The sequence below is a fragment of the Lathyrus oleraceus genome, chromosome 5 (assembly GCF_024323335.1).
Source record: "Lathyrus oleraceus cultivar Zhongwan6 chromosome 5, CAAS_Psat_ZW6_1.0, whole genome shotgun sequence".
Classification (NCBI taxonomy): domain Eukaryota; kingdom Viridiplantae; phylum Streptophyta; class Magnoliopsida; order Fabales; family Fabaceae; genus Lathyrus; species Lathyrus oleraceus.
Genome location: NC_066583.1, coordinates 639208548 through 639280636, shown reverse-complemented (window position 1 = coordinate 639280636; position 72089 = coordinate 639208548). Strand labels below are relative to the sequence as shown.

General features: G+C 35.8%; 1 protein-coding gene and 1 non-coding gene across 2 annotated transcripts; both read left to right on the top strand.

Annotated features, from left to right (window-relative positions):
* The first annotated feature begins 25570 nt into the window (after positions 1–25570).
* On the top strand, positions 25571–53734 carry LOC127082611 (zinc finger BED domain-containing protein RICESLEEPER 2-like). Its single transcript, XM_051022839.1, has 9 exons — positions 25571–25690; positions 45439–45494; positions 45536–45615; positions 45717–45832; positions 45944–46043; positions 50887–51113; positions 51203–52990; positions 53084–53092; positions 53663–53734. The coding sequence occupies exons 1-9, from the start codon at positions 25571–25573 to the stop codon at positions 53732–53734; spliced, it is 2568 nt and encodes an 855-aa protein (XP_050878796.1).
* On the top strand, positions 38958–39029 carry TRNAD-GUC (transfer RNA aspartic acid (anticodon GUC)). The gene has a single exon. It is a non-coding gene; the product is annotated as a tRNA-Asp (tRNA).
* Positions 53735–72089: the final 18355 nt, after the last annotated feature.

Here is a 72089-nt window from a genome sequence, read left to right as displayed (position 1 = left end):
CGTCGGATCGAGCTCCAATTATGAGGGAAGGTTTGTAACAAATGTATCTAACCTTTGACCGTTCAGAATTTCAAAAAAAAAGGAGTGACATCAGAGCTCTTGGTTAATGGCTAGTTTACTTGTTTGAATGATAGAGTAAAATAAAAAGGAGATGATATTGTTGAATGGTTCTAATTACCATTTATGGAATGGCAAGATGAAATACTTACTATTTGTGAAGAAGTTGCATTTATCGGTTTTTAGTTCCGCAAAGATGGATTCTATGTCTGATTAAGAATGAGAGTTTGAACATCAACAAGTATGTGGTTTTATTCGATAATATGTAGAAGATAATGTTTATAATTATATTGCTAATGAGACACATGAAAAAACTTTGTGGGAGAAGATAGAGTTCTTATGTGCCTCTAAATCAGGGAATAATAAATTATTCTTGTTGAATAGCTTCAAAGTTTGAAGTATAAGCATGAGACTTCTATTTCAGATCACTTGAGTAAATTTCAAGGGCTCGTTGATCAGATGTCAGGAATGAGTATCAAATTTGATGATGAACTTTTGGGACTATTTCTATTGTTATCTTTACCAGAGTCTTGAGAGACATTTTGGGTTTCTATCACAAGTTATGCTCCTAGAGGTGTTGTTTCTTTGGAAACGGTTAAGGATGATATTCTTAATGAGGAGATAAGAAGGAATACACATGGTTCTTCATCTCAAACTGAGGTACTTGTCACTTAAAATAGGGGGAGAAGTCATAAAAAGGAACCGAATGGTGGTAGAGAGAATATCATAAGCAAGTCCAAGCCACGATACAAGAATATGGAGTGTCATTATTGTCACAAAATAGGACACGTACAAAAGTATTGTTATCAATGGAAAACAGATAACAAAGGCAAGATGGGTAAGTCTAAACAAAGAGGCCATGAAGATCATGATGATGATCGTATTGCTACTGCTACTAGTAATAATCTTGTTATTCTCTGTGATCATGAATTTGTGAATTTTGTATTAGACGAGAGCATGTGGATAGTTGACAATGGTGCTACATTGCATGTTACACCAAGGAAGGATTTCTTCACATCTTATACTTCTGGTGATTTTGGAGTGTCGAATATGGGTAATGATGGTGTATCTAAGGTAATTGGTGTTGGTGATGTTTGCTTGCAAACTAACATGGGAATGCAATTGTTGCTTAGAGGTGTCAAACATGCTTCAAATGTCCACTTTAATTTGATCTTTGTGCATGCATATGCTAGATGGTTGTGGTTATGATAATGACTTTGGTTCTGGAAAGTGGAAACTCAAAAAAGGTAACTTGGTTGTGGATAGAGGGAAAAAGCTTTCTAAACTATATTGGACAAAAGCTTTGGATGCTAGGGACAATGTGAAATTTTTGTGGCACCGAAGACTTAATAATATTAGTGAAAATGGGCTGAATGTTTTGGCAAAAAAGGATGTTCTTCCTGGATTAAAGAATGTAGATTTGGAGAATTGTTCTCATTGCATGGCTGGTAAACAAACTACAATATCTTTCAAGAGACATCCTCCCTTAAGGAAGTCAAAGTTGCTTTAGTTGGTACATTCTGATGTTTATGGGTTAAAGGTAAAATCTTTTAGTGGTGCATTTTATTTTGTTACCTTTATTGATGATTTCTCCAAGAAACTATAGATTTATGCCTTGAAGACAAAATACCAATTGTTGGAAAAGTTCAAAGAATTTCATGCTTTGGTTGAGAGGCAGACATGTGAGAAGCTGAAATGCGTTCGTTCAGACAATGGTGGAGAGTATTGTGGACCATTTGATTCCTATTGCAAGAAATATGGTATTGCACACGAAAAGACTCCTTTTAAAACTCCTCAATTGAATGGTTTATCTAATAGGATGAATCGAACACTAGTTGAGAGAGTAAGGTGTATGCTCTATGAAGCTAAGTTGCCTAATCATTATTGGAGCGAGGCACTTTACATGACAATGCATGTTCTTAATCTCACTCCTACTGTTGCTTTGAACAAAGAAGTTCCAGACAAAATTTGGTCTGGAAAGAATGTCAAGTATGGTCATTTGAGAGTCTTTGGCTGTAAGGCTTTTGTGCATATTCCAAAGGATAAAAGATCCAAGTTGGATGCAAAGTCAAAACAATGTATCTTCATCGGCTATGGGCAAGATGAATTTGGTTACATGTTGTATGATCCTGTAGGGAAGAAGCTTATTTGAAGTCGCGTTGTGTTGTTTATGAAAGACCAAACTATTGAAGACATTGATAAGGTAGAGAAGACTACACCCAAGAAAGATATCAGTTTGTCTAATGTTGTTCCAGTTCGATTACCTAGTCATAATCCATATGCTATTGGTGGTCATGATCATAATGGTGAGCCATATGATTATGTTGATGATCAACAACTTGGAGATGAGGTAAATATTCCAACTAATGATGGTGAAAGGGAGAACGATATGTCACAGGATGAGAATCTTGGTGAAGCTCTAGAATCATCTCAAGTTCAACTTAGGAGGTCTTACAGGAATAAACAACCTTCTATAAGGTATAATTATGATGAGTATGTGACCTTGACTGATGAGGGTGAACGCAAATGTTTTCAAGAGGCCATGGAAAGTGATGAAAATCAAAAGTGGATAGATGAAATGCATGATGAGATGAAATCATTGCATGATAATCACACTTATGATTTAGTGAGGCTTCCTAAAAGAAAAAGGGATTTGGAAAACAAATGGATTTATAGAGTTAAACATGAGAGAAACTCTAAGTGACTAAGATATAAATCCAGATTAGTGGTGAAAGGTTACTGTTAAAGAAAAGGTGTTGATTTTAATGATATTTTATCACCTATTGTAAAGATATCATCAATTAGAACCGTGTTGAGTTTGGTTGCTACTCTTGATTTAGAGGTTGAGAAAATGGATGTGAAAACGGTTTTCCTTCATGGTGATTTGAAGGAAGAGATCTACATGAAAAAATCTGATGGTTTTCAAGTTAAAGGTAAAGAAGATCATGTGTGTAGGTTGAGAAAGAGTTTATATGGCTTGAAGCAAGCTCCAAGGCAGTGGTACACGAAGTTTGAGTATGTTATGTGTGATTAAGGATACCGGAAGACTACTTCTGATCATTGTGCCTTTGTTAGAAAATATTTTAACAATGAGTTCATTATCCTGTTGTTATATGTTGATGATATGCTTATTGTAGGGAAAAGTATTTCTAACATTAACAGGTTAAAGAAGTCATTGAGAGAGTCATTTTCTATGAAAGACATTGGAGTAGCTAAACCAATTATTGGCATTAAAATCATACGTGACATAAAAGAGAGGAAATTTTGGATGCCATAAGAACATTATATTGAAAGATTGCTGCAAAGATTCAAAATGGAAAGTTCTAAGGCGGTAAGCACTCCTCTCGCTACTCATTTCAAGCTGAGTTATAACCAAAGTCCTTCAAGTGAAGATGAAGCATTTGATATGAAATTTGTTCCTTATATGTCTTTTATGGGTAGTTTGATGTATGCAGTGGTGTGTACAAGACCAGATATAGTACATGTTGTTGATACAGTCAGTAGATTCTTGTCAAATCCTTTTAGAGAGCATTGGAATGTTATAAAATGGATTTTAAGGTATCTTCGCGGTACTACTTCTATGAGGCTTTGTTTTGGAGGAGATAAGCCTACTCTAGTGGGGTACTTTGACTCTGATATGGCTGGAGACATTGATTCCAGAAATTCTACTTCATACTACATGATTAAATTTGCAAGGGGAGTTATGGCTTGGAAATCCATATTACAAAAGTGTATAGCATTGTATACTACAGAGGTTGAGTTCATTACAATTATCGAAGCATGCAAAGAGCTACTATGATTGAAGAAATTTTTGCAGGCGCTTGGTTTTGTTCAAGACAAATATGTGTTATTTGTTGATATTCAATGTGCAATTCATCTTGGTAAGAATTCGACTTTTCATAATAGGTCCAAACACATTGATATGAGATATCATTGGATATAAGATATTTTGGATGCTAATTTATAGGAGTTAGTTAAATTTCATACAGATGATAATGGTTCTGATACGATGACTAAAGCATTACCAAGAGGGAAATTTGAAGCTTGTTGTGATATCGTCGGTTTGGTGATTTCCTCCACATAATTGTGAAGGGGAGACTTGTTGGGTTTGGGCTCCCTTCCTATGTGGATAAAGACTCAAATATGATTATCTCATTTGTATCACTTATTTAAGTGGATATGATCAATTTAGGATTGAGAGAGATAGAGATAAAATAAGGATTCAAAAGAGATAAAAGAGGTGAGAAATGCATTCCTGTTATTTTGCAACCAATCTCACTAAACCGTCGATCCCTAATTCGTTAACCGTCAGATCAAGCTCAAATATGGAGGACACGTTTGTAACACGTGTATCTAACTTTTGACCATTCAAAATTTTCAAATAATGTCTAAGGTGAGAGTTATCTGCTTCGCACTGAAGCTGCAGATTTTGAAAATATTTCAGCTTTTTCATTCTCATTTGTAAGCTAGTTTACTTTGTACCCTTAATTGATTGGGATTATTTCTTTGGTATGGACGACTCGTGGTTTTTACTTTGATATTGAAGGGTTTTCCATGTTAAAAATATCGGAGTTCTTTTCTGCCTTTATTTGTTCGATTTACCGTCTTATATTTGTTGTTGATCCTCAAGGTTCCTATAAGTCTGAAGAATTTTATACTCGATGTGTATTGGTCTATTATTGTGTCTTAATTTCCCATAAAAAATAAGTTTATAATTTAATGCATAAATATGAATTGTGTGTTACAATTTTATCCCATGTTTAAAGAACAATATGCATAATATTGCATTCTTAAATAAATTTGAAATATTGTATTGTGTAGTTATAAGCAAGTGCATACATGTGACTATGCTAGCCTGATAACACTATAATTTCTTTTTTATTATTAATATTTTATATATAAAGGGATACAAAAATAAAGTAAAATAATTTTTTTTAATCTTATCATTATCAACGTCAACAAATTAAAAATAAAAACAAAAATAATATATAGCAATTTCATTTCAAATAAAAATAACAGTATCTATAAATAAATAATATTTTTTATTTGATATGCAAATTAAAACAAATATCATACAAAGAGTAAGATACAATATATACATAGTACTTGTTGATTTCTCTAAAGAATACAAAAATTTATAATGGTCGATAAGATTTTGTAAAATAATGCGGTTCAGTTTGGTTTGGTTAGGATTACAAAATACAAACCACGAACCGAACTGAACAGTGTGGTTCTGTTAGAAAACAACTTAAACACATTCGAACCAAATGCAATTTTTTTGATGGTTTTTAGTTTGCTTCGGTTTGGTTAGCGGCTTTCTATTAGGCCGGTTCGGTTTTGAACACCCCTAATCATATATACCTTATACTTTTACTACTATCTTGGTAAATCGATTGATGTACTTCAACATTGTCGTTTTCTTCTTTTACATAGTCCTGATGACTACGACCATAGTAGTAGGTATCTGCTGTTGAGCCGTGAACGAGTCACATAGTTTCTTCCATGAATTTATCCTCCTGTCTGAGAGGGTTTTAAACTAGGTCATAGCATATTTTTTAAAGGTTAATGCAAATAGTTTTCATTTCATAACTCTTTAGACATTGTAATAATCTAATATATTGTCCACATGTTCGACGTGTTCGTTTGGATCCCCCGTACTGTCATAACTTTCCATCTTTGGAGGATTCTCGATGGACCTCAGAATCCTGCTGTAAAAAATGTATATGGAGAGTGTATTCATCTTTTGCTTAGAAGTCGGGGTATCCACATTGTGTCTTTCTATTCTTTGAGAGTGGTGTGCTGGTGAGCTACGAGGACGGCGAACCTCCAATGGAGTAAGAATGTCACTTCTCCCTTCGACGTCAGGAGAGGGAGTTTTATGTCCTTTGAATCGGTTACAACTTGGTGGATTTTCTTCGTGCGGCGAGGTTGTGTCTATTGGAGTCGACTATGGTACTCCCTCTAGTTCTATTTATTAGAGAAATTTGAATTTTTTAAATTTATTGAATAATCAATATATCTAATTCATTATACAATTTACATACATTGATTATTCAATAAATTTAAAAAAAAATCACTTATAAATAAAATCGGAACTTAATTTATTATTGAAATAAACTTACAAATGAATTAAGGGTTATATAACTGAACTAATGACTAGTCAAATTAGAGATAATGTAGTCATTCAATTAATTTGAATTAATTGTGATAAGGATTAAAGGAATTTGAATATATATATATATATATATATATATATATATATATATATATATATATATATATATATATATATATATATATATATATATATATATATATATATATATATATATATATATATATATATATATATATATATATATATATATATATATATATATATATATATATATATATATATATATATCATACAAACCAATTTTATAAAAGTGAGTGAGATCAAATAGATGAAACCGATTTTGTAAAACTTAATTAGATCTAATTATAATATGGTACTGAAAAACTCTTATTTTCCTTCATAATTTATTTAAAAAAAAACCCTTTCTACTTGTTCCTTTCAAACTCCTAACTAAAAACGACCTAGGAGATTACTGAAATTAAGGGAGTGGCTATGAGTATGAGTACCGAGAAGCAACAGTAAAGTGAGTGCAAGTTTTGTAGATTATACGACTAGAATAAGCAATAAGCCAGAAACCTTGTGAAAGTGAATTACTAGTGGTAGATTCATATTCCTATTCTAGTATTCAAACTATCAAACAAGTTGGTGAGTGAAGGTGAAATAGTCCTAGCAAAAGGACAGACAGGGGAGGCCCATATGTTTGTGTTTATACAAGTAACGGTCAACTTGAGGCCAAGTCCGTGTGGTCATAGACAACTCATTTGTTTCAAGTAATCTACACATGTGACCTTTGTTTCTTTGTCTCTAACTTCCTATTACGCCTCTGGTCCCTCACAGCTATAATCAAAGGTAAGCATTCATTTTAATTAGGTTTTACAAAATTTTAAATAATTCTTCCTTAAAAATTTATAGATAACGTTTTAGGCTTTTTTTTTTTTTACATGTGTGACCCAATCTAGATTGTGCTAGAGGATGGATTCCGAACATTTATGAAACATGAAACATTTAATTGGTGGATTACGGTGTCCAACACGTGTCGGTATCTAATATGAGATACGTACGATACGTGTCAAAAAAGTCTGACAAATATTTCTATTTTTTTTTTACTTCGACATTCTTTAAATCAATGTCGACATCTTACCATTACTCATATAACGCGTGTTAAAAAATCCTAGCAAGAGTCTAAAAAAATATTATTTTTTCTTCAATGCACTTTATATATTTTTTAGACAAATATCATCAGGACCGTTTTTAAAGGCGTGCAAGGTGGACTACCGCACAGAACCTCAAATTTGTCTGGTTAAATTATAGTTAAATAGAATCTCATAAAATATTCATCAAGTTAAATCGTATTAGGAAGCTAGCTTAGACAACTAGTTACATAGCTTTGCATATGTGTTGAAGTATGGTAATATAAGCTAGCTTAGGCAACATGCATAATTGTAACTAACTCTTGCACCATCCACCATGCATTCTCTACTATATATAGGTGGTTATGATATTGTAATTTTTTTAAATAACCATTTTTTTCAATTAAAATTCTAAAACAATTTTTTTTCAAAATACTTACCGGAATGACCATCTTTTATGAAGCATGCGCCAGTTGGACTGGCGCATCTATTTTTCATAAGACGTAGGTGTCAATGGCCTAGGCGCATCCATTGAAAATTTATATTCATGGATGCCACATGCAATTGCGCATGCATGTGTAGATGCAACTGCGCATGCATGTGTAGGTCATGTGAGGGCGCCACATGCAATGACACATGCATAGTGGTTCTATGTGTGCGCCACCACTCATCTATTATAAATATAACATCTCCCTCTCATAATTTTTCACACAACTTCTTACCTTCTCTTTCATTTTCCTTTAATCTCCTGCAATTTTCTTTAAAATGCCTGCATATTCATACTTGTGTCCTTATATTCACAAGAGAAATGTCGATTTAATCTTTTCGGCAGTGCAGTCTCCGATGAAGATCCGACTTTGGAATGTAGATACGTCAGAACATCTTAACATGACGTTGAATCGTTGGTTAGATGGAGACATTGCAGATGGTGAAAGGATCAGAAGAGTTCAATGGCTTGATACGACGTTCAACCAAAATGGAGAAGTTCGTTTCTGGAAGGATATTAAAAATGACAGAGACGTTCACAGGATGATGTATACTTCTCACAAAATTGTTTTGATGGTTGTAATCACATAGTTATGTTGTTTATGTGTTGTATTTGTTTGTGATGATATTTTATTTGTTGTAGTTTCTTGTGTTATTGTTTAATTATTGTATTTGTTCTGCTTATCATATGAAATGAATGTTGTTTTTAATATAAAGCAAAAGAATTACAATTAAAATTACCTTGTTGTGCTTGTTCCAACACTAGGACGATTAGTATGATTATGACTTGGCTGGCGACATGAACTACATAATCTAACCATTTTGTTCGTCGTATCCATTTTGTTTCGAATATGGGTGCTGTTTGGGCGACTCTTTTTCTTTCTTCGCATTATTTCATTATGCCAAAGAATATCCCCTTGATATGCAGACCAGTAATCCTCTTTTTCTACCACTGAAAAGCTAATTTTGTAAATATTGCAAAGGCTTATGACTTTGTAAACGTCGGATAGTAAGTTGGAAGGATCTCATCGAACCTTTGAACATGTCGCTATGACATGGGAGCAGGGCATATGAAAGACTTTGAACTTTCCGCAGTCGCATCAATCTCTATCTAGTTCCACTCGATAATGTCCCCTCGACATGACTTCATTGTGACGCATTGAATCAGCAACATTGTACCAACCTTTAGTACGGTCAAACACCGTGACCACATGTGTGTTAGCTTTGGTCGCTTCCTCTTTAATGAATTTCATTGAAGCATCACTGAACAACTGCCCAGATTGTAACACTGAACTCCATTTGGAACGTCTGATCTCAAACAGTGCTCCTAGCCTAAAATAGGTTGCTTGCACTAAAGGGGTTATAGGTAGGTTTCAGATGCCTTTGAAAACAAATTTCATTGATTCCACAAGATTTGTTGTCATGTGGCCCCATCGTTGACTGTTGTCGTATGCCCTAGTTCACTTTTCCAATGGAATATTGTCGATCCACCTTACTCTATCCACATTTGACAATCTGATGTCTTTGTGATAATGTTTGAAAGAAGGTTCTGTTAATGCATACCCTGCATTGACAACCTTCTTCCGCAACGTTTTGTCTTTGATCTCCCGCATGAAATTTTGAGCGATATGTCTAATGTAGTAGACATGCGTTGAAGGAGGATCTTGTCAGCCATTATCAATGTTTTTATAGGCACTAATTATTGAAGGGAGTCTGTCTGAGATCAAACATAAGTTAGGCTAAGGAGCAACACTTTATTCTTGCGCCTATTTGCTACAAGCATGGGATTGGTCAAGACTGTCGTCACTCGCCCCGGTAAATGAGAAACCACTCACATTCCCCTATGCAACAAAGTAAGTTTATATTAAATCTTCTAATTTATTAGACTTTATACTACAACTAACTGTAATTAATATATTTTCAATTTTTTCGATCTAGGTGCTCAGTTAAGGGGATGAACTACAACAGGTGACCCAAACACGATGTAGTAGTCTATTGTAATCTTTTAGAACATATTGAACCAAGAACAATGTCAACCCACCCAAACCCAACGACCAATCTCACATTATCACCCTACCATATACATCCAATCACCAAACACCCAACCTAGCAACCAATTCATACCACACACCCAAACTCAAAATCAGGAATCAAACCCTAACCACCAACAACCATACATAGCCACCACATATGTCTATAGCCCGAATGATTCATACGATTCAACCTCATGCCATCGTAGCCCCCCACTTATGAACACCCAAACATCTCATCGCCACATCACCCAACCATTGTTTGACTTTAGTACACCACATGAACCATTGCTTCGTTTCCAAAATGATTCAATGTCCCAATTTGGGAAACCATACCATCCACAAACCACCCAACTACAACGACCTAACTACGATAACATGGGCACCAAACTCAATTACGGAAGCATCGGAGATAACCCCTAAGCTATTGTGGAGAAATGATGACAAATCTATCAAATACCGTTGGACGTTTCACCGAACCTTCACACCAGCCACCATTGTATCATGTCAGCACGCAAACACCTCAAACACCTCAGGGAAATCATGGGAGACCTCGAAGGCAGGCTAACGCACCTGAATATGGAACAAGGAGCATTTCAATCGGGCGGGTCATTAATCTTCTTATCAATTGTTATGTATTTTAACTTTATATTATAATATTAATAATTATTTTTCATTTACGTATTTAATTTAATTATTTATAAGTATAAAATATAAAAATTAAAAAAAAATCACATAGAGCATGCGCCACATGCATTGGCGCATACAAATGATGTAGTGTATGCATGCGTCAATGCAATTAACTTCATTGCATGCATGCACCTAGGCCATTGGCGCCTCTGTTCAATGGGAAAATAGATGCGTCAGTCCAACTGGCGCATGTTTCATGAAAGGTGGTTATTTCCGTAAATATTTTGAAAAATAGATTATTTTAGAATTTTAATTGAAAAATATGGTTATTTAAAAAAATCTGATTTTGTAAATCTTAAGAGAGATTAAATGAACAATGTGAGAATTACATATCATGGTATTAATCATCAAGTCGATCCTCTCTCTCTCTCTCTCTCTCACACACACACACACACACACACACATAAATTATAGTGTCACTTAATGAAATTTTTTGAATCTTTATTATGAGTTGGGCACGCTACCAGGACCCTTTTGAATCTTTTGTAGGTATCTCCCAAAGACTCACCATCTTTCTGTTTGAAGTTCAAGATTTCATACCTTTTTCTCAGAAATACTGATGCAAGAAAATACTCATTTAAGAAAGTTGTTTCCATCTCTTCCCATGATGTAATACTGCCAGCTGGAAGAGAGTAGAACCACTCGTTCGCCTCTTCAGATAAAATGAACGGGAACATTCTTAACTTCTTTGCTTCATCAGTATGACCATCAATTTTCAAAGTAGTACTCATGGTCAGGAATCTCTGCAGGTGCTTGTTGGCATCTTCATTAACCTTTCCGGTAAAAGATTTTCTCTCAAGTTAATTGATTGTGCTAAGATGCAGTTGAAAGTTTGCCACATTCACTGGTTGGTTGACAATGGTCAATCTACCACCCGTTGCATTTGCCCCTCCATAGTCACCTAGGAGTCTTTCCTGAGGTGGAGACGGTGGAACTGGAGGAATTTCAGCCATAGTTTCTTTTTCTGAATCTGAGTGATTAGAGGGAACTTCTTCTTTAGAATCCAATCTAGCGTTTCTACGTCTCTGGTGAAGGGTTCTCTCAATTTTTGCGTCAAAAAGAAATTTTGTTGAGGGCTCTCTTCGCATACATAGACTAGTGAATGAAAATATATAAATGACAAAAAAATAATTTTATTGCAGAGCAACAAAATTTTAATTGAACTTAAAATTAAACTCCATATTTTGGCAGTCCCCGGCAACAGCGCCAAAAACTTAATCGGAAAAATAGCAAGTGTATTATTTTGCCTGTTATAGTAATAAAGGGGAAATTCCCCGAATATCGATCTCAAGGACTGCAAGTTAATATTAAGTTCAAATTATCATTCAATTAAACAAAAAGTATGATCTGGGTTTTTAGATTCAAAATTATAAAAATAAAGGCCAAGGCAAATAAGGATGAAAATAAGGGTTTGCAAGGTCCTTGGTAAGAGGAACAATGTCAGGGAAGGTGTATGATTTATCCCTGTAACAACTCTGAGTCACTATTGCATCAAAAAATATCAATTACTACCAGTTCTCAAGGGTATTTTCTCCCAAGTCCTTGGTGAGAAAACATTTAATCAATCTACCCTAATTTCTATGTCCATAGGCAATTAAGGTGAAGTTAAGCTTTATTATATCAAGAACACTCTGATTTATACAGGGTATCCCTAGTCCTATGTGATATCTACTGTAGAGTAACCTTATGAAAACCTTATCAATGACGGTCCAGCCTAATTTATAATCACAAAATAATCTCAATTGGTCCGAAAGAGAAAGCATTAAACACATCAAAAGGTTATCGTAAGAATAATATTATAAATTCAAAAGTATACTCAAATTCATTACCATTCTAAATCAGGGACACCCCCTAGCATTGGGGGGTTTAGCTACTCATATTGTTCAAAACAAATTCAAGATAAAAAATACACATTACAAGTAATTGGATGACGTGGATCTTCAATCGCTTCCGCTCATGAAAGCCTTCAGCTCTCTGAATTCCTTGATCTCTGTAACCCTTGCTTGTTTGACACTACTGTGCTCGCCTCGTTCCAAGATGATCTTTTCTCTTGTAGAAACTCTCTTAATATTGTGAAAATCCCTTGGCAGAAGGTGGAAATCTCCAAAACGTCCATGCAGCTCAAGCTTGGTGAAAAATCCGGAAAACTGGAAAATCAGTGTTTTGGGCTGACACGGGCGTCCGTGTCAGCTATCTTCCTTGTTATTTCCTTGCTGACACGTCCCAGGTGACCTGACACGGGAGGCCGTGTCAGGCCACTGTTTTGGGCATTTCTTGTACTTTCTTGGCCTTCCTCCTGACACGGCTCGTGTCAGGTGACACGAGTGGCCGTGTCAGGCTTCCTGAACTGGGAAATCTTCTTTTTTAGAACTCCGAAACTTTCCACTTTCCACTTTCTCACATTGAGTCCATTGGATCATCTCTGTGGACCTGGAGGGCATAAACACGACAACCGAAGCGTAAAATCACGAAAACATAAAATAAAACTGATAATAAATAAATTTGCTTAAATAACTTACGGGAATGAAAATTAACTTTAAAGGTACCATAATGCGTACACAGTGTCTCAAAATCCTTGGTTTCTTGTCGGATAAGCAACAAAAATATAGTGAAAATGGTGACCGATCACCATGCATTTATAAAATTGTATCATTCTCCTTTTGAATTAGGGCACACGGCTCTTTGGGGTCCTGCTCCATTCTCTTTGACTTTTGGATTTCTTTAGTATGTTGCTTTTTATCGTTGCTTATTCCAAGTACACTTAGATTTATTTTCTTAAAAACAAGTCAGAAACACTTCATACCTTCAAATTATTTCACAAGTTTGTTCAAACTCAGTTTAACACTACCATTAAAGTTGTTCACTCCGATTATTGGGGATTCTGACCCTTCAATAAGTATTTAATTGAGTTACGTGTCTCTCATAGACTCACATATTGACTTACATGTCTCTCACCAAAATGGTACACTTGAATGCAAGCAATGACATATTGGTGAAATGGGCCTTACTTTGCTATTTAATGCTTCCATTCCCCTTCATTTTTTGGAACATAGCTTTGCAACTGCGGTTCATGTGGTTAATCAATTGACTACTGCGAGTCTTGCTTTTTTTTAGTTCTCATTATTTGCCTTGTATCACAAGTCTCATTGTTATGACACTCTCCATGTATTTGGTTGCTTGTGTTTTCATTCGCTCGTCCTTACAAAAAAAACATAAGTTGGAATTTAGGAGTCATGAGTGTGTGTACTTAGGGGTTTCTCCTAAGCATTAGGGTTACAAGTGTCTCAGTAGGTCCGATCGAATTTATATTTCTAAAGATGTTATTTTTCACGAGGATGTTTTTGTTTAACCAACATTGTTTCCCTCTTTCACTTGTGTACCATTTGATCGAAACTTACACACCAAGTTTATTCCCTTTCCTTAAATTTCTACTTCAACTGATTCTTTAGTCCCAAGTATCACTCAGGAGTCGGCTCAGTAACCTTCAATTTCGACTTATAATGCTCCTTCAATTTCAATTTTGACTAATCCTTTACTTTGCAGTACCACTCAGGAGTCAACTCAATGTCATACAATTTCAACTTCTAATGATTCTTCACCTTCGACTTCCATTAAGTCATCAATTTTGACTCATCCACATGGTGTTACCATGAGTCCCTCGACTAAGTCATAGTCCCTTATTATTCCTTTTTCCTTTCTTCCTCTAGTTCAATAGTTTAATGCACATCCCATGTTGGCTCGTGCTAAGACAAGTCACTCCAAGCCTAAGGCTCTTATTTCCCATGTTGAACCTTCGACAGTAAAACAAGCTTTCTCCAATCCACATTGGTTTGAAGCCATAAGACTTGAGTATGAAGCTTTGCTAAAGAATCAGACCTGGAAACTGACCATTCTTCCACCAAATCAAAAACCTATGGGATGCAGATGGATATTCAAGGTTAAAGAAAATCCAGATGGTTTAGTGAACAACTACAAACCTTGACAGGTTGCTAACGGGTTTCATCAACAATTTGGTTGTAATATCAATGAGACGTATTCTACAGTTGTTAATCATGTAATAATTCGAGTTATTCTCACTTTAGCTCTTACTCACAAATGCGAGCGTCAACAAATTGATATCAACAATGCCTATATTTACATGGTTCAACCTCTAGGTTTTAAACAACATGATCATTCTCTCATTTATAAACTGCATAAGGTGCTTTATGGGGTCAAACAAGCATCTCGTGCCTGGTATGAGAAGCTAACTCAATCCTTAGTTTAGTTTGGTTTCAGTCACAAAATGTGTGGTTACTCTCTTTTCACATATTTTCATCAAAGTGTTACTATGCATGCTTTAGTATATGTGGATGACATTCTGATCATAAGATCTTCCTCCTTGCTCATTCACAAGCTCATCAACTCCCTGCATTCTACGTTTGCTCTCAAAAAGTTGGGATCCCCTGAGTATTCACTACGCCAAATAAGGGAAAAGAGGGGGCTTATTTTGGCCTATAACAGCGCTTTTAAGCGCCCTCTAATCTGGCGCTGGCATAGGTAAAAACAGCGCTTTGTTCTCCTGGAGAAAGCGCTGTCTAAAGTGGCCACATTATAGTGCGCTTTAAGAAAAAAGCGCCCTCTGGAGTGGTCCATTCAAGGACACCTTAGAGGGCGCTTTCTGGTAAAAGCGCCCTCTAAAGTTGTCAGTGTAAAGTGTTTAGAGGGCGCTTTCAGGAAAAAGCGCCCTCTAAAGTTGTCAATGTAAAGTGTTTAGAGGGCGCTTTCAGGAAAAAGCGCCCTCTAAAGTTGTCATTGTAAAGTGTTTAGAGGGCGCTTTCAGGAAAAAGCGCCCTCTAAAGTTGTCAATGTAAAGTGTTTAGAGGGCGCTTTCAGGAAAAAGCGCCCTCTAAAGTTGTCAATGTAAAGTGTTTAGAGGGCGCTTTCTGGACAAAGCGCTCTCTAAAGTGTTAGTTATTTTAAAAAAATTTGTTTGAAAAACAGTGGATATATATTTAATTGGTAACCTGTTCGCATGCTGCAAAAGTGTAAAATTCATATTGATTTCATCCTTTAATCCAATGTTATACACCATTAATCCATTGATATATACAACATGAATCCATTTATATACAACATTAATCCTCCATATATACAACATTAATATATGATTCTTTGATCAACAATATACAACAACATATTCTCAAAGTACTACAATTAAGAGAATAAAACATAGCAACCAACACCCAGTGACCACTGTATCCAAAAGCTGTCTAGTAGTTCTAACCAATACTAAACAAAAACTCCCATCCACCCATGGTGGCAAACATGTTCTGTATATCCAAAAGCTGTCTAGTAGTTCTATCGCACATCCATACAAAATAAGGCTCAACCAAAACAATAGATGGCAGCATAAGTAGTCCCCTGCAAAAAGAACACGTCCAAATGCAAATAACACAGAACTGTCAAAAGGCGATTGAGCAACAAATAGTAAACAATGACATAAAGTTAAATGACATAGCTAATATTACCTGAATTCCTGCATGGCTGTTAAGGTAAAAATCAAATTCCCTAGGGTGACAAATGCCGGTGTCTACCACGGTTCCTTTGACAATTTAGAACAACAAAATCAGCAAAAAGTGATAAATTCAAATGATAATATATACCAGCTGCGTTGAGAAATATATTGAAAAAACCTGGCATAATTTTTCCACTTCTATCGGTCTCTTTGGGGTTGACAGGAAAGAGACGGGTGTGATGTCTCTTTTGGACCACTACAAAAGTAACTTTAGGTAGATACCCATCCTCTATTGAGACACAAGCCTGTATCTCCGACCATATTTTTTCTTTGCCAACCTTCAAGTCCGGACTTCTCCAATTATCACATGTAATCGGAATATGTTGTCGAACAAGGAAACCAATGTAACTTGCCAACATTGAACCCTTATCTTTTGAAGATAGAATTGATATATGTTTAGATGGACATGTTCCATTGTCGTAGAGGGATACTTTCAAATATCCAGCATCATCATCTACGCGAACGAGGCTTGACGATAATAGAGCATCTCCATCTAAACAAATATCAATTGATACTTTCGAGCATCCCTTGCCCCTTGCACGAATGATTGACTTCATAATAGCCATTTTACCTATAAAAAAGAAAACAATTAAAATCAGATGACAAATGTAAAAACAATTAAAATCATAAAAGTCATTTTACCTGTAATAAAGAAAACAATTAAAATCATTTGACCTGTACCTTTTTCACTAAGTTCTCTTTCTTTTCTTGGTTGGAATATGTTCTACATGTCTCTTAACAACACGGACGGTTGGATTGATCCAAATACCCTCATTATGATCATTTCTAATATATGAATCATTTGATATATTATTCTCATCTTGATCATTTCTGGTAAACGATTCAATCTCAACATCAATATCATCACCTTGATCTCCAGTGTTTTCATCAATTACTTTGTTGGAAAAAAGAACTATAGACCATTTCGTACTTTTCGGATCATTGACATAGAACACTTGTCTAGCTTGAGAGGCTAGAATAAAAGACTCATCTTTGTATCCCACCCTATTAAGATCCACTTGCAAAAATCCTGACTTATCCATTCGAATGCCGTTATTATTTTCAACCCACTTGCAACCAAATATAGGAATCTGAAACTTCTCATAATCAAACACCCAAATGCGCTCGATAACACCAAAATACGACAGATTTGCAAATTTGGGGTTTAAGTCCTTCACACTTGATATGTGCATTGCTTCAGCTACCACGGTGACACCACTATTCTGCATAGTACTTTTATCATCTTGTTCTTTGGTATAAAATGTGTATCCATTAATCGCGTACGCGCTATAAGAAAAAACATGGAAACTTGGACCATATGCTAAGCATCTCAACCTTTCTGTTATTGAAGCGGGATCTGAATAATACTTTGAATAAATATGATCCTTAAACCAAGGTATAAAACATCGATTGTGCTCTCGTACTATCCAATTTTCATTTCTATTGGGATTTAAACCTCGGAGAACATCCTTGTGAATTTCAACATACGGCTCAACCTCATTCTCATTGTGCAGAACATACAAATGCACTTGATCCCATTCGACCCTTGATACTGCCACGATTTTATTTCCAATTAGATTTTTTCCTTCTTTCTTTTCGACAAGCTGAGACTTGGGGAGTCCGATTGACTGAACATTAGACAAATATTCAGTACAAAACTCAATCGCTTCTTCAACAATGTATCTTTCAACCATACAACCTTCTGGTCGACTTCGGTTCTTCATGTACAAATGTTTTTTTCTCCTTTCTAGATAGAGTATAAGCAGCAGGCGGTAGATATGTTCGTTTTCCTTTCTTCAAGGGTCCTAATTCAGTTCTTATTCCCATCGCTATCAAGTCCTTTCTTGCCTTAAGGCCATCCTTAGACTTTCCTTGTATATTGAGTAACGTGCCAATAACACTTTCAAATACATTTTTTTCAATATGCATAACATCAAGAAAATGTCTCACATACAAGGACTTCCAATACGACAATTCAAAAAAAACTGACCTCTTCTTCCACCCACTTTTGACAAGTGTGTGGGCAAAAGGCTTGCCAAACTGAGTATCCAAATCTTTCACCTTTTCAAAAATTTGATCACCCGTCAATATAGGTGGAGCTCTGCCTTGTTCTGTCTCTCCATTGAACCCCTTTCTCCATCCACGGTAGTGATGATTTGAATTTAAGAATCTCCGATGACCGAGAAAGACATTCTTCTGACCAAACTCCAAGCGCTTCCAATCTGTTTTATCTTCACAAATAGGACACGCACATTGACCTTTTATGCTATACCCTGATAGATTTCCGTATGCTGGAAAATCATTAATTGTGCCAAACAACATCGCCCTCAAGTTGAAACTTTCTTTCCTATATCCATCATAAACCTCCACACCGGTCTCCCACAAAATCTTTAAATCTTCGATTAAGGGCTTCAAGTACACGTCTATGTCATTCCCTGGTTGTTTAGGTCCAGAAATCAACATAGACAACATCATGTACTTACGCTTCATACATAGCCATGGAGGTAGGTTATAAATCATAATAATCACAGGCCATGTACTGTGTGAGATACTCTGGATACCGTGTGGGTTCATTCCATCAGTAGATAATGCCAAGCGAAGGTTTCTTGATTCTTCTCCAAATTCAGGATAATCATTATCAATTTTCAACCACTGTGGTGAATCTGCCGGATGTCGATACTTTCCATCTATAATTCTTTCATCTGCATGCCAGGTCAAGTGTCTTGAATCGGTTTCACTACGAAACATGCGTCTAAATCTCGGAATAACAGGAAAATACCACAAGACCTTTGCTGGAGACAACTTGTTCTTATATCGCGAGACACCGCATTTAGGACACTCATTTAACGATGCATACTCATTTCGAAACAAAACGCAATCGTTTGGACATGCATGTATCTTATCATAGCTCATGCCAATAGAGCACAACATCTTTTTGGTCTCATATGTTCGATTGGGAAGAACATTATCCTCAGGAAGCATATCTTTCAAAAGGGCTAATAACTCTGTGAAACTTTTATCCGACCACCCATTGCCCGCCTTTAAGTTGTACAACTTTAATACCGCAGACAATCTTGTGAATTTAGTGCAACCATCATACAAAGGTTTCTCTGCATCACTTACCAACCTCTCAAACATTTCGGGACAATCCTTAAGATCTCCTTCAAGTGCTTCTGCAATCTCTTCAACTCGATCACAATCGTATGTATCTGCGCCACTATAGTTTGAGGCATAGGTCGTACTATCCCCCGGTTCAACATTCTCGTTACTTTTCTCACCATGCAAATTCCAACATGTATAACTTCGATCAATTCCATGCCTCATTAGATGCGATGTCAACTGAACTGCGTCAACCCGTTTCCCATAACAACAACCCAAGCAAGGACATATCATTCTACTGGGGTCTTCGGCGTGCGCAACGGCAAACTTAACGAATTCTAATACCCCATTCTCGTACTCTCTCGACAATCGATTGGAAGACATCCATGTATTATCCATTACTAATTAGAATAAACAAAAAACAATTTCAGAAGAGTTCAAACACATTCGGACCTAGGTTTCTAATGATACTGGTGTTGACACAAAATCAGATATTCATAGGGCTTGAAATTGCCTAATAAACCCAAACAAACGTAGGGCTTGAAATTTAACGCATGCGCTATCAAATTTAAAATGACTATGAATATTGAAACTTTACAGGTTGAAACAAACGTAGCATAGACAACAATAACATAAAACTGAAATGGGGCAAAGCTAAAAAAAAGCAAGAAATAGGGCAAAGCTAAAACGAAACAAACGTACCTTTGGTGCCAGAAGGAGGAAACGTCGTAGATCTAACAGAGGTGGAAGGAGAACGCCTTAGAACCCTAACGTGAAAAAGAACGAAAATAACAGAGAGTGAAATAACAAAACGCGCAGTATGTTATAATTTTAATGTTTACTAAAGGGGACCTTAGAGGGCGCTTGTGGAAAAAAAGCGCCCTCTAAGGTGCGCTGTCTATTGCTCCTTATTTTTTCGCTTCACTTTAGACAGCACTTTTGTAATAAAGCGCCCTCTAAAGTGCGCTGTTGTACATGGACTTAGAGAGTGCTTTCTTAGAAGCGCCCTCTAAGGGTATCCTTAGAGGGCGCTTTCATAAACGCGCCCTCTATTGTTGTCCCTCCATTTCCTCATTATTTTTTCGCTTCACTTTAGAGGGCGCTTTGTTACACAAGCGCTCTCTAAAGTGCGCTGTTGTACATGGACTTAGAGAGCGCTTTTTTAAAAGCACCCTCTAAGGGTACCCTTAGAGGGCGCTTTCATAAACGCGCCCTCTATTGGTGTCCCTCCATTTCCTCATTATTTTTTTGCTTCACTTTAGAGGGCGCTTTGTTTCAAAAGCGCCCTCTAAAGTGCGCTGTCTATTCCTCCTTATTTTTCTCTTCACTTTAGAGTGCGCTTCTTTAAGAAAGCGCCCTCTAAGGTGCGCTGTCTATTCCAGTTTTTGGCGTAGTGATTTCTTGGGCATCAAAATCAAGTATTTAGCTTCAGGAAATATTCTACTCACACAGTCTAAATATGTTCGTAATCTTCTTGCTAAAGTTAATATGAGAAATTCCAATGGTGTTCCCACTCACATGCTTAGCACATGCAAACTCAGCAAACATGGATTTTCTCATCTTCCCAATCCTTTCATGTATCGATCCCTTGTTAGCGAACTTCAGTATGTTACTCTTACTCGCCCTGATATTGCTTTCAGTGTCAAGAAAGCATGTCAATACATGGCTTCCCTTATTGACTCTCATTGGGCAGTTGTTAAACACATCTTGTGCTACCTTAGTGGCATTCTTGATCATGGCTTCCTCATTTCTCCAACACCACCCTCGTGCAAGCTTTCACTTCGTGCCTATAGCGATTTCGATTGGACAAGTGATCCTGATGATAAACGTTTCTTATCTGACTCATGTGTCTATCTTGGTATGAATCTTGTTTCATGGAGCTCGAAGAAGCAACATTTAGTGGCTCGTTCTAGCACGTAGGCCAAATACCGCGCTCTTGCAAAAACTACGTCTGAATTGCTTTGGCTTGATTTGCTTATGCAAGAACTTCACGAGTCATTTCAGTCTCCTACTCTGATTAATCATAATCTTAGTGTGGTTCTGCTGTCAGACAATCCGATTATGCATGCTCGAATCAAACACATTGAGTTGGACATTCACTTTTTCTGTAAGTGTGTTGTTTCAAAGCTCTTGAAGATCCAACATATTTCAAGCTCTCTCTAACTTGCATATCCACTTACCAAACCTTTGGGAACTTTCGCCTTTCAAGAGCTTTGCATCAAGCTCCAAGTCCTTGCTTTCACCCCTCCACGAGCTTGTGGGTGGAGTATTATGACACTAGTTTAGGCAACTAGTTACGTAGCTTTGCATATGCGTTGATGTATGTTAATATAAGTGGATCATCATGCAGATACATGCATAATTGTAACTAACTCTTATACTATCCACCATGCATTTTTTGTTATATATAGGTGGTTATGATTTTGTAAATCTTAAGAGAGATTAAATGAACAATGTGAGGATCACATTCTATAAAATCTTAATTGTAGCAATATCGAACAATTTGAGGGTTCTATGTTTTTTATATTGCCAATGTTAAAGTCTTTCTGTCAAGTATTATTCTCGTGTTAGAGTGTTTCATAAGTGAATAAATATTTATTTATTGATGAATAAATAATATCGAGAAATACTTCAATACTCAAGTTAGTGCAAAAAAAAGGGCTTGGAGAACACCGACTTTATGATTGAGAATTATAATTGTTACAATTATTCTTTGATGAGAGTTTATCTCTTTACCTTTGTCCTCGGCCACTTATGTCCCCTCTTAGTTGTTGTAGATGTGTCAGAAAGTCCTACTCTTTGCTTTGAACAAGGGATTATTCTTATATAATCATAAATCCAAATATAAATCTTTTAGGCACACTAACAAAATATTAATTATACATTTTGTTTCTTTAATTTATTTAAAAAATAATTAAAAAGATAATTATATATTTTGCTTTTATGTATGTGCTCAAGGTTTTTGTCCATAATTTTGTGATTATGTAAGACTTGTTCTTGAATTTGTTATATATTTAAGATTAAATATCCAGTAGATTGAGTCTATGATCAAAATTGGATACTAATATTCTCAACCAATCAAACACTATAATTCAATGTCACGTCTTTTTTATTTTTTATTTTATTTTATTTTATTTTAAAATAAATTAAAATTTTAACATAAGTTACACTAAATGTAATTTATGGATACCAAAGATTTTATTAAAATTAGTATTCTGTTTCATTTTTTAAAAAGATATTTTTTTTTAAAATACTATTAAAAACATCCGTTGACTATATGTATCCCATTCTTCACGCATGATGAAAAGAATCAAAATAAACAAGTTAATATAAATTAATCATTAAGGTAGAGAAAATGCAATACATAATTATGTATAATTCTTTTTGTTCACCATCATTCATGTCTTGAATAATATTTTTCATGATTCATGAACATTAAGCTTGATTTTTCTGCAATATGTTAAGAAAGGGGGCAGACACAAGCTAATTTTTACCTTTTACCCTTAACAATTATGTTTAAAATGATTAATTTAATAACATTTGAAATACTTTTGGACCAAATTTAATCTTCTTCTGTTTCCGAGACATTATTCATTTTGATACATAAGCATAGGAGATGAGAGAAAGAAACGTGAAAGAAACTGTTTTTAAAAAATTAGCTATAATATATTATTTTATTTTTAATTACGATGTTTATGTCAAAAGAATTAATTTTAATTGATAAAATGACTTTATAGGGGAAGTGTATTTCAATTAACCTTTATTAATATTAATAAAAATTTAATAATATGTATTGATAAAATAATTTTATATTATCATTTAATAAAAATTTATCATTCAATTATGTCATATCATTATGATGGTGATTGATTGACTGTGTCAAATTATTTTACATTGTCAAGAACATATTATATTTTCTTTAATATTAATATCAATAATAATAATAATAATAATAATAATAATAATAATAATAATAATAATGTTAACTTATATTTTTGATTCTTCAATTTTATTTGATTTACGAAATTAATCTCATATTTTAAATTCAAACCGTTTTAATCTCCATTTCATAATTTTTTTTATAAAAAATTGATGAGATGTTAATTTTTTAACTTATATTTTTATTTATAAAATCTCGTAATAAATTCATATATAATAATTTATCATGTTTTATAATAAAAAATTTATTTTAAAAAATAAAAATATTGTTAATTTTAAATACACAAATAAAAGAGTGGATCAAAGAGGATCATAACTGTAACTAAAACTATATATATATATATATATATATATATATATATATATATATATATATATATTTTTTTTTTTTTTCATTAAGTGACACTATAATTTATGAGTTCTATTTTAATTTTTAATATTGAATTTGAACTGAAAATCTTTGATTAATTAAAAATTGAAAGAGATATTTAACATCTGTTTTATTTTATCTTTTAGCAATAATAATAAATTGAAAAATAAAACAAAAAACAAGTGGAAAGTGAATTGTCCGCGAAGCTTCTTTCCAACACACAAAAATCTTGTTCCTACCCACTAGTCTACCATTATCTTCACTATGGGGGCAAACACAGCTCAAAGTCTCATCCAATTTTCTTCCCTAAAGGAGAGGCAATTGATGGCATAGTGGACCCTTTCTTATTATATGGCATATTAAAAGTGCTATAGTACTTAAAAATATTGTGCTTAATTTGGTTCAAGGATTCACATTGACATATCCTTGACAAAGAAACAATGCTTTATGATGTTGGAAGAAGTTGAGATTAATGGTGCATTGTCTTGCCAAAAAGTATAAAAGACATGTTGAAGTTTCTTCCATTGTTGAACCCTATGTAGCTAGCTATGGTCCCATGTTTTGTTATTTGTGTTCTCCATTTCTTGCTTTGAAAGGGCACAACCTGTTTTCTACACACATTTTAAATTTTATTTTTTATTCATATATAGAATATCATTGATTTCATTGTTTTGTCAATTTGAGAGGTCGATGTCTATTTTCTATTTCTTATTAGGAAAATCATTTTTTCTCAAAATAATTGACATATTTGCAACAATAAAAATTGTATCAAAATAGGTGAAATTTCAATTTTTAAAATGATATTAATTCTGAGTAAAAAAATGATATTAGTTCTTTTAATATATATATATATATATATATATATATATATATATATATATATATATATATATATATATATATATATATATATATAGTTTGATAATCTCACATTCTAATTAATAATACAGTTACACTAAAAAATTAATATATTTTCTATTTATGTTACTGGTTATTACATGATTTGTTCCTATATTAACTACATGATGAATTATTTGTGGATGTGATTAATACCAAATACTCGATATAATTAATATGATCTTATTTAGAACTGTATTTACCTTTTCAAAATCTAACTAAATTCCAATATCATGTGGGAACTTTGGTGGGTTTATAAGTTTTTAGCAAAATGTATAAGAAAGTAGAAGTGCAAATTGATAGTAAAGGGGATTTATGCAGCTCTCACAAATGAGAATCAAAAAATGGTTAAAAGTTAGAGGTTTATTTAGAAAATAAAAACTTTGATTAATCGGGATTGAGAGATTTAGATATATCATATTATAGAGAGACTAATAATTATGTTGACGCACTCACGGGATTAGGAGTGAGTAATAGTTTATGGATTTTCTTTTATGATGTTTGTCTACAATATCTGAACTTTGTTTATTTAGCGGATCTTGTTGGAATGTTATAGTAGAATGGTTAGATTATAGTTTTCTTTTTGTTTGGGCTTAGGCCCTCTCGCATCACACACACAAAAATTAAACCAAATTCAATTTTGTGAGATGTATGCAATGTCTAAGATTTTAGCATGTTCAAATCGAACAAACCTTGAAAATGGACTTTTTTTTCTTAATATATTTTTGTACTCGCAAAAAAAGTACAATATAGGTGTAGAGAGTTAGCTTACGTGAAAATAGCAAGAGACTGTGAATGTATATTAGGATTTCGTTTATTAGTGAATCATCTTCCTGCTCATTCAGAAACTTGGGTATTTATAGGAAATTTCTCGGGTCGGGTTAGAAGCGACTTTTCTTAATTCCTTTAATAGAGATGTGGAAGTGGGGGAAGAGTGATTCTTCCTTGAATTTTGGAGGAGATAGTTTATCCTCTTTGACTAATATCTTTAAATCGTTAATCCTTGAAGACCTAATGGGTGACGTTTGATAAGGAAAATGAGTCATGGATACAATTTGGAGGGTGAGCCAAGCTTCAATCGACTAGGCTCAATTGGGCGAGACTTAGATAATCGAGACCCTCTAGCGAGACTTCATAAAGGTGAGTTTTTCTTACTTAGGCCTCTGGTTTCAACACTTAGACTTCATAAACGCGGCCTAAATGCAAAAAACGGTCATCACTGATGCTCTTGGTCTTGAAGAAGTTTTGCAAGTTTCTCACCGCGAGACTGCAAAAGAAATATGGGACATCCTCCAAATTATACATGAAGGATCTATTAAGGTAAATAGGGCAAGGTTGGGCATATTGGCTCATAAGTATGAAGTTTTTTAGAATTAAACCTGAAGAGAACATAAATCAGATGCAAATAAGATTTACCTATATCGTGATTCATATGAGAACTCTAGGAAAAATATTATCAAATAAGGAATTGGTTATAAAAAAAATTTAGATGCCTAAATTGTAGCTGGAAATCTAAAATCATTGAGATGTGTGAATATAAGGATTTATAAACCATGGACTCACACACTCTTTTTGGTAAATTGAAGGAAAATAAAATGGAACTAGAGACACTTGTCATAGGTGAGAAAGGAGAAAATAAAAGCAAAAGTCTAACACTCAAAGTCGAAGATTCTATCTCTGATGGTGATATGGCCCTTATAGTAAAAAAATTCAAAAGATTTCTAAGTCATGAGAAACAACAAAAGGAGAAACAAGAAAAGTACGAGGAGAAAGCTTCATTCACTCCCACATGCTACCTATGTGGAAATAAAGGAAATATCAAACTAAATTATCCCTTAGAAAAAAGGGAAAATAAAAATTAGAAGAAATCTAAGAAAACACGAAAAAAGGGCAAGAAGGCTTACATCGAAGGAAGGATAATGATTTGGAACCGTCATATGATAAAGAAGAAGCGTATCTCATGTAAAATCATCAAGATGATGATGTAACCTATTACTTTTCTTATCAAAATCTTTTTCACATTTGTAAGAAACTAACAAAAGAAACAAGTAAACTAGAACAAGTTGTCTTCATAACACAAGGATAACGTATGTTCTCTCGAATCAAAAAATAAAAACCTTGAGAAAGATATAGAAATTCTTAGAGAAATACAAACTGATATTGTCCAAATTAGTTCCACTCTTAACAAATAAGGTGAACTTGACAAGTGTAATGAATATGATACGTTAAAAAATGAAATTTGCAATATTTAAAAAGCACTTGTCAAGTTCACCAAAGGAAGAGACAACCTGAATGTTTTGTTAGGAAACCAAAAAGCTTCCTTCAATAACCCCGGTCTTGGATATTAACCCAAAAATAATAGTAAAAACTTTAGTAACATTTTGTAATGCTAAAAACATTTCTCATTGCAAGACCTTAAAATGAAACTACTGTAATACATCAATCACTTTGTCTTTCGAACAAATATTTAAACTTGGAAAATACCTCAATCACTTCACTTTTATTCTTGATCAGGCAAATTCACAGTTTTCGACTAAAATCATCTATGAATGTGACAAAGTATATGTTTCCTTCAACTTTCTTCTTGCATCATTGATGAATATGTTCTTGCGCTGCTTTGCCTGCACATATTCCTTACACACTTCATTTGGAATGTAGATTTCTGGTAACCCTGAAACCATATTTCTTTTTTTTAGATATATGATGTCTTTGAAGTTGAGATGGCCAAGTCTATAGTGACATAGTCATTCATTCTTGCTAGCTACAATTGCAAGGCACTTGTGCTCCATCACATTAAAATAAATCTTGAAGGTTATATTCTCATACATAGGAGCCTTCGAGATTAACCATCCACCTGGGTCGAAAACTCTCATCATCTTATCTTTATTCGACACTTTGTAATTCTTTTCGGGGAACTCCCTTATACTGAGCAAATTACTTTTTATGTATGGTATATACAATACATTAGAAATTACTACCCTTTTACCATCTTTTCTCATAATCAGAACATCACCAATACCTTAAATGGATAGACTATTGTAATTTGAAAATTTCACCATGTTCTTCATCAAGGGTTTTATGTTGACAAACCAATCTTTCCTACCAGTCATGTGTGATGAGCATCCTGAGTTCAAGTACCATTGGTCCTTGAATCTTTCTCCATCTCTTGTTGTGACCATCATCAACATCTCCTCTTCTTCATGATTTGTGAGCTTTGCATAACTTTTTTCTTGATTCTTTTATTTATCAGGACAATCACTAAAGTAGTGTTCATACTTTGATTCGACGTTTGTCAGGGTTTCGTTCACCACCTCTTCCTTTACTTGTAACACCACCTCTATGGTTGCTTTGGTATGGGGGTCTTATTTGATTCGAATAATTTCCTTCTTGCTGGTTTCCTCTACCAATCGAATTATTGTAGCCTCTTCTACCTTTTTTGTCAAACCATTTTCCTTGGCCTTTCTTTCCTCTTGTTGATTGCGCCTGCAAATCCACATCATTCTTCGACTTTCTTACAACTCTTTTGACCATTCTTTTTTTATGAGATTCAAGCGTTCCTTGAAGCTCTTCCTTTTTCAATATTGAGAAGTCTTTCGATTCTTCTATGGGTATTACCACGTGATCGAATTTTGGATCCAATGACCTCGAGATCTTTGCGACAACCGATCTTGATATCAAAACTTCTCCACATACCTTGATTTGATTCACCAGTTCCATAATCCTAGTGAAAAACTCAGTTATGCTTTCACTTACTCTCATGTGAAGCAATTCATATGTTCTTTTGTGAGTTTATAACCTCACATCTTTCACCTTCCTAGTGCCTCCAAACGATTTCTACAAAATTTCCCATGCTTCTTTCGTTGGTTCAACATCACTCGACTTTTCAAAATAGTATGGATCAACACATTGATAAATTATAAAGGGAGCTTTATAATCTTTCTTCTTCAATTATTTGTGTGCAGCATTTTCTTCATCCGTCGCGTTTTCTGCAATTGGCGTTACCCCTTCCTTCACAAGATCCCACGTGTCTTGATAACATAATATGATCATCATCTGACTAGACCAATTATCATAATTCTTACCATTTAGAATTGGAAGACTCGTTAAAAAATGCTTGTTCGGACGATTCATCGCGCTATTGTAGCGGTATATTCGTCGCTATATGATTTATTGATTAAACCATAAGCAAAGCATATAAAGAATCGAGTCGCCACCGCACTTTTATTTATCCTAAGGACTGGTTAAAAAGCGAACAAAAACCTAAGAAGTTTTACACGTAGAAAACTAATGAAAAAGATCAGAGAGTCTGGGTAAGGGGTAAATTACGCAATGGGAAGGTGTTAGGCACCCATCACGTCCTAGGTACTCCTAGGGAGCCCTTTTCACACTTGTTGTATAAAAAATGTTTATTTGTTTATGACATATTGTGCAAACAGGAATGGGAAGATGAGAAAAGAATATACAATTTTATTATTTTTGTGTTTGAACGGATGAACCCATTGCCTACGTACCTTCCATCAAAGGTAAGGATCAAAACGCCGTAGTTCGGCTAAAAGATTTCCAAAAATTAGTGAGTTCATTTTAAAACACAAGCCCTAAGGCTTTTCATTACCAATGGGGGAAAACTCAACCTGAATCAACAATCCACCATGCGAGGACGGCTTCAACATACTAGTGAGGGGTTAACCCTATAATAGGTATGGAAGACTTACAATCAACTCACTAAGGACAAGGTAATATTTACATCAACCACTATGGTAATTGAAACCTACGGCTAATGTATGAAAACATGTTAACAATGGACAAAGCCACAAAACAATTGAATGGGTGAAGTTAATTGATTATGAGTATTTACAAAATATGGTCAAGGTATGATTAAGATTGATTCAAAGAAGTGTTATGAAATGGAGTTTGAAAAGACAAGGACTTAGGGTCCAGGTTTCTAATTTGAAAAGACATGAGAATGTTTGCACAACAAGTCAAAGTTTTGAATTAACAACATGTGAAAAGGTTTAGGACAAAGAGGGTGTGGAGAATGGAGTGTAAAACTTCCTAGAAAGGTTCACCTCTTGAGATCGTATAGAAGATGATTCAAGTGTGTCCTTAGGAATAGGCAACAAAACAAGCAAATAAAAGCAAGGTGATACCGGATGCCATCAATGGACTTATACCAATCTCACAAACAAAAGCGGATACCGGATACCAATAAATGGGTTTACACCAATCTCCTAAAACAAAACAATGATACCGGAAGCCAATAAATGGACTTACTCCAATCTCACAAAGCAAAAACCAAACATGGATGTCAATCAACTGGACTTATACCAATCTCCAAAGGATGATCATAGGAGTACAAATGCCAACAACATGGTCTTACAATTGCATCCTCACATAGCAAACACAAACAAAAAGATGGATGTCAGATGCCAATCTATCTGGGCTTACTCTAATCTCCAACAGATGATCATGGGAGTACAAATGCCAACAACATGGTCTTACAATTGCATCCTCGCATACAACCAACAAACAAGCAATAAGCAATGGACATGAGTGGCCAATGAAATGGTCTTACACTCTATCCCTTCCAAATCATAGGAACAATGGCCAATGAATGGACTTACAGTTGTCCTCAATGGGTAAACCAAAGATGGATCACAAAGATATGAAATGATGATCATGCAATAATGAACAATTAATGATGATAAATGCACAAAAGCATCCAAGCAAACATGTACAAATGCAACAAGCAATCAATCAAACAAAATCATTTAGCACACACTATAACCACACAATTTTGGCTCAAGCAAAGGGTTAGACTTAAAAGTCAACTGGAATAGGGTGAATGGTGCTCTTAACCTTGACATTGAGAGCCAAGGTGAAGCAGATGAAAGGATATGAGGGATGTGCCTCATTTCTCTTATCTCTGGTCAGAGAGAGCATTGAATATCAGAAGGTGTGGGAGTTCAGAAAGTTGGAACTCTCTCTACAAGTTAATGACTCAATAGATCTTGGGTTTTTACTCACTATGCATCAACACATGTGGTGTGAGAAAGGTGAGTGACACACAGAATAGTAGGAGATAGGCTACATATCTCTTCTATCTACCAATTGCCTCACATGAGGTCTTTTCCTGCTTGGGGACAAAGTTAAACAATCACAAACATTGCCTCTTAAGGAGGACTTCAGACAGGTGCCTGGCTAAGTAACAAGCCAGGTCTTCCAGACTACATGGAGACAAGAGATTCTACCTCAATGCTTAAGCAAAGAAAAGCAATAGCAAGTTCACAAAAGGAACTATAGCAACTAATGTACCTGAAATCAATCAAATATAATCAGTACACCAATCACAAAGTCAAAACAGACAGGATAAGAACCATCAGTCAACACAATCAATCACATGTGCAAAGCACAAATTCAAATCAAATGAGCTAGCATCCTACAAAACAAACCAAGTTAGTTCATAACAATCAAATAAACCAAACTCAATCAACTTGAATTAATCTCCTTAAAGCAATTGCTTCTTCAACCTGAAAATCAAACTCAAATGTGAGAAGTAAACCCTTAGGCCAAAGCCTAGGGTCACAAGAGGAGAAAAAATGTAAAACAGAACATGAAAATTGATCAAAACCAAGATTAATCAAATAAGAACCAAGTCCAATTTGTCTCATATCAAAACTATTCACCAATTGCATTCCATAAGCAAATCATGTCAAACTAGGCAAGTTGGAGTCACATTGATGTAAACAGAATGAACACAAGCATATCAATACCACAATGGCTCAATAAATTCCAATAAAAATCATGCTTAAACAGAACACATTCAATGAGCAACACACCAAAATTCATGGCATTTGGATAAGTGGAAACAAGTCAATTAAAATCAACAAATCAAAGCATGTTCAAGCAAGCTCATACAAGGCACCAAATCATACATCAAGTTCATGCAAGCATAAAACAGAAATGGCATAAGATAAATGAATGAGACCAAAGCCATGGCAAACTTAAAGATGTCTATAATACACATGCCAAATTTCAAGTCCGTCCAATAAACCACAAGAATTTCACAAATCATATGGTATCATGACTCACAAAATGTTCACAATTGGTCAAACAGAGGGAAAATTCTCAAACAAATAGAAAATGCATTCAAATATTCCAGGAAAAATCACAAGCACACTAGACATTCATAAGTATTAGCATGAAAAAATCCAGATCAATTCAAGTTCAATAGGCATGGAAAATAAAATCAAGAACATGAACAAGAAATGGTGTGACATACATTGTCACACCTTCAAAGATCACATCATATCTCACAATCCAGAAAAGCAAAACTCACAAACCATATACCAAAATGACCAGGAATGAGTCTAGATCATGCATGTAAAATTTCATGAATTTCCAATTAGGAATCAAGATTTCATGAAAGAAATAGTAAGGAAGGTGCAAGGAAGGACATATGAAAACAAACCTAGGCATTTTAAAAATCCAACTGCGCACAAATTCATTAAAAATCATCAAAAAATAAAGGACATCATGCTGAACATTCCACAAAAAATTGCACATGATTTGGATTTACATTGAGTGAGATATGAATTTTTGATTGTGATGAAAAATTAAAAAAAATGTAGAATGAAGCATGTAGACATGTTAGCATATATGAAATAAAATACACAAGGTAATATGAAGAAGCGCCTGAGGCCAGAATCGAACTGGCGAGGATTTTAAAAGTGGCGCTCACTTAATGAAACGCTGCGTTTCATTAAGTGAGGTGGCGCATGGCAATTGGATACATGGTTAACAAACAGCGAAAATTCATGCAAACACAGCCAAACGGATCTATGAGCATTCTGGAAACGAAATTCAAGTGTTCTTCATCATCTTCATACTGTTCATCGTGATCAAGAACAAAATCTCACCGAAATCCACAAAATTTATATGGATCGAATCAGCATTCAACATAGATCAACAATATCACATTAATTTGTTCTAATTTTATGCATGGCAAAAAATTCGATAGAAATAAGTTCCAACATGTAAACTTCAAATCAAGATATCTTGCTCAAATCTCAACGAAAATTCACGATTCAACTTGCAGTGTGATCTATGAACTAGGATCTACAAAAGCCATATCAAGATTTCAAGGATTGTCACGATCGAATTCTCACCTTATGAAGATGCAGCAGCTGGATTTGAGCTCCTCAAGGCTTGGATGATGAAAACAGATCTTCTATGCTGATGCAAAAGATGAATGGAAGTGAAACTTTAGCTCAACACAGCTTGAATGCGCAGAATTTTCCAATTGCCATGTGAATGCATCAATGTTCAACAGTGGTGATTCTTCGAGATTTTCCACAATTCTTCTTCAACAGATCTCCAATTATAACTACAAATGAAGATTAGCACAAGCACATGCAAGAAGAATGATGAAATTCGATGGAAAAGTGAAAAAAAAATTAAAGAGAATTTGAGAGAATTGGAGATTTTTGGATTTGGATCTGAGATTGTGATTGTTGATTTCGAAATTCTGTTACAATTAAGATCTTATAGTACCTGTTAATTACACTAGCTAAACATGATTAGCAACAAATGAAATGGATTAGTGAATTGCACATGTTATGCAATTTGGCAAAAATGCCCTTTTTCAATTAGAACCAATGGAACAGTGCAAAACCAGTTGAAGCGAGTCCAAATTTCTGTTTTGAAGTGATTGGCATTGGTTTGGAGTGAAAATCATGTGTATTTTTCAAAATCACCTTTTTTCCCACCAAAATTTAAATTGGTTCACTTGAAAAATGGACTTTTTATGTGATGATTTTTGATGCAATGTAATGATGGATTATGATAAAGCATGTAAAATGGAGTTTGCTCAAAAAAGAATCACATGAATTGGCCAAATGGTTCAAGAGTTATGCCTCCTTGAAGTTCAACTTTTCTTGAAAATGATTTGATCATAACTTGCCAACCATAAATGAGAAATGGGTGTTCTTGGACTTTTTGGAAAGGTGAGAGCAAGATCTTCAACTTTCATGTTGGACAAATTTTGATTTGAATCTTGCTTGATGAGGTAATTTTGAGGAGAAGACCTTTCCATTTTTGGCAGTTGGAAATTACAGGTCACTTGCTATTTTGGGAAACTTCTTGTCTAACCTCCAATCCCTCAATGATGATGTTTGATATGTTATATAAGGCTTATATGGACATGAATGAGACCTCTCAAAACATTTCCCACCATCAAATCCCTGATTAAATGCACAGTTGACCACAGTTGACTTTGCTAGGGTTTTGGTTGACTGAGCCATGCTTTGATGAATTTCAAGCCTCTTCCACTTGAGATCTTGATTCAAAATGATGTCACAACTCATATGAACTTCTTATGAATGATCATGGTGCCCAAATTCTTCAAGAATGGCCACCATATATGGCTTAATGACTTGTTTTGACTGTCTTGACCTAATTGCTTCATCTGTAAGTAACAAGGTTAGATGACAATATTTTTGTACTTTTGGGTTAATAAACAAATGAAAAGCAATGATATACAAATGCTAAACATGCTTGATGATCAAGAACCACACTCAGAAGATAACCCACCCACTAAGAAGAAGGCAAGGTGCACAATGATCCTTGAGGCAATGATATGATTGATATGATGCCATGAGGGATCTTAGGGACAAAATTGGGGTCTTACAGATGCCCCTATTTAAGGTCATTCTAGCCGGAGAAGTGAAGTTTAGAAATCTTCATCTCGACGCGGCAGAATGGGCTTAAATAACAGTAATGAGACAAATTTTGGTCCCTAAGAGACCTCATGATGCAAGTGTATGCATGCAAAAGACACAAACTCTGTGGGGATATGGTTCACACAGAAGAAAAGACGATCCATCGGAGTAATACACTCACCAGGAACAGAGACTCTAACAAGACTCTTATTGGGATTCTTATTGGGGATAAAAGGAAAAGAATGCGTGAGCAGGACACGACTCTGATTTGGGAGATAACAAAACAGACTGGAGGCTTTACTGGGGAAGTAAAGGACTCACACTGGGGAACAGAGGATTTCCAAAGGATAACATATCCACTGGAAAGACACAAGCTGACTCAGATTATCCACAAAGGATACTTCGGATAAAATCCGGACTCGGACCAAGAAAAGATCCACAAAGAATCTCCCTGCCGGGGAAAATGCATATATTGGGGAAAACGCCAATACAACAAAGGGTAAAAATCACAACAGGATATTCCACTGGAGAAGTGTCCAACAAAGAGACTCTCACGGGGAAAAGCAACAAGATGAGGTGTCACCGATATAAGGGTAACAAACTCAGGAAGAATGAATATCTAAGACCGGTATAAGGGTGAGAGATGTCAATCAACCAAACATCTGAGAAAGACCTGAAAAAGGTATATCAACTCAGGAACATCTGACTCCACAGGGGACCAAGGTCATAATAGGGAGCAGAAAGGAAGGAACACCAGGGATACTGAGGTATATAATAGGTGACCGACCGAAACGTGAATTGGTATATATGCCAAAACATTCATCATCCGAAAGGAGGGCTTGAAAAAGCAAATCGACTTACAGGATGGACACTCGAATCCACAACGGGAAAACGAATCTTACTCGACTGGGGACACAAACCCAAAGAGCGCATGAGATATAATATCCATTACCGTCAGAACGTGGATAGAATACTCGCACGAGATATATTATCTATTACCGTCAGAACGTAGATAATATTCGCATGGTAAGAACCACCAAGGATACCGGGGTATATAATAGGCGATCTACCGAAAACGTGAATTGGTATATATGCCAAAACACTCATCATCCAAAACACAAACTGGTTAAAGGATGGATATTCGATTCTACAACGAATACGAATCTTACTCTACTGGGGGAAGATCAACAAAGGATTCCAACCAAAGAGTGAAAAGAGATATATTATTCATTACCGGCAGACCGTGAATAATACTCGAAAGGAAAAGACACCAGAGATACCGAAGTATATAATAGGTGACTAACCAAAAAGAGAGACAATCGATACCAAGCATCCGGGTAAATGAAAGACAACTCAAATGGGATAAATTGCAAGCATCCGGCAATTATCCGAAACAACAAATATTCGACTCCGCAAAGGGAAATAACGAATCTTACTCGACAAGGGAAACACAAAAGGCTTCAACTGAAGAGTGCATGAGATATATTATCCATTACCGTCAAAACGTGGATAACATACTCGCATGGAAGATTATCCACAACCGGTTACTGGGTTAACAAAGGATAAATCGACCGAAAAGAAAGGCATTGGGATACCAACTAGGTATATAATGATGACCAATCAAAAGGGAGCAACAATCATTACCAAGCAAACGGGCGAATGAAAGGCGATCTGCTGAGGATGAATTGCGAGCATCCGGCAATTATCCACAAAGACTAGCTGGGAATATATTGATAATCAATCAATAATCCGGGGAACAAATCACTAGCAAACGGTGAAAGGACCCACTGGCGACTTCAAAGGATAAAATTGCGAGCATACGGCAATTATCCAGAAGACAACTTGTTGGGGATACAATTGCTAGCAACCGGCAATTATCCACAAGCAAATGGGTAATATCAACATCAAATATTGAATGAAGATAACCACAAAGAGTAACCATCATCGGTTAGGATGAACAACAAGGTTAACTCTGCAAAGGGGAGAAATTAGGGTTTACAACTACCGAATACGGGGTAGAATACCAAAAATCTGGCTGAGGAAACAAGAGGTTTACCACTACCGACTACTGGGTAGAAAATCCAAAACTCAGCTGGGATAAAATTGCAAGCATCCGGCAATTATCCAACTGTACCACAAGGTACAAAACTCCGATGGGGGAGAAAACCAAAACATGGGATTTACAGCTACCGAATACGGGGTAGAAGACCACAAACTCCACTGGGAGGGGGGTGAATGAAGGCCAAATACTGAGCACTTATTCAACTTATTCCACAGGGAGACACCAACTCTGTTGGGAATAAAACCACAACAGCCAAAATCCATCATCAACCAGAACGAACCACAAAGGTTACCTCTGCTAGGGGAAAGGAGATAGGACTTACAACTACCGAATACGGGGTAGTAGCCAACAACTATGATGAGGATAAAAGATAGGGTTTACATCCACTGAATACTGGGTAGAAAACCACAACGTCCGCGTGGGAATGAAAGAATCACAATTCCGCACGGGAAACAAAAAATAGGGTTTATAACAAACCACAAACTGCTGAAGAGCAGGAAAACTAGGATTTACGGCTACCGAATACTGGGTAGAAAACCAATCAACTCTTGCTGAGGAATAAAAGGTATATAACCACAAATTCCACCAAGAAGAGGGAACGTAGGACTTACAACTACCGGTAACTGGGTAGTGGCCCAAAAAGGTTCCGCTGGGGATAAAACAATTATTACCGGTTACTGGGCAAATCATCCATTTATTCCACAGGGAAGCACAAGAACAGTTGACAAAACTCCGATTCGGGATTAATCCGAAAGGACAGACTGAATCAAAACACGTCCTATGAGGATATAACTCAATAGGAAAATTCATCCCAATATATTTGTTGGGAGGAAACGGAAGAAACCGTCATCCACGAGGATAATCTCGGTGGGGAACTGCAGAAGGAAAATACAGACACTTTCTGCTTACGGGGCTGACTCTACATGGAGAGATTTTAACACCCGACATCTGCTTAGGAAGATCTATAAAGAGATCTATAAAACCCAAAGCAGGAGACACATACAAGAGATATATGGCAAAAATGCAACATGAATATCTGAATGTTTTTGAATATGCATGAATATGCGTGATTTATGTTTGATGAATGCTGACAAAACAGACATATCTAACACAACAAGCCCAGGAATCACACGCCCGGTACTATACTTCCAGAGGAAAACCAACTGGAAAGCCAATCTGCTGAGATCCACATGCTACAAGCAAAGATCTGGGGGGAGGCAAAACATAATATGATCATCACGTCGCGTTTTCTGCAATTGGCGTTACCCCTTCCTTCACAAGATCCCACATGTCTTGATAACATAATATGATCATCATCTGACTAGACCAATTATCATAATTCTTACCATTTAGAATTGGAAGACTCGTTAGAAAATGCTCGTTCGGACGATTCATCGCGCTATGCTGCCCAAGAATCACTCAACTAGTGCTCTAGATACCAGATGTTGGAATTCGACGAATTTCTTAATGTTGGAATTACACCAAAAATATGGAGAATTCTGAATCAATCTTGACGGACAAGAATCAATTCTTCTGATTGATTATGCCTCTTGTTCTTCACTTTTCACTTAAGTGAATCAACCACACCTTAGTTGCAAGATAATTCCGCTGCACTACGACTATTAAAGAAGAAAGGAAAAGATGAATTAGGGTTTGAGATAAAAAGGGAAGCGGGATAATATTTCTACAGAGTTTTTCTTTGCATTCGTACTGAAGTTTATTTAATTTTTCTTTATACAACTGTATTATTACAATGATAGGGTTCCTTCCTATTTATAGGTTGAGATTGTTTGCACATCAAGCAATCTCCAACTAACCTAACTCAACTAAAAACATCAAAAAAAGCTAAGTCTTAAATTTTTGTCGAAGACACACTTCTTCGACATTTCGACAGGTATACAAATTTTGCACAAAGCATTTCAGCAACAACAGACTCTGTCAAAATGGTGATTTGACACAAAGAATTATATTCTTAACCCTTAATTCCCTAATACTATAAATAATATTTGAAATGCCAGTCATTTCTATATTTGGTGAATTTTAGTAATAACAAAAAAGGCTAAAATTAGTTATTTGTATGTTGATTTTATTTATTATTTTCTTAAAAAACATTATTTATATGATGTTGGTTTTATTTGTATAATTATTTTTAGAAATATTTTATTCATTTGAGAATATAAATGATCAATTAAAATAATTAGTTTAAAATAAAATATTGGGTTAAGATTTGGAGTAGATTTTCAAACCTGCTCTTAGAGTCAATATAACTCTTCTCAAATATAATGGACTTGACTCATGAAACTAACTAATCGAATTATGTAATTAAGTTCAACTCTTTTAGTTAACGAACTTAATTTTTTTACTCATATTCAATAAATCATCGAATCGAGTTTCAAACTATATTTGAGTTAGTTCGATTTATTGTCAGCCTACTAATGACTTTAAGGAAGAAAATAATATGATTTATTTTGTAAGAAAACATTTTGTAAATAACATTATATTTGATGAGATATTAAATTTAGAAGTTCATTTTCATATGTTATACTTTAAAATAATTATTGAAATGTAAATAAATTTAAAATTTATATGAAACATTTCAAATACTATTTATAAAAATAAATAAATGAATTATATTATGCTAATATACATCTCAATCAAGATTCAAGTTTTAAAAAATTCGGAAAAAGACTAATAATAAAAAGCACAGGTGAATGTTACAAGGGTATGAGATGGGATGCTATTAGTTTCACTATTGATGACGATGGATTAATTAATGTATAATATTATACCAAAACGACAACAACAACATGTCGTTGTAGTATAGTGGTAAGTATTCCCGCCTGTCACGCGGGTGACCCGGGTTCGATCCCCGGCAACGGCGGTTTTTATTCGTTATTTTGATTATTTCGTTTTACAACCATACTGGACCGGATTTTTAATTATTCTGGGCCCTATTAACTGTCATTTCATTTGATAAAAATAAATAAACTACAACATACTCGTGTGTACCCCCATACTATACCCCTGCTTTTTCTCAACTGTCAGAAATTATTAGGTACATTTTTTTTTATAAAATGAGTTTTATTTATTGAATACATGTGTTAATAGAAAATTCATACATTGTCAATTAAAACAACTTTGATTTGATTGTGTAATCAAATAAGAGATTAGTTTTTAAAGACCAGAACAAATAAATACAACAAGATTATCATTCCTATAACGTATAACAATAAAGTAAAAAACAACAAAAAAATATTATTTAATTTCTTCCCTTAGTGAAATCAAACATTTTCATCTTTTTTCTAAACTTCAGCTCAAGCTTCAAAACTTTAGTTATCCACTTTGCAATTTGCTCTTGAGTTACACAATGCTCTTGAGTTACTCAATGCACTAATATAATTTATCCACCTTTTACTAGATTTCTTAAAATTTGAAAATAAACTCTGAGATGTTTCCTCATTCCATATATTACAGGATTTTTTTAAAGTTTGATTGTTGAGTTGTTATCACACATGATGACAATGTAATTTTATTGATAATGACTTAAATTTCTCAAAATTCTTCTCATCCGCACAACTTGACATGCAATTGCTCCACACACCATAAATTTGACTTCAGTTGTTAAGAGAGTGACAGTTGGTTGCTTCTTTAACATCCATGACAGTACTCCTGAACTTAATATGAAAACATAATCTTATATGCTTTTAGAATCTTCTTTATCTTCTACATAATCAGAATCCGTAAAAGCAAGCAAGTAGTTTCCCCTACTTTCTTGTAGAATATCTCATAGCTAATAGTTTTTCTTTTTAAATACCTTAATATCATTTTAGTAGATTGTAAATGAAACTCAGTTGGTTTTAACATATACCTGCTAATTAAGCTGACACTAAAAATGGTATGTGATCTTATAACGGTAAGATACATTAGACTTCCAACAATTTTCTTGAAATAAATATCATCAACAACAACCTTAATAACATCTATATTAATCCTAAAATCTCAAACAATTGGACTATTCACCAACATGGTTTCAGACATTGCAATGTTTTAAAGGAATTACACAATTATTTGATTACTGCATTGGCTTTAAGCAATACATATCATTCAAAAACTGATGGACAAGTTGAAGTTTTCAACCACTGGCTCAAAACTTTATCTTCATTTATTTGAAACAAATAACTACAATATCACATATGTTTTCTACATCTTTCTTAATTTTGGTATGACATGTATAAGCATGCCACTATCAATATGGCCTTGTTTCAGTCTCTATATTGATGTACACCTCTATCACTTATCTCATATGTTGTAGCTTCACCCTAGGTTGCATTTGTAATATCACATATCCTTATAAATTGTCACTTAATCTCAATATCTCCATTTGTAGGTGAGTAGGATGCCTCAAGGGTAAATGGAAATAAAACCTAAAAAAATGGCAATTCAATCATTTTAGTATAAAGGTATAAAAAGAGAAAGATATGAGAATTATTTCATTCCCTTCTTTCCGTTTTCTCTCTTCAAAAGTAAAACTCGGACTCTCTCTTTCTTCTCCCTCTAAAGGAAGCAACCAAGTTGAAGAAATCAAGTCATTTTCTTGAGGAAAATAGGAAGTGGTCATACAATTGGAAAGTCGAGGGCTTGAAGTGGAAGCATCGAGATCAACTGCTGAATAAAGTCAAATATTCTCCTTGAAATCAGAAGCAAGGAAAAAAGGTGGAATCTCTTAGCCTAGGTTTGATCTTGAGTTTAAAAATTAGAAAATTTTGCATGTAGATTAGTTGATCAATTTGTATGTGAGATATGATCAGGTGAAAGGATTATGCTATACTTTTATGTGGTTTGATGCTAAATACATGTTTAGGGTTCATAGAAAGGTCAAATTTAAAGGAGATTGAGAGTTGGTTGGACTGTTTGTGCGTGTAGGTGAAGAGGCAAGGATTTTGGGCATTTTAGGGATGTAGCGTATAATTACGGTCAATTCGTAATATAGGATGTACCATGTTGGGAAAAGGGGCGAAAATGTAGGAATTTAGGCACTAGACATTTTACACCCGTAATCAATATTACGACCAACCCGTAATACTAATTGGCTCATGTTTTACGACTATAATCAGTATTACGGTCAGCCTATAATTTTCCCATAATCATGTGTAAGCTTCATTTCTTCCATGTTTAAGTCTCGTATGTATGTTGTTGATGATTAGGGACATCAATGACATGATGATGGGCATGAGTTCTATTAAGGGTGAACATGGAACTTGCCCTGCAAGAGCTAGACATCTTATAATTAAGACGCCTTCTATGTTAGGATACTTTAAGATATGCATTATAACTTGAGTATGAGGCCTAAATTGCTTAAGATACTAATTGAGATGAAAGATTTGTGTCGTGATAACATCTTAGAACGATATTGGGTATAAAAAAGTGAATGTGAGGAGACGTCTCACGTGATTGATATATTACAATCCTAGACAAGGAATCATTACAATTATCTAATTGAAGGATGAGTGATTATCTTGGTAACTTACTAAATAATTTGTGTTTTTTCTTAATACTTTGAGGATATGAGAGGTATCCAAATGACCCCGATAGAGGAATACCTCATTATTATGATACTCCTAAATAATGGAGAAAATTATTCATGGAAGGATATGGATATTATCTTGGTGGTTTGGTCGTGTAGACGTGGAGCTTATCTCATGATCTAGTGTATGGCATGTAAGTTTTCCCGGTATACGTCGTGAGGTTATTTGATATGCCTCAGTGATTCAGTGTAAGGGATATTGAGTTGTCATGGTTAGCCAGTGGGTGAATATGGTGATGTTCCACTACTCTAGTTATTGGATATGGTGCTTGTAATGTAATCAGGTTTGATGGCTATACTCCATTTAACAATTCACGAGAGATAAGTTTTTTAGAGAATATTCAAACAATAAGTTCAAAGAAGTCGGGATCAAGAACCCATACCTGGTTAGAAAGTCCTCCTAAACAGTTAAATCTATGTATTTTTGTTTCCATAAAGGCCATGACCATAACACAGATGATTGCATCCACCTGAAAGATGCAATTAAGGGACTGATAAAGAAAGGATGACTATTAAAGTCCGCCAAGGACGACAAGAAAAGGACAAGTGATTCGTTGTCGCACACAGGGAAAAAATGAGTTTAAAAGTGTAGTAAAACGGAAGCGACACTCGAATGTCGTATGACAAGGACTCTTGAATGTTGTAACTAGACGAATAAAAATAAAGGGGTTTTTAAGGTTTAGAACTTAAGTCGAAGATGATTAAAGATAAAAACAAAATTGATAAATAAGCTAATTTACTGTATCAATTTTCGACTTATCATCGATTCTTCTAATTTCAAGTCCCTAGCGGATTCGATTCTCATTCGATTACAATACCCAATGACAAACGCATTTGGTATTATACGATGTATGTTCCTAATTTCCGAATTAAACAAACGAATTTAAGCAGGCGTGAATTATGCAAACGGGACTTAATTGAACACAATAGCGAAAAAGCTATGCTAACGTGATTATAGTTAAGGATCATACAAACAATCAAATTTAATCAACTCTATCCTATAAGAAACAATCTAATTAAGCAAATGAAAGTAATCGAATTAAGCAAACGAGTTTATATGAAGGATTGAAAAGAAATCAAAATTAAACTGAAATTAAAAAAAAAAACCTCAAAGTGGAATTCGAATACAGCAAATCAACTCTTTGGGAATTAGCTCTTCATGGTATTTGTATGCCATATTCTCTATTTCTGAATATTGAATCCCTCAATCCTAAAACTACTAAGTTATTTAAATAAAGAAAAGGAATTCGGTCCTAATAACAACCGACCCGAAAAAATACAAAGTTGACCCAAAAACTAAGTATTTTCTTAAGTCTGGAACTAAAATGAATTATTCGATCCTTCTTCACTTTGAATCAGCTTCTGGCTTCAACATGAAACTTTTAGCTCAACCTTTCAACTTTCCAATGCCTATTAGAACGTGTCAATTCAATTCTCGTAACTCAAGTTATGATCTGCATAGTGACAAAGTATCAAATAACTATTTATGCTGAAAATAAAGTACGAAAATAAAATAAAGCCAAAAAATAAAATTAAATATAAAAACACACTAAAATAGTAAAAATAATTGAATAAACTATAGATTTGCCTAAGTATAGTAGTAGAAGAAGATGCATCAAAATGCACTGGTCAAATTCCTCCAACTTGAACTTTTGCACTCTGAGCAATATTATAAATTCAAAATTCAAGACAGAAAAAAATAAGAACAAACAAAACGTGCAATTCCAAAGGTTATCAAGATACAAAGTGCAAGCAAAAATTTAAGTCTAAGCTTCAAGAAAATGACATTAGTAAGTAACTCTTTTGTGACATTCAAATCAAATATGAAAAACAGATTACCAAAGAGTACATCAAAAGCAGCAAGATCCTCACAAGATAAAATTCACTAAGCTCTCAAGTGTTTAGGTAGACTATTTACACTCAAAGCACATCATGAAATAGATTACTGCTATAAGCTTGAAAAGATCTAACATCCATAATTGAATTACATCCACATAAAGATCCAAATGACTTTTATTTGGTTGTAACTTGGCCAGGATATGGGTGAGATAAATCCTAAGGGGTACTAGGCTAAGATTCAAAGGGAAAAAAGAGACATGAAAGAACTTGCGGGAGTTGAACTACATCCATCCACTTTCAAACAACAACTTTTCTACGATTTTTCTTCTCTTTTATCTTTTTATTCTCTTTTTTTTAGAAGGAAAATGTAATGACATCCTTCTTTGCTTTTTCCACTTATTTTTTTTAAAAAAAGTTCTTCTTTTTCTACATATATTTTTTTCTTTTTCTGTCAACTTTTGAATGAAATATCACAACTATAGTTATTCAACCCCACACAACTTCAAACAAGACTATTTCAATCTTATGAATGGATGATAACATTGTTTTTCACTTTCAGGCTTGTAATGAGTTTAAACAAAGAATAGGATAATAGGCTCAAAGGGATTTTCAAACAAGGGATGATATTATTCAGGGTTGGCTTTTTGGTTATTGACTAAAAAAATAAACAAAACAAAAACAAGTTGCCTTTATCATATCAATGTGCATAAGTAAAAAAAAAGTTTCAACAAGAGTCAATTCAAGTTCTAGAGACTAACAGACATGAGTGAAATCACACAAGAAAGAAAGAGATGGATTTTTGAATGTTATCCGTTAAAAGGCTCAAAATCTCACTAGGTTAATTGATCTACCACAAATGATGTATAATTTAGAGTTTAGTCCTACATACCATACTAAGAATGCACAAAAAGAATCAATCACATCACACCATAATTCTTTAATCAAGAGAACAAAGAAAGTACTCAGAGTTGTAACTAAAAAACCACAGGAAAAAAACATGCATTTTTTCCATGTCAAAAAACAAATAAAAACAAAGAAACTGAATGAAATAAAACAAAGTAAATGGTTCTCTCCCCACGCTTAAAACATACATTGTCCTCAATGAAAGAACATAAATATAACATAAGAGTGAGATAAAGGAAAGAACACACTTGAAAAGTCAAGGCGGATAAAAGATCACATAATTAGTATTTTCCAAAGAAAGCTCTTCTACAATATCTTCTTTCAAAGTGGGTCTCTCATGGAGTAGGTTTGGGTAGTGTCCATTGATCTTGAAATTTTGATTATTTCCTTCGCCTTATATTCCAGGATCAAAGAAGGATCTTCGATAAGTAAAAGTGTTAAATGGACACGTGAAAGTGATCTCATTTTTCATAACATCAAGAATCAAAGGATTACGAGGCCATCACACTGCTTTTGTTCCATCTTTAAATGAGATCATATGCATACATATGGATGGGATAATATCACGAGTGTCAACCACTCAAATTCCCTTCTTATGTTTCTGCTTAAGTTGAAACTTTGATGAATAATATAAATCCTCAGGAAGTGGTTTAGGCTCTAAAGAAGGTGGTTGTTCAATGAACGATATGTTTGGGGCAGCCGTGATGTCAAGAGCTTCAGCTACATAAACAACTTCATTTACATTATCACCCTACAAGGCAACATCAATCTCAACACAAACAACACAAAGGCTAGTGTTAGTACAATTATCACATGAGTAAGTATCATCAAAACCAGATTTTTTTTGAAAATCAGCTGAAAACAAATCAGAATAAGCTTTATCAACAACTTCAGAAAGTAACTCTATTTGAAAAACAGAATGCTCTTCCTTGTTAATCTTCTTATTTTTCAATACTCTTTGTAGGAAAGAGATTTGTGGTACATACTTGTTTTTAGCCTCAACAACAATAGAAGGTTCAGGTTTATTTTCAGGTGTTTCACTGACAATTTTTTTTTTCTAGGGCTGATTCTGCAACTTTTACGGATCTCGAGGAAATTGCACTCACATTAGGGCATTTTGGATTAACTATTGTTTGGGCAGGTAGTTGGTTCGATCCTTGAGCTTGTTGCATGACGACGAGCTATTAAATTTGTGTTTGCAAAGTCCGAATACTTGTTGCTGAAATTGGAATCTATTTATAGCCATTTGCTTGACAAATTCCTCTAATAAAGGTTCAGAAGGTGAAGAGGTGGTTACTTGTGGATGGTTATATGGTGGTGGTGGTGGCAGGGGTAGCATCAGTTGTTTCACTAAAAAGGTAAGTTCATCAATTCTGGTTTCTAGAGCTTTGTTGGAAGAAGAAACTTGAATACCATTCACACTTTTTGCTTGGACCATATGATTATCCCTAGTTTTGAACTATTGGTAGTTAAGTGGCATATTCTCAATCAAGGATTTGACAGCAGCTAGAGTCTTATCAACAAGTGATCCACCACTAGCAATATCTAAAATGTTTCTTTCCATTGGCAGTAATCCCTCATAAAAGTATTGGATAAGTAACTGATCGATAATCTGGTGTTAAGGACAGCTAGACACTAACTGTTCGAATCTCCCCCAGTATTCTGCCAATGATTCATTTCCCTGTCTAATACCACATATATCCTTTCTGATTGATGCAACTCTGGAGTCAGGAAAGTATCTTTCTAGGAATACTTTCTTTAAATCATTCCATGTTGTAACAAAATTTGGCTCAAGATAGTATAACCAATCTTTTGCAGCCCATTATAGTGAGAACGAGAATGCTCTAAGCTTGATGTGACCCTTTGTGATTCCTTTAGGTCTCAAAGGTGTAGAACACACAACCTGAAATTCCTTCAAATGTCTATGTGGATCCTCACCTACAAGACCATTAAACCTTGGCAACAAGTGATTAAACCAGATTTCAATTCGAAAGGTACAACAACAACAAGATATTCAATACATAAAGCATTATAATTAACCTCGGGGATAACAAGTTTTCTTAGAGTTCTTTAGTCAGTCATGTTAAACTCAATAAAAAAATCAACAAACAATGAGAAAACACATAACTAATTCAGCAATGTAATAACAAATAGGAAAATACTGATATTGTCCCTATTAAGCAAAAATAATGGAAATACGAAGAAAAAAATGATTAAAATAAATTCACAAAAATACAAAAACACGAAATTCAATCTAATTAACTGAAATAAGAATATTGAGAATTTTTTCAATTTTTTTTGAAACTATCAAAACAGAAAAAAAATCATAAAAAATAGAAAAATAAGGAATTTCAGATTTTTAGAGGCATCCACTATTGAGTTTCTAAATAGAGGCTTTCGATCCTTGATCTTTTTTTAATGAATCGATAAAGAATCGAAATAATCTGAGACGATTTTCTTAAAAACAGATTTTTTTATGCTAAAACGTGAAAATGCCAGAACGCAAGATCGTTGGGGCAAGAACACTGAAACACAACGCCTAGGACTATAATAATGGTCAAAATCTACAAGAATCTCCGACAACAACGCCAATTTGACCCACTGTCGCACACGGGTCAAAAATGACTTTAAAAGTGTAGTAAAACGGAAGCGACACTCAAATGTCATATCGCAAGAACTCTTGAATGTTGTAACCAAACAAATGAATAGAAAGGAGTTTTTAAGGTTCAGAACTTAAGTCGAAGATGATTAAAGGTAAAAATAAAGTTGATAAATAAGGTAATCTACCGTATCGATTTTTTACTTATCATCGATTCGTGTAATTTCAATTCCCTAGCGGATTCGATCTCATTCTATTACAATATCCACTGACAAGTGAAATTGGTATTATATGATGTATGTTCCTAATTTCCGAATTAAGAAAACGGGTTTAAGCAGACGTGAATTAAGCAAACGCGACTTAATTAAACACGATAGCGAAAAAGGTACGCTAACGTGATTATAATTAAGGATCATAAAAACAATCAAATTTAATCAAATTTATCCTATAAGAAACAATCGAGTAAAGAAAATGAAAGTAATCGAATTAAGCAAACGAGTTTATAGGAAGAATTGAAAAGAAATCGAAATTAAACTAAAATTAATAAAAACCTCAAAGTGGAATTCGAATATAGCAGATCAACTCTTTGGGAATTAGATCTTCATGGTATTTGTATGCCTTATTCTCTATTTCATGAATGTTGAATCCCTCAATCCTAAACTACTAAGTTGTTTAAATAGAGCAAGGGAATTCAGGTCTAATAACAACCGACCCGAAAAAATACAAAACCGACCCAAAAGCTAAGTATTTTCTTAAGTCTGGAAGTAAAACGAATTATTCGACCCTTCTTCATTCCGAATCAGGTTCTGACTTCAACATGAAGCTTTTAGCTTAACCTCTTAGCTTTCTAACACCTATTAGAACGTGTCAATCTAATTCTCGTAACTCAAGTCATGATCTCATAGTGACAAGGTATCAAATAACTATTTATGCTAAAAATAAAGTACGGAAATAAAATAAATCCAAAAATAAACTTAAATATAAAAAGACACTAAAATATTAAAAATAATAGAATAAACTATAGATTTTCCTAAGTACAATAGTAGAAAAAGGTGCATAAAAATGCACTGATTAATAGGAAGACTCCTCGAAGAAGAAATAGTCCCTTAAGAAAATGGTCAAATTTGTTGTAAGGTCAAAGGGAAAAGATACCAGTAGTGGGGAGGAAGAAGAGAACAATCGGAAAATCAAGTACATTGCTTCCATAACAAATGGTGCCCCAATGGGCGAGTGACCCATCCAAAGGTACAGTAAAGTGGAAGATTTATGAGTTCATGAATGTCAACAAGAAGGACAAAAACACCTCAACTAGAAGATAGAAGGGATCTCGAATGAGGTATTACCTTTTGTAATAAAGGCCATAATCACTAATTTATATGTATCTCGAGTGTTGATCGATGGTGGAAGCTCCTACAATATCTAGTACTTGGATATCTTGAGAATATAGGATTGAAGAAGGAGAAAGTGTGACCCAATAAAGGATCCGACTTATAGACCTTCAACGACATTATAACTTGTTTGTAGGAATACATTGAGTTACTTGTTACATTAGGAGAAGGAATAATATTTATCTACACTATTTTGAAAATAATCTTAGAGCCTTAATCACTAAAAAATATCTTAAAGTTAAGAACTGGATTTAGAAACTTGGTCTAATCGTTAAATCAAGAGATGGAAATGTTTACAATTTTCAAAATCCAAGAAGGAAGAAATCATCAAGAAATTGAATGAGTTGATTCAAATGATAAAGGATGAAGGCATGAACTTAAATCTATAAGATTACTTCTCTAATTCGTCAACAAACTCCTTTAAAGAAGAATCAAAAGTCCAATAATCTCCTCCAAACAAACAGTCTCAATGGTTGAACGGTCCTCAAAAGATTCAACGTCTAATGGAGAAACTCCGTCAAGAAGAGAATGTGAAGAATAGATTTCATCCAGTGGAATCCTCAAAAGAAGAAATGATAAGGGTGTGTTAACATGCAATATATTCAAAGACTTCATGAGTATATTCAAAAACTCAACATGCAAGATATTTCAAAGACTCCAAGAAAGCTGGAAATATGAAGGATAATTGATTGTAGCAAAGTGGGGTGTCCACATGAAGGATACCAAATCTAAAATATTTGAGTGTTTAGCTATATTTGACATCACTTTTTGTTTGAGATTGCACCCCTTTCTCCTAAAATGCTAAAAACTCAAATATTTTATCAATGATAAAGAAAATTAATTGATTGGCAAATAATAAACCACTTATTTAGAGGGTTAATTATAGTTTTCCTATTTTTCAATATCTAAAAAGTAAACCACCTTAAATCCCAAGTGGACTTGAGAAAGCTCCTCCTTTCGAGGGAATGAGAAGGCATTGTCATAAATCCTTTTCTTCTAACTATTTGAATCAAGTCTCGACTTAAATAATGAGACAGATAAATCCATTAGAGATGTATCTTCTCAACTTACTAAGAGGTTAAATGATCATCATAGATCATTATAATTATTGAGAAGCATCCTCAATAAAAATGCTTTAATCATGTCCATTGATATACAACATCCACGAGTATACTTAGATCATAAGCATTAGAATTATTAAATGCCATCAGAAAAGATCTTATATTTTCATACCCAATGTATACATTTGTTTTTCACATCTTAATTTAACATGCATGAAGACTTCATTAAAGCTGCAAAGCATCCCAGCAAAATGTAACATCCTAAATTTCCCCCTGCGTAAATTTAAAACATTTATTAGAGTACAACAATTCAACATGCAATTTAGGCTGCTACACTACAACATACAATCAACCTGCTCAATCGAAAAGACATGTAACACTTGACAGTTATAAAAATAGTAGTATTAACTACATGTATGAATGTTAACTTTTATTAAATAGTAGCAGAACAATAATAACAAACAGTTAACTCACATGTCATTATAAGAAATGTTAAAACATATATATATATATATATATATATATATATATATATATATATATATATATATATATATATATATATATATAATATTTTTAAATCATATATCTCATATAGTATCATTTGAAAAAATAATGTATAGATTTTAACCTTTTAACTTATCAAATTAAATATTTTAAAAAATACTTGTGACATTTTTTTATACAAAGTAAAATACTTCTAACTCAAAAAAAAAACATAATGCACCGTGACTTTTAATTTTAAAGTGTCATTTTAAACTACTTCTAAATTTGTTTTTTAAACTACCACTTTAAAAATAACGTTTTTTAAATATTGTATCATTTATATGATTTAATTTGTATCCTTTTATATTATTTTTGACTTTATTATTATTATTAACTATTTTTAAGATTTTAAATATGCCTATTTATTAGTATTGCATTTTCCAAAAGCAAAACCTTTAGTATTCCTTTTTAGATTTTAGGTTTTAGAGAACTTCCTTCATCCTTCATATTACGCATTTTCAGTCTTTGTTCTCTATTTTGAAGAAAAAAAACTTTAACTCTTTCTTCCAGATTCAACAATTTTTTTCAATGGAGGTAAATATTATTATTCTCATCATGTGATTGTTTTAGTAGCTTTGTCATTTTTTACTGTGTTCTGAATATGTTGAATATGTTCTTCCTGTATATAATGAACTATAACTTTGTTATGAGGATTTTATTTATTTTCTTTGTTTTGTATATGTTCTTTCTGAATCTATTTTTCTTGGTTTGAACTAAATATATAACTCTGTTATGAGAATTTTTTTATTATGTTCTATTTAAAAATTTTAATGATTTTTTTAATGGAACTTGTGGTTTTATTTATTTTTCTATTGTAGATATGTCATATAGTACCTCACTTGAATCATTGGGAGATTCACAATCACCACCAAAAGATGGAGAAAAGTGTTTAAATGTATTGAATCCTATCATTGATTTAAATGCAAATACTAATGAAGAACCACTAACAAATGAATCAACACCGGCAAATGAAGTTGTGAATGAAGAAAATGTTGAGAGCAGTGACATTGTTATTCAAAAGTCCAAGAGGAAGAAAACTTCTCTAGTTTGGGATCACTTCAAAAAAGTGGAATTAAAGAATGGAAAAAAATGGCAATGTATACACTGTAAAAACAATTATTCTGTTGTTGCTAGTGGACCAACCAGTCATTTGATGAGGCATTTAAAACAAACATGTCATGTTTACAAGAAGCTAGTAGCACAACAAAAAAATTAAACTTTCAGCCAACAAAAAGCAAGATTGGTGAGAAGCTTTCTGGACCACTACTAATGAATTCAGGAGGTAAATATGACCATGAAAGACAACGAGAAGCCACCGCACATTGGATTATGATGCATGAACATGCATTTAGTATTGTTGAGGAAGAAGGTTTTCATTTTATGATGAAGTGTTATAATATTTCATATGAGAAAATTAGTCGGAAGACATTGAAGAATGATTGTATTGTTGTTTATGAAGCTGAAGGAAAAAAGTTGAAGTCTACTTTAAGGACAGTAAATAAGATTTGTTTAACCACTGATTTATGGAAGTCACAAAATCAGAAGATAGAATACATGGTGTTAACTGGCCATTTCATTGATGCTGACTGGGTTTTGCAGAAACGCATTCTTAGTTTTGTTCATGTTCCTCCTCCTCGGCGTGGTGTTGATATTGTTGATGCTATCTTCAAATGTCTTAAAGATTGGGGTATTGAAAATAAAATATTTAGTGTGTCAGTGGATAATGCACATTACAACGATAGATGTTTGAAAGAGTTAAAAGTTCTGATTTTAAGGCACCGGAAATTAGTGTTAGATGGAAAGTTATTTCATGTGCGTTGTTGTGCGCATATACTAAATTTGCTTGTTCAAGATGGTATTGGGAAAATAGCAAAAATAGTTGAAGACGTGCGTGAAAGTGTGAAGTTCATCAATCAGTCTGAAGCAAGGTTGCAAACATTCTCACAAATAGTTCAACAACTAAAGCTTGGTGGTAAAAAATTAATTCTTGATTGCCCTACTCGTTGGAACTCCACCTATCAAATGTTGTCAGTTGCAATGCAGTTCAAAGAAGTCTTCCCTCGTTTTCAAGATCGAGAACCAAGCTATACAACTCTTCCAGATGATGATGATTGGGAAAAGGTTGAAAAAGTTTCCAAGTTGCTAGAGGTATTTAATGTTGTTACAAATATTATTTCAGGTAGTGAATATCCAACTGCTAACTTATATCTTGCTGAGGTATTTCGAATCAAACTAGTTTTAGATCAAGCTATCCAAGATGAATATGATTTTATGAAAGAAATGGCAAAAGCGATGAAGGGAAAATTTGACAAATATTGGAGCCAATGTAATCTTGTTATGTCGCTTGCTTCTGTTTTGGACCCTAGGATCAAAATGATGGGTGTTAACATGTGTTTTCCCTTAATTTATCCGGAAGTTGATGCTAGAAAAAATATAGAAAATGTGTGTATCGCGCTTGATGATATGTACAAAGAGTATGCTGATATACTTAGTGAGCATAGTGAAGAAGGATCTAGTAGAAGTGGTGTTGATCAAAATGGGATTATTTTGGAGTCACAAAAATCCTCAGGGTGGTCATTGTTAATGAATTATATCGAAGAACAACAAGCAATTCCTGCTGTAAAATCTGAAATTGAAGAGTATTTGAATGAGCTAACTTACAAACCTAAAGATAACGGCCATATGTCATTCTGTGCCTTGGAATGGTGGAAATTGAATTGTGGAAAATATAGAGTGTTGTCCCATATGGCAGCAGATGTTCTTGCCATTCCAATATCTACTGTGGCTTCGGAGTCAACCTTTAGCGCCGGAGGGAGAGTTATCGATTCATTTCGAGCTTCTTTAAGTTCATCTACTGTCGAAGCTTTAATTTGTGGTGGTGATTGGCTTCGAATATTGCATGGAATTAGGAACAAACCTAAGGTAATATGCTCTCTTTTGATTATTAAGTATAATATAAACTTTTAAAAATAGCATTGATAATTTTTAAAACTAAATTCTTCTTTTTATTAATAGGTGGAGCAAGTGCAAACAAAAATTACATTACTCCCTTGATGATAAATAGAGAGCTATCAATGCAAGTGAGTGAGATTGTTGTATAATTAACTGTGTATTTAGTCTTTATTACTTGTTAGTTGTTAGCATCTCATACAATTAATAGGGTGTTTAAACCATACCAGTGTTGTAACATAAATCTAAAAATTTCATGAATTTAAAAAGAATTAATCATTTAAAGTACTGCTATTTGTTATATATGAGGAACTAGTATTGTGTTAACTGTGATATATTTAAAAGATAGCTGCAATGTATATTAATTTGTGAGCTTTAATATGGTGTTCAAACCATACCAATGTTGTAACATAAATCTAGAAATTTCATGAATTTAAAAAGAATTGATTTAAGGTACTGCTATTTGTGATACATGAAGTACTGATATTTGTGATATATTTTAAAGGTACTGCTATTTGTGATATATTTAAAATGAATTTATTTATAGAAGTAATTGATTTAGTATAGCATACCATGATCATATTGTGTTGGTATTCTGATATATGAATTTAATTGGCTTAAAAATTATCCTCTTCCATCTTGCAGGTTATCCTTTCCTTACTAGCTATGACAGTAAATCAGTTGACAGTTGGTGTAATGAAGATTGAAGTTGAATAATCATTTTCTGATGGGAATGTATCAATTTCTAATAGTTTTTGTTATACTATTTTATTATATTTGTAATAGTTTTTGAGACAAACTTAAACTCAAAAAGAATAGTTTTTGAATTAGACTTTTAAATTTATCTCTTGAAAGCTTTATTTTGTTTTAATATTTTCCCTTTAAAAAGAATAATTTAAAATGTTAAATATAATAAAAAAAATTAAACTTTAAAAAATGACTTTTTAGTCCGTGAAGTAAACAAACTGAACCTAACGAGTTGAACTGAGTTGTTCAAGAACTTAAAACGAGTCGAGTTCGAGCTTAAAAAAAAATTCGTGTCGAACTCGAGTCGAGTTTCGAGCTAAACCAATTCTTATCGAGTCGAGTCGAGCTGACGACGGGTTCGACTCGACTCGACTCATTTCCAGCCCTAATACCAATACACGAAAACTCAAGTTCACCACTTCGATCTTGGCCTCCTAGGATCAAAGTCATCAATCTGTTACCATCACCTTCTATAATGTCTCATTGATTTCATCATCTATGAAATCAGCTACCGACCCAATCCACACAATGGGATTTGTGGCTTACCAACAACTGATCATCTATCCAATAACATGAATGCATGCAACATACAACATATGCAACAACAATATCATGCACAAAGACCCACCTCCATAGTTAATATACACCATCAATACTAGCCATTATGCATCAAACATATGTTATACAGCTCAACAACTTCAACATACAACATAATAAGCAACAACAATGCATTTAAGATTATATCACGCCACCATATAAATAGTACAATGCATATCAACATCATCACTCAGAAAAATATTCAATTTCTACTAAAACCTATTTTAAATGATAGTACACACTCTCAGCTTTCCGACACTCTGAACCACGCGTCAAATGGAGTTACGGAGCTTAAGTTATGTCATTTTCAATTTCCCAATTTTTCATGTAACAGTGGTAACCACTTACGCTCAAATCGGTAACCAGATACGAGTTTGAAAACAGCCCAAAAACCTATTTTTCAAGTGGTAACCAATTACACTCAAATCGGTAACCGGTTATAGGTCCGAAGAATAACCTATAAACTTATTTTTCATCAATTGAGGCCTTCCGGACTTCCAATTTCGATTCCGTAAAAACCTTCAATCTCATTATTTGATATACTATAATTATTCAATGATTAAAATGGAAAATTCAAATTATATCACATATTAGCATAAAAAAATATCCATTCTCATTAATTCATATGTACCCCAAATCTTCCAACAACAATAATTGCAACAATTCATCATTCAAACTCTGACCCGAAACCACATCAATTCACACAAATTTTACATCACACAATCCAATCAAATTTTATGGGTTTAACAACAACATTTTCATCATTCACACAATTTAATATTCATCATCCCCACAATTTAACATAGAGAAGAAAACACAAAACCTACATGGCATAATCTACCAATCATCATCATATTAACCTTTAGATAATTAGAATCCCACCTTTACCTTAGAGTTCCTAGCAATAGTTTCTTTAACCTTCAACAATGGTGAATCTCCCCTTGAGCCCCAACCTCTTCTTCTCTCTTTCTCTCCTTCTCCTCTTTTCTCCCAAAAGTTATGTACTCTGAGTTTCTATCCCAATTTCCTTTTCTATAATCCTTATATTATAATTCCTATTATTTATTAACTTATTATATTATCATTATTTTCTGAATGATAATAATAGTAATAATAATAATAATAATCCACTCAAATTAAATAATTAAATTAATATACATATAATATTAATTAACTAATTAAATAAATAATAATTAATATGATTAATTAATTTTACTCATCACACCACCTTTTCTACACTTTTGCTCATAGACTCCCCTAACACCTCGATTAATATAAATCTAAGGCAACTGCCCCGCACCAAGGGTACACAACTCATCAAAACATCAATCGACACAGCACAACCACATCTATCACATAATTAAATTACGAAAAATAATTTAAATAAAGTCGGGGTATTACAACTCTCTCCCACTTAGAATATTTTCGCCCTCAAAAATTACTTGATGTAAACAACTCTGGATACGAGTCTCGCATCCTACTCCCCAACTCCCCAGTCATATCTCCTCCGGCAGCGTCTTCCCATACTACCTTCATGAGAGCAATCTCTTTACCTTTGAACTAGATCAGTTCTCGATCATCAATCCTTATAGGTAGAGCCTCAACTGTAAGATTATACCTCACATGAATATCATCCATCGAAATCACATGGGACAGATCCAAAACATACTTCCGAATTTGTGAAACATAGAACACATCATGCAGATTTGACAAATTCGGTGGCAACGCCACTCTATAAGCAACAAGTCCAACTCGTTCGGATATTTGATGCGAACCAATAAACCGAGGAGTAAGCTTCCTCGACTTCAAAGAACGTCCTACACCGGTCACACGAGTGACTCTCAAGAATACATGGTCTCCCTCTTGAAACTCAAGATCCTTTCTCCTCTTATCATGGTATCTTTTCTTCTTACTCTACGAAGCTTTCATCTTCTCCTGAATCAGCTTCACCTTCTTAGTAGTCTGTTGGACAGTCTCGAGTCCAAGCACTACACTCTCACCAGATTCATGCCAACACAAAGGTGTCATGCACCTTCGACCATACAAGGCTTAAAAAGGTGTCATTCCAATACTATAATGGAAATTGATATTATGGGTAAACTCAATCAACGACAAGTAGCCATCCCAATCACCTTCTTGTTCTAGCACACAAGCCCTCAACAAATCCTCAAAAGACTGGATAGTCCTCTATGTTTGACCTTCCGTCTGTAGATGATAAGCAGAACTCAACTTCAGTTTGGTTCCAAACATAACTTACAAACTCTCTCGGAATCTCGATGTAAATCTCGGATCTCTATCTGACATAATATTCTAAGGACTACCATGCAACTTCATAATCTCCTTAAATATACAACTCAGTTAGCTTCTACAAAGGATAATTGATCCTCATCGATATGAAATGAGTTGATTTGGGAAATCTATCAACAATCACCCAAATTAAATCGCATCCCTTCGAAGTCTTCGACAAACCTATTACAAAATCCATGGAAATACTATCTCATTTCCATTCAGGAATATTCAATAGTTGCATAATACCCAACGACTTCTGATATTCAATCTTTGGCTTTTCTAGCTAGTCAAACAAGCGCATACGAATTCAACAATCTCTTTCTTCATCCCTGGCCACTGAAACATCTTCTTCAAGTCTTGATACATTTTGGTCGCACCCGGATGGATACTTAGCTTAGAACGATGTCCTTCCTCAAGAATACTCTTCTTAAGTTCAAATACATATGGAACAAAAATTACATCTCTGAATCTCATCACACCATTCTCGTCAATATTGAAGTCACCACCTTCACCTTGATTGCTCAACACTAACTGGTCAATCAATTCCAAGTCGATCTTGTGTCCTTTTCTGATCTCGTCAAGAATACTACTGGTGAGTTTCAACATACCAAACTTCACACTATTAGGAGTTTTTTCACATACTAAACTCACATCTCTGAATTGCTCAATCAATTCCAACTCTCAAACCATAAGCATTGACATGTGCAAATACTTCCTACTCGATGCATCATCTACGACATTAGCCTTACCAGGATGGTAACTTAAACCAAAATCATAATCCTTCAGAAGTTCAAGCCATCTCCTCTGCCTCATATTCAACTTTTCTGATCAAATAAATATTTCAAACTTTTGTGATCACTGAACACTTTGAATTTGAAGCCACACAGGTAGTGCCTCCAAATATTTAACATGAATACCATTGTTGCCAACTCAAGATCATGCATAGGTTAATTCCTTTCCTGGACTCTCAACTGTCTCGAAGTGTAAGCCATAACATGACAACTCTGCATCAACACACCTCTCAGACCTATCTTTGAAGCATCACAATATACCATAAAGGCCTCACTTGGATTCAACAAAATAAAAAATGGAGAAAATGTCAACTTCTTATTGAGTTCTTGGAAACTCTTTTAACAATGCACATCCCATATATAGGCTTCACCCTTTCGAGTCAACTGAGTTAACGACAATGATAACTTTGAAAAACCTTCAATGAACTTCCTGTAGTAACCAACCAATCCAAGAAAACTTCTAATCTCAATGACAGACTTCGAAGTCTCCCATTGTAACACAACATCTATCCTTGATGGATTCATAACTACACCACCATTAGAATCACATGACCAAGGAAACTCACTTTTCTTAAGCAGAACTCACACTTGGAAAACTTTGCACACAACTGGTTCTCTTTCAATATCTACAATACAATTCTCAGATGTTCCATACATACCCTCATACTATCGTACTTCTTCTTCACTAACAACACTGGAGCATCCCACAGTGAAACACTCGGACGAACAAACTCCTTCTCAAGCAGCTCTTCCTGTTGCTTTTTCAATTCACCTAACTCTGAAGCATACATCCTATAAGGAGTCATCAACACCTAACTAGTATCGGGTACTGAGTCAATAGTAAACTCCACTTCATACTCAAACAGAAAATCACGGATATCATCTGGAAACACTTTCGGAAGTTCACACACCACAAGAAGATCATGAACTACTCCTTTTCCTCTGGCTTCCAACGAAGCTAACATCACAAATACTTACGCCTTATCCTTCACGAACTCTCTCACTTTCTTAGTTGATACAAATGTCAACTTTTCACCTCTATCAAACTCAGATTCACGCTCTGGAGGAAACTCGCAGATATCTTCAGGAAAACATCAAGAATCACACACCACTGGCGTAACATTAGCCTTCATATTGCTCTCTACTCTATGATAAGCAACATCAACAATAACAAATTGTTTTCCCTAAAGACATCCCAACTTGACCAACAGAGAGAAATCTCGAATCCCTTACATTTTCAATGTTAGGAACAACACAGCTTCGACATCGCATGAGCTCTTACAATCAGTGGCATATCACACCAACTTATCAAAACAATTGGTAAACACTTGATTTAACTCCAACTAATTCATTCCAAGAATAACGTCAACTTGTTCCAACAAAATACAAATCATACACATCCTCATGGAACACGTTAGGATACTCAACACACCAACAACTAATCTCTAGCCAAAACATCACCTTCCCCCTCATAAGGAAACAGATAACGAGAACACCTGGTCGTCTTCCCTCAAGGATCACACCATTTTTCTAACTGACACCATCCTCGAATCCAACCTCTCTTAGGGTTCAGGAAAAACACAACATTCTTAAAACAGTTGAACTAGTCAACACTACACTCTTACATGCAACAACATGATATCCAAGCTCTATACAATTGGAACATCCAAGGGAAGTAGACGCTTCTCCCCCACTTGTTTCATTCCCAACCTACAAATGGAAAATAAAACAAGCATCGATAGTGTTCTCATACATATGTCGCATACTAGGGAACAAACATAATTAAACAACCTGGCCGGACGGATGGACCTGCTCTGATACCACTACGTAACACCCTTAATTTCCCCCCGCATAAATTTAAAACATTTATCAGAGTACAACAATTTAACATGCAACTTAGGATGCTACACTACAACATACAATCAACTTGATCAATCGAAAAGACATGTAACACTTGACAGTTATAAAAATAGTAGTAATAACTACAAGTCTGAATGTTAACTTTTATTAAATAGTAGCGGAACAACAATAACAAACAGTTAACTCACATATCCAACATCAACATAACATGTCATTGTAACACCTCAAAATTTGCCCTCCTCTCTTGGGACTAGCTTAACATATTGCATATCATTTTAGGTCATTAGGCATTGCATATTGCATAACATGTGGTTACATTGTGCAAGTCATCCTCCCAAGTCTTGATCAGAAGATGAGGAAGTCAAAGTGCAAGCCTAGGGTTTATTGACTGATCATTGGCCATCTGAGGATTGGGCTGTGAATTAGGGTTTCATGGTTCTCAATGGATATTGGTCTTCATCTTGATTGAAATGATACATCATTATCATCATGGTTGGATTTCATCAGGAGATTGAAGCTCATTCCTTGAGATTAGGGTTTTGACCACTGGTCAACCCTAATCAGTTGCATTGGGCCAATCAGGGCATAATCAGGAGATGGGGTCTATGATGGCTATGGGGTTCATTATTTGATTATATGGAGATTATTGAGGCTAGGGTTTCACCCTTGAGCCATTTCAGTTGAAGATTGGAGCTCAGATTGATCTATGCTTGGCAAAATTCATCTATCAGTTGAAAAAGTCAATTGTGGTCAACTGTACATGGTTTGATGGATTTGGAGGTGGAAATGAGTTGGATACACTTCATTCATGTTGGGACAAGTGTTATATGACATCTCAAAGCTTAAGAATGGAGAAAATCAAGTCAGAACAAAAACTGCCAAAAATAGAAAGTGACTTGTAATTGAAGTTTCCAAAAATGGAAAGTTTTTGACCTCAAGACCACGTGTCCAAGGAAGCTTCAAATGAAAATTTGCTCAACATGAAAGTTGTAGATCTTGTTCTCACCTTTTCAAAAAGTCCAAGAACTTGAAAATCCCATGTATGGTTGGAAAATTATGGCTCAGTGAATTTCAGAAATGACCCATAATCAGGAGGCCATAATTTCCACATGGTTTGTCCAAATTGGAAGTTCTTTATATGCACAAACTCCATTTGACATGTACTTTCATGGTGCATAATTGGATTTTCTCAAAAGTGGTCAATGCAAAAAGTCAAATTTCAACTGGACAGTTAAATGAACCAGGGGCAAAATTGTCCAACTTGTGAAATAATTGAAATTTTTGGATGGGGATTTTTGCAACACTTCACAATTGGCATTTGAAACTTGTTGGAATCATCATAATATGCCAAAGACTTGTGGTTTGAAAATTGGCTTTTGAAATGAAAGTGGAGAATTGGACAATTAGCCATCACATAGTGAAAATGAGAAATATGCATCCAATGAGCATAAGCCAAGTTGCAACAGCTCACACATGTCATTTTGAGAGTGTGTGAGCTGTCCATGAGTTGGCAATGAGCTGGCATGGAAAGTTCCAATTTGCCCCTAGCTTGAAATAACCAATTTCACTAATCAAATGCAAATTGGTTAATTAGCATAATTAAGCTTGGATTAAGGTATCATATATATTCTTAATCACATCCAAATCATAACAGAAAATCACATTTCCCAAAATCAGATCTCAAATTCTTGGAATTCTCTCAAATTCTTCAAGAACACCAAAAGGCCAAATTCACCAAAGCTTCTTCAATTCTTGCTCAAGTGCGAAATTTCTTTTGGCATTGATCTTGATTCATCATCATCTCCGTCTGTTTCTGCATTTCATCATCCAATTCGCATCAAAACTCAACTGTACAAAGTGCACTCATCTATGGCAAATCAAGATTGCAAGCACTAGGAGCTACTATAATTGAACCTGATTACATCATTCACCTTCTGGAGGATATTGCTACATCTGTTTGAAGCTTAAACGCACGAGTTCCATCAAGAACAGCGTTGCATTCCAGGTATGTGATTTTTTCGAGTGTCACGATTCTTCAAGTGCTTAGGTGCGTTTTGTAGAGCATAGAGTGTAGATTGTAGTGATGTGTTTGGTTTGTGAAATGGATAACTATATAGGACGAAATCTGGATTTGAAGTTGCGATGCAAAACCCTAACTCCCTCGATTTGGAAAACATAGGAAGAATTGGACAAAATTAGGTTGATATTTGAGATCCTCGTTAAGAGACGGTTCCAACGACTATTCATTTGCTCATTTTGGTTGAGATTCGTGGATCATCGTGTTCATAGGCTTCTGAATTTTTTTCTGGATGAAAACGATGAAGATTGGAGTGTTTGATCCAAAATCTCATTTGAAAATTCAAATAACATGTTTGCCGCCCCCGCGCCTCATATTTACCATAGTGCCACTGGTGATTTTAGTTAATTATATTTAATTTCTAAAAAAATTGTAAAAAATTATAAACACTTTAGAAAATTCATAAAAAATTGATAAAAAATCAGAAAAATATAGGAATTTTTGTGTTGACTTCCTTTTTGAATGTAGAATTTTATTGACCTATTGATTGAAGTTGTGCTTGGTAGAAATTGTGTTTGACCTAGGGTTGATTAACATGTGATATATTTTGATACACTTTGCCATATCCATTGTGAAATCCTCATGCTCTAAAATAAATGCTTGAAAATTTTTGTGGTGATTGTGGACTGGTTGATGCTTATTTACATGTAAATTTCATGAATTTTGGATTCCTGGTGTTTGAGTTATGAATTTTGGAATCTAGGTGTGACAATTTGTGTCACACCTCATTATGTCAACTTGCTGGATTTATTTGAATGACCTAGACTTGTTAGAATGATGTGAAATTTTGCATGGATGTTCATTAACATGTTAAGATGCTATGTGAATTTTTGTGGAATTTTATGTGGCATTTTCAATTTGATTGCTATTTTTCATCTCTGATTGGTCAATTGTGCAAGCTCATGTGATACATGTTGGTAGATTTAATGTGAAATGCTCATATGGTATTGAATGATCATGAAATTTGATATGCTGGTAATAGACACATGATAGAACATCCCTGTTTTGGTCCCATCCATTCCTTTATTGTTTTCATTGACTTATGAATTTTTGAAGTGAATGCATGTGTTGATGTTGTGATTTGGAGCATGTAATTGTGTCTGTTTTTGTCGATTTTCATTGACACAGTTCCCTTTGCCCAAATGAGCTAAAATTTGACATGCTAGACCTTGATTATGTCCTGTTTAGGTGTAATTTATTTGAGATTTTTTGGATTTGTTTTAATATGGATTTGAATGCAATAGTTCTGTTTGGATGTTTGGTGTTCCATTTGAACTAGTTTGATTTGTTTTGTGCATAAAATGAACATGATGAATGATATGGACATGGGACTAATTGTGTTGGCTTTTGTTTGACATTAATTTGACTTTGGTTGGATATCCCTTGCTGTTTAGACATTTTTGTCACCTTTGGACCCTAGGCTTGGCCTAGTGGTCTAGTTTCTAACATTTGATTGATTTTTCAGGATGAAAAGGTGCAATGTTTATGGAGAATGATCCAAGTCAATTCAATTGATGTTGTTTGATGTTTGTACACTAACATAACTTTGTTTTGTAGGTTGTGAAGTTTGGGCTTGAGCTCATAGCTTGCCTTTGTTGTGCATTAGTTTGTATAGTCTGACTGATTAATACTTGCTGTTTATTTTTGTCTGTCTGAGTACTAACTGTGTTTGACTGTTTCCAGGTACTTTTAGTTGCTCAGTTCCTTGTGAACTTTTGCTTTGCTTTGCTTAAGAAACTTGCATTGAGGTATAACTTCCTAACTTCATGTAGTCTGGAGACCCGGTCTGTTATTTGACCGGGCAAACTGTCTGAAGTCCTCCTTAAGAGGCAATGTTTGTGATTGTTTAATATTGTGCCTAAGCAGGTAAAGTCCTTTAAATAAGGCAATTGGTGGAAGGTAGGGATATGCAATCTATCCCCCACTATTCTGTGAGTCGTCCCTCTGCTCACACGGCTGTGTGTTGATGCATTGGGACACAAACCCAAGATCTTGTGTTGTTGCACAATCGAGTCAGAGTCATTGAGCGTAGAAGGGTTCCCCCATTCTGGACCCATGCTCATTTGTCAGAAGCTCTCCCTGGTCAAGGGATAAGAGCTGTGAGGTCTGATCCTCACTTCACCTTTCATCTGCTTCACCTTAGCCTCGTAATGGCAAGGTTAAGAGCAAACACAGCCCGTACAGATGACTTGCTGAGGCAGTCAAACCTATTGTGTGAGCCCACTTGTTTGGTTATAGTGCGTGCTATGTGGATATCTGTTTGAGATGCTTGTTCTCATTTGATGTATGCTTGAATTATTTTGTATGCTTGTATGCTTGCTTCTTTCCTGGATAGGAGTAGTTTGCTTATGCAAGTAGGATAGAAAACTGAACTTAGGGTAACGATGCATGACAACACTAGGCTCGAGTCCAGCTCCCTGGTAGTGTGTCTTTCCCTGGTTTCTGGCTAGTAATTCAGTCCCTGCGTAGGGGAACTACATCGCCCTGATCCTCGTTCCAGACGAGGTATGTAGGCAGGTGGTCGTGCGAGACCACTCCGGGCAACCTTTTTCTTTTTTGTGTGTGTTTACTTGTTATCTGATTGCGTGTTTTGGTTCGGATGCCGACGTAAGTCCATTGATTGGCAGTCGGGCTCCATGTTTGCCGTTTTGTGCGTGTTTTGGTTCGGATGCTGACGTAATTCCATCGAGTGGTTGTCGGGCTCCAGGTTTGCCATCTGTTTGTATGTTTTGTGTTGTTTGGCGTGCGTAAGCCGAACTACAGTGGCTCTGATTCTCATGTCCAGATGAGATATGTAGGCATATGATGCGACGTCCTATCGAGCTCCCTTCTCCTAACCCCACCCGTGTTCCTCGCGTGTGTGTGATGTTTAGCAACCTTTTCTATTTTTTTAGAACGTGGATCCCGTCGAGTACGACGGACGTGAGGGGTGCTAATACCTTCCCCTTGCGTAACCGACTCCCTTACCCTTTCTCTTTGGTCGCAAGACCATTTCCTTTCCAGGTTTCTCTGAGCGTTTCCTTTCCCTACCTTGGGATAAATAACGCGCAGTGGCGGCTCTGTGTTGTGTTTTTGTTTGAGTCTCGCCGGTTGATTTTTCGCAGGATGCGACAGCTGGCGACTCTGCTGGGGACTTTCTATGATGTAGACCTGTGCTGGTCCATCTTCCCCGAGCGAGTCCTTCCTAGCGTTCTAGGATAGTTTAGGTTGCTTGTAATGCTTGATTTATTGCATTTATTATTCTAACCTGTATATATTTGCATAAATGTCTGCATGCATCATACTATCATTATTGCCGTCCTCTGTGCAGGTGGTTCCTCTGTTTGGGGGTGGGTGTTCTGAGTGGGGCTAAAACCCAGGCCCGAGTATACACCTAGGATTAGTGTGGTCTCACGTTCCTCAATTGCTAAATCAGCATATTGTTGCAACGTGACATGCCACAAGCCGGACGAGGTTCATCTGATAGTGCTTTCCATTGTGGAATATTCCACTTTGGTTGAGTTACTTCATTTGAGTTGTTGACTCTGGTGACCGATCATTTCCCGGATCTTTGGTTTAGACGATCTCAGGAGAGCTACAATGGCACACCCGAAAGGGCAAACCCATTGAGTATCTTTGCCCGATTGTCGAGACTATTATCCGCCTTAGATGACCTGATTAGAATTTACCTGTGAGGGGAGGGTGTTTCTTTCAGATGCATGTTCAGATGGTGACTCAGATGGTGACTAATGGTTCAGTTGATCAGAGTCCTATTTATAAGTCGGATTTATGGCCATTTATTTCTGAGACGCCGGAGTGCTGTCCGTGGTATTTATCAGTGGGGATCCGTTTATTTCAGGATTCCCCGGGCCGATGTTATCAGTGGGGATCCGTTTATTTCAGGATTCCCCGGGCCGATTCAGATGGGTGTCTGCTCAGAGATTGTGGTTTGGTGATGATGATGGTGTGTCTGTCAGTTCCGTTTATTTCGGAACCCTTGAGTTGGATTTGTGGTTACATGTTCCCTCAGATGGTTATGATCAGTTCAGAGACCAGGTTTCAGTGCAGATGATCAGATGACTTGGAGGATGGCAATGCATTGCATTCATTCATCAGCATCATTACATTTTGCATTTATCTGCATCTAACACATGTTTATCCATATGCAGGGACATTTTTATCGAGATCCTGGTAGAGAGACTTTCTGCTCAGATATGAGAACCGGTTTGAAAGACAACGTTGCCTACAGTTTCTTCAACCCAGAGATTGATGAGTTGAGAGATATGATAGCATTGATTACACCCGACCATGTGGGGATGTTCAGAGAGTCATACGGTAGTATCCTGAAGATGGTTTTCAGACTCACTGACAGTGACAGGAGCGCCATTCATACTCTTCTCCAGTTCTATGACCCGGGTCTGAGATGCTTCGTGTTTCCGGATTATCTGTTGGGACCTCTGATGGAGGACTATGCTAGTATGCTGGGTATTCCGATCCGAGATCATATTCCTTTCTGTGCTATTAGAGGAGAGCCTGATGTCCTTGGGATTTCCCGTGCTCTTTATTTGAGTCCGGAGATGGTCAAGGAGGGTTTGAAGGAGAAAGGAAAGTTACCGGGTTTTCACTTGAGTTTCTTGGAAGCTAAGACCAAGGAACATGCTGCTATGGGTAACTGGAAGACGATTTGCGCTCTGATTGCTGTGAGCATTTATGGGATAGTTCTGTTTCCTAATCAGAAGAACTTTGTGGACCATAATGCCATCAGATTGTTCATACAGAGGAACCCTATTCCTACACTGATTGGAGATGTTTACTACTCGGTTCATAACAGAAACGAGAAGCTGCGTGGTGGTCTGATCCGATGTTGTGCTCAGTTGCTATTCAGGTGGTTTATGGGGTATTTGCCTTCCCGAGGTGCTTTTGCTTCTATTGATCCTACTGTCAAGTGGTCATTCAGGTTGATGGGTTTGCGGGCTGATGATATAGCATGGACTCATAACGGTATGGCTGGCCGGGATTTCATATATAGCTGTGGGAGATTTCCCAATGTGCCTCTCATAGGTGTTCAGGGTTGCGTTAATTACAACCCGACGCTTCTTAGGAGACAGATGGGGTTTGCCATGGAGGTTCCTCCTCTCGAGCGGGAGATTCAGGAGTCCTTTTACTTCTCAGCTGAGGGCGATCAGGCCAAGCTGGTGCAGGTGTCTGGGGCATGGCGCAACATCCAGAGAAAGGGCAAGGTTCTGTTTGGTAAGGTCAACAGTCGGTATTTTCCTCTATTCGAGGATTGGTTGCGGAAGAGGATAGAGCTCACACTTCTACCATTTCCGGGAGGTGATCTTGGGTGTCCTAGGATTGAGGGTCCAAGTTCTTCTGTCAGTATGGAAGAATTCCTCGAGATGAAGAGGGCCAGAGATCAGTTGCTTGCAGAGAAAGCGGATTTGGAGATGACTGTTGCTCGGATTCAGACGACCAACCAAGAGATTAGAGTGAAGATGGAAGATCAAGACAAGCGACATGCCCGGGAAGCAAAGCGCTTTGAGATGGATACTGCCTACTATGGGAAGGTTAATCAGGCATTAGCATCATCTACCAGAGAGCACGATATCACCAAAGAGAGATTGGCTAGAGCTTCACAGATCATTGAGGATGAGAAGCGGAGGCAGACTCTCGTGAGGGATCAGAGAGATGCCAGAGCCAGGGCCCTTGCTGCAGAGTGGGAAGCGGAGAAAGCAAAGATCGTCGCCGAGAGAGATCATTACATGGCAGAGAGAGATCACTACTTCAGGCAGATGAAGATTCACCAGAAGGAGGTGGGGAGATTACAGCAGGAGAATACCGAGCTCAGGTTCGCCGCAGAGTTCGCGAAGATGGTTGATGATATAGGGCCATCTGTGGGACCCTCATCAGGCTAGCCTTTCATTTTTGGGGATTACCGTCAGGCCTGTTGACGGAATTCATTTTGCTTGTATTTCTTTCCCGATTCTGGAGATTTGTATCTGGTTTGATGTATGACTATGGCACTGTTGGTGCACTTTTGTTATGTGATGGTATTTTTCATTCAGGGGTTGATCTTCAAGCTTTATTTGCTTTACCGTATGCACTCACACAAGCACACACATGGTTGGGGGTATTTTGCTAAATCATATATCTCTGATATGAATGGGGAAGTCAAAATGCTGAATGTTAGAATATTGCTGCCGGATTATTATTTGTCTCAATGAAGCCAGGATCAAGAGACAAAGCGTCCCTCATGTGGATGGACATTGCATTCATGCATAATAACTTGTTTTCTGTTTTGCAGGTGTCAGTTTCTAACCTGTTTGATTGACACAGGAATGATGAATCCGTCCAACGCTGACATTCTCGAGCTGAAAGAGAAGATGGGAGAGCTGATTCATGTCATGCAAGAGTTCGCCTTGGGGCAGAAAGTAATTGCCGAAAAAGTGGGGAGGATTGAAGACTGGCTGAAGATGGGGAACATGCAAGGAAACGCTTCGTCATCTGGACCGAAGAAATCCTTTGGTAATGACCAGCACAAGGATGAGGGTGAATCGAGTGCTGTGTACGCCCAGAGAGGACACGGTAGGGGTCGTTACTACCAGCACACTGCTGCAGTAACCATCCCTGCTGGTAAACAGTCAGTCCGACAGCAACCTCAGACAACTCCACAGAAGATACAGGGAGCTGGGAGTCAAGTGAAAGGAAAGGGGGTTGACCGTCATTTTGACCAACCACCCATGACGTATGCTCTTCTGTTTAAGAAGTTGATGGATCTGGGGATGGTTCAGCCAAGGATGTTAGCTCCATTGAGATCAGATCAAAGGCCACCTAACTATAATGAGAACGCCAGGTGTGAATTCCATTCTGGTGCGCCTGGGCATAACATTGAGGGCTGTAGAGCATTCAAGCATACTGTCCAAGATCTGGTGGATTCCAAGGCCCTCAATTTTACATTGTCATTGAATGCTGATGCTAATCCCATGCCGGCGCATGGTCAGACGATGGTGAATGCAATTGCTGAAGATTCAGATCACGCCTATGCGGTGGGGGAAGAGACTGACAGCGACTGTGAACTTGAATCATGGATAAAATCGTGTGTGGCAGGGAACTGAAAGGCTTAACAAGATCATCACCGACACTCGTCCGGAAGAGTAATATTTCTTGTTTCTCAATTTTATTTGCATGAAAGCCATATGTGTTGCCTGACACGTAATGGTCCATTGTAAGGGCCACCTCATGTTTAAATTTGCAACATTTCTGCATCATTAATAAATGGATGTTTTTCAGTCAAAAAGCGGTGTTCCCTGTTTTTCATTTATTTTTGCAGTTTTAAAACAAATAAAAATGGCAATGTTTATTTTCATTTTTCTTTTTTTGATTTGTCTCGTTCCGAATTCAAAAATAATTCTCCGGATCTCTTTGATAACAATTTGGTTACACCTCATATGACTTCGACAATTCGATCTATCTTGCTGAAGAAGAAGGCGAAGAAGATTGTGATCTGCTGGAATTAGCCAGGTTGTTGAAACAAGAGGAGAAGGTGATTCAGCCGCACGAGGAGCGGGTTGAGGTTGTTATTCCGAGCACCGTCGAGGTCAGGAAGTGAAAATTGGAGCCGCTTCAGAGGCGAGTCGAGAGCAGAATGGTAGCATTGTTAAAAGAGCATGTGGATGCCTTCACCTGGTCATGTCAGGATATGCCAGGGCCGGATACCGATGTCGTTGTGTACTAGCTACCATGGAAGGGAGACTGTCCTCTAGAGGAGCAGAACGCCGGTGCTACTTAGCAGAGAGCCATGGTGACTTTGTTTCATGACATGATTCATCATGAAATTGAATGCTATGCTATGACATGATAGCAAAGTCCCAAACAGAAGAGGGGGCATCTGGTGGGTCTGACCAAGTCGTTTGACCAGTGGAGATAATTCAGACTGAGGTTGAATTCAAGTAAGTACACTATCAGAGTGCGGTCCGGTAAGATGTTGGGGTTCATTGTAAGGGAGGAATCGAGGTTCATCCTGCAAAAAAAAAAAAAAAAAAAAAAAAAAAACAAAGAAATGCCTGAACCGAGAATGAAAAGAAAGGTTCGTGGTTTCATAGATAGATTGAACTACCTGTCATGATTCACATCTCATCTAACAGCCACGTGCGAACCTATTATTCAAGATATTGAAAAAAAAAGATCAAGCGGTCAGGTGAAATAATGATTGCCAAGGGGCATTGAAAAATAAAAGAAAAAGTTGCAGGAACATCTGATTCCGATGTCTCCTGTGGAAGGAGCAATTGTTAATCTGTACTTGACGGCCTTCGAGGGGTCTACGAGGTGAAGTGGGTCAGCATGACGAGTCTTGTCGAAAAGAGCATGCGATTTACCTTAGCAAAAAGTTTACCGACTGTGAAACAATACATTCGCTGTTCGAGAAAACTTGCTGTACTTTGGCATAGGCTGCTCGCCGACTGAGACAGTATATGCTGGTTCATACCACTTTGTGGATTTCCGAGATGGATTCGATCAAGTATGGGCATAAGAATTCAGCATTGACCGGACGGGTTGCGAGAAGAGCAAAAGAATGTTGACTGATTTGTGATACTCTCAGAAAGCAATCAAGGGGTGTATTGTCTGATTACGTCGCTCAGCAACTCGTGAAGGATGATCAACCGATGAAGTTTGAGTTCCCTGATGAGGACATCTCGAGGTGCTCTAATCGAAAGATTGAGAGTGACCGATCCCGGAGGAGGGGCCTGACCCTGAATCCGAACGGATTCTGATGTCTGATGGGGAGGTTAAGGTGAAGGAGCTTTTGTTGCCCAGATAACATTTGAACGCACCGACGGTGTGATTGAGTAGGAAACTGGTATCCTGGGTGTCGAATCTCGATGCGCCTACTGGGGCAAAGTCTTTCTCATTGGTATATGGGATGGAAGTTGTGTTACCGGTTGAGGTTCAGATTCCCTCTTTGAGAGTCCTGATGGACGTGAAATTGCAAGGCGGAATGGGTAAGGACCCGGTATGAAGAGTTGAGCCTGATAGAGGAAAAGAGGCTAGCAGCCATCTGTCATAGGCAGTTATACCAGCAAAGGATGAAGCGTGCTTTTGACAAGAAGGTGCGACCTCGGGTATATCACGTAGGTGATATGGTGCTGAAAAGGATCCTTCCTCCTCAAAACGATCGTAGGGGCAAATGGACACCGAATTATGAAGGTCCGTTCGTGGTCAAGAAGGTTTTCTCTAGTGGAGCCTTGTTGTTAACGACCATGGATGGCGAAGATTTTCCATCCCCTGTGAATGCGGCCGCAGTTAAAAAATACTTCGTATGAATAGACCCGCTGGACGAAAAGAATAAAATAGTCCAGGCAAAAATGGGCATCCTGGCGAACCAAAAACAGAAAGAAAGGTTCGGGCAAAAATTAGGGATAAAAATGAAAAATGTACACCCGGCAAGTCGAAGACCTGAGAAGGGCGGCTTGGGCAAAAAGGGGCATCCCGGTGGACTGAAAACCCGAAAGGGCGGTCCAGGCAAAAGAGGGATTGAAACGAACAACTGCGTCCAGCATGATCGTTTGCGCTTTGGTTAAAGCATCATGGATAATACTCGGTAGGGATCAATCAGAAGCGTCTTGTTCAGAAGGCCGAAAGTACGGAGAGTCTGAGGACATATGGGGTGTAACCGAGTTGGAACTCGATGAGATCACGGGTTTCACATTGCCATTAGGATAGATTTTTCCTTTTGTGCAATTACCTCTTTTCAGGAATTGCTTCCTTTTGTATTGCTCAATTTGAGCCACACTTCTTCAAATCAATAAAATGCAAATTCAGTCAAAAAATTTTGTTTTTGTTTTTCACTACCGCTTTGATTGCAAAAACATCCAAATATTTTTGATAAAGAATCTTGCATTTTAAGACATACAGGTTCCTTCCAATGCATGTTTATAAGATTGAAAGCTTGAAATCTTATTTTGGAAGGTTGAGTGACCCAAGTGTTGAAATCTTGACACGCCTGGGGCACGGTTTTATCTGACGGTCTGTTTTGCAGGTACTGTTAGATATTCTTCACTCACTTGCAGGTTGTGATGTGGAAGCTTTGTAACAGATCCCCGCAGAGTCTGACCAGAAACGAATGAGGATGAAGGGACGACGGAGAGACGTCGAGACGTCCGACGACCTTTGGAATTAATCAAGAAGACTCTTCAAAGTCGGAAGATTGAAAAGTCTGTATAAATCCCAGGAGTACGCTTTCCGTCGAGCGCGGAGCGATTGGGAGTACAAGATGATGGAGCAGAAAAGGTCCAGACGAGTCTGGGAATTCTCAAAAGTGGAAAGCTGATACGAGATCGGGAGGTGGATACCATGGTTCGACGAGTCGACGGGTGTTCTGTACCAATTTTTCTCATTTCCCAGCGAGGTCCCCAAGCAGAGTTAGAGGGCCAAATCCCTAGCAGATCAAGGTCTGTGGATCCCTCAGCCGAGTCAGGATGGTTATCCCCGGCAGGTTAAAACGATGTTTCCTCAGTAGCCAGGCCAGAAGGTTGCTACTCCCCGAGTGGAGCGGGTTTCAATGAAATATATCTCCAGCAGTGTTCATCCTACCAGTGGATTGGACAAGTTCCCGTAGCGGACGGATTTTGCATCCCCAGCTGAGTTGATTCTACCTATGGATTGCATGGGTTGTCCCCAGCGGAGTAGCATTCGTTTCCCTAGCAGGGTCAGGATGGTTATCCCCCAGCAGGTT

What these genes read in the sequence shown, in the direction of transcription:
- LOC127082611 (XM_051022839.1), top strand. Translation starts at nt 25,571, where the DNA reads ATGCAAAAAACGGTCATCACTGATGCTCTTGGTCTTGAAGAAGTTTTG. An exon ending in TACATGAAGGATCTATTAAG is followed by an intron (nt 25,691 to 45,438) that starts GTAAATAGGGCA and finishes TACTCTTTGTAG; the next exon opens with GAAAGAGATTTGTGGTACAT. An exon ending in AATGTTTCTTTCCATTGGCA is followed by an intron (nt 46,044 to 50,886) that starts GTAATCCCTCAT and finishes TTTCTATTGTAG; the next exon opens with ATATGTCATATAGTACCTCA.